The 72,089-nt window shown below is 36.0% G+C and overlaps 2 protein-coding genes across 2 annotated transcripts; one reads left to right on the top strand and one right to left on the bottom strand.

The window, feature by feature from the left end:
- Nucleotides 1-25,060: 25,060 nt before the first annotated feature.
- Nucleotides 25,061-52,363, top strand: SLC6A14 (solute carrier family 6 member 14). The gene is made up of 14 exons (XM_064383855.1): nt 25,061-25,444; nt 31,596-31,761; nt 34,977-35,108; nt 36,652-36,813; nt 37,610-37,757; nt 38,884-39,016; nt 40,665-40,805; nt 44,997-45,225; nt 46,603-46,728; nt 47,901-48,019; nt 48,550-48,649; nt 48,931-49,040; nt 50,999-51,166; nt 52,180-52,363. The coding sequence occupies exons 1-14, from the start codon at nt 25,061-25,063 to the stop codon at nt 52,324-52,326; spliced, it is 2,265 nt and encodes a 754-aa protein (XP_064239925.1). The 3' UTR covers nt 52,327-52,363.
- Nucleotides 52,364-55,054: 2,691 nt separating this feature from the next.
- Nucleotides 55,055-56,123, bottom strand: LOC135277786 (kita-kyushu lung cancer antigen 1 homolog). The gene is made up of 2 exons (XM_064383849.1): nt 56,049-56,123; nt 55,055-55,288 (listed from the first exon to the last, which is right to left on the bottom strand). The coding sequence occupies exons 1-2, from the start codon at nt 56,121-56,123 to the stop codon at nt 55,055-55,057; spliced, it is 309 nt and encodes a 102-aa protein (XP_064239919.1).
- Nucleotides 56,124-72,089: the final 15,966 nt, after the last annotated feature.

The raw sequence follows: 72,089 nt of genomic DNA, 5'->3' as shown, positions 1-72,089 counted from the left end.
CATATGGAAAGGTCCTGTGGTGAGAGGGCGCATCACATATTTAAGAACCTGAAAGAAAATAAATGTGGCTGGGGTCACATTCATTTAATCATTACCTGAAGTCTCATAAGGTAAAATAGAGTAAGAAAATTTTCAGATTTTGAATTTCATAGAGATCACTGGAATCTGAACTCACAGTGATTTTTTTCCCTATGCTCATTTCTTCTCACCTGCTGAATCAATTGAATTTGCATATTTCTTTAGTCTTCATTGTGGTTTATGATTCCTTTAATCTTCTCTATTTATCCAATACTTCACCCTGATTGGCTTAACTTCTTTCCATAGGGAACCATTTTAAAGTGCTTTGCTAATCCCTATAATTTTCTTCTTACCCTTTTGCATTTATCCCACACTCCTTTGCTGAGCTCCAAACCTAGGTAACCATCATCTTACTCTGTTCTCACTCCAGGATTCCAAGATTGTTTAAAGATTACGCTATCACAATTTAATGAAAATTTATACTGCCCTCCGCTGGGTCCTCAATACCATTCAGTTGTCTCTTAACTAATGTTTTGTTGCATCCTCAGGATTTATTGTAAGCTTTTTCATTGAAAACAAAACCCACTATCACTCCACTATCCTCACTCATATTTGATGACCATATCTCCTATTTTTTGCAAAAGATTGAGGCAATCTGATGTAAAATTCTTCAGTATATCTCTTTCATGCTCCTATTGCTTCTTTATATATCTTCTATTAGCAACTATTTTAGGTCTTTAAATATCCTCTTTCCCACCCAGCTCAAAAGAAAAATGAGCCCCTTTCTTTCCAACGTTTGTTTCTCTGTGGCTTTATTCACTCTTACTTCCTGTAGGATCATGCTCCCTCCTCTCTGGAATGTTCGATTTCTTCATCGTATTGGTGTCTTCTTTATGTATAGTTCTAATCAGTGACTGCTTATCCTAAAACAACATCAGATGAAGCAAAACAAAATGCTCATATGGCATTACTGGTCCCTGAAGCTACCGCCCATCTTCTTATACAACAATGCCAATAACAACAATAATTTCTGATAAGAGCTCCTGATGCTGAGTTAAAGTACTTTAAACATTGCTTCATTTCAGCCTTACCAACACCTCCTGTAGAGTGCAGTGTTTTTGTCCCATTTTACAGATGAGGAAACTGAACTTTTGGGTTAATATTTATTCTACTTTCTAGTAGTCCATTTACTCCTTAACTTCTTCTAATCTTAATTCTACTCTACCCATTCTAATGAAGCAGCTTCGTCAACGATTTCCTAATTTCAAATTCACCAGGCTTATCTAGTAATCAATTTCACTGTTGTATTTGCTTTTTATTTGATGCTATCTAGTAAGTCCCCTGATGTGGGCATTCCTGAGGGCTTAGTCTTTGGTCCTTTTCTCTTCTTACACTTTCACAGTTATTAATTAATGTCACTGATCTGAGTGAGTCTAACCTCTATGTCTCTATCCCAGATCTATCTTTTGAGCTCTAGCTCCATGTATTCCATTATCTAGTAAACATTTCTTCCTACATATACCATAGATACTACAAACACAAACAAGTTAAATCTAAACAAACCTATCCTCTTCAACTTCACCTTCTTTATCCAAAAAAGTCTCTCCTCCTTTTGACTTCCTTTGGGCCAGCCTCCTAATGTGCCTCTCCACCTCTAGGTCTACTTGCCCAGGGACATAGGTGTGAGGTGAATCTTTATAAAGCTTAGCTCTGATTATTTCACCTGTCCTGTTTAAAATCCTTTCATGTATTTGCATTCCTATCTAAGTAAACTAAAACTCCTTACGTGTTCCAGGACGTTCACAATTTGTCTATTTTACATTGTCTATACTATCAGCTCCTGGTTTTCAAATCTGACATTATATAAGAGCCAATGCGGATCTTATAAATATCAATACTTGGGGTTCACCACAAACCAAATAAATTGGAATCTCTGGATTGGCATTGGCGCCAGTAGTTTTAAATACTTTCCAGGTGATTCCAATGCGCAGCTGGGCTTGAGGACTTCTCTAAGCTAACTGCACTATTTTTTTTCTGCATTTGGCCTATATGTCTTGTTTCTCTACACTTGCTTATGCTTTCTCTTTGACAGATACCCTCTGTGGCCACAGTCACCATTTTTTGAGGTATATTTAAAAGAGTAAAGTGAAAACATTTTAAGTGTTCAGTTTGACAAATTTTAAAAATTATATACATCCATATAACCACCACACACAATAAGACCATTTTATCACTGCAGAAAATTCACTTGTACCCTTTTCCAATTAGTTTTCCTCCCTCCCAGAAACCACTTTTGGACTTCTAACAATAAAGGTTTTGCCTGTTCTTATACTTCATAAAATTTTAACCATATAATGTGTGCTATTCTTTGTTTAATCTCTTTCAGTAAAATGCTTAGATTTATCTTTGTTATTGTACATACAGCAGTTGATTATTTTATTTCTGAGTAGTATTCAATTGTGTGAATATACCACAGCTTTTGTATTCTTTTTTGATTGAGGGACAACATTAGGCTGTTTTGATACATTCACTATTTGAAGCCATACGAATTCCTCAAGGCTCACTTCAAATTCTAATTTTGTCATGAAGTCTTCTCTCATTTCCCAGTTATAAATGATCTCTCTTTACTGTGACCTCCCATAGCATTTGTGCCTGTCTGAGACAGTGCAGAATGTATAAGAATCAGATAGAACTTTGTTTAAAATGTGTCTTTATGACAAACTAGCTGATCTTATATAACTCAGTGTATTTGTTTTTTACTGCTATAATAACACATTGCTACAAATTTACTGGCTTAAAAATAACACTAATTTATAGTCTGACAGTCTGGAGGTCAGAAGTCTGACATGAGTCTCACTGGGCTAAAATCAAGGTGTCAGCAGTCTGCATTCCTTTTTGTATGCTCTGCAGAAGTACATGTTCCCTTCCTAGAGACTGTCCATTTTTCTTGGCTTGGAGTTTCTTATTTTCTCACATTGTACCACTCTGACCTTTTTCTCTGCCTTTCTCTTCCACTTTTTAAAACAATTATTATTTGTACTCTCCGATTAACTCTAGCCATTTCTTCCCTGCCCCACTCCCCCAAACCCATGGTAACTATCGTTCTACTCTCTGCATTGTTTGACTTTTTTAGATTCTGCATATAAATGAGATTATGCAGTATTTGTCTTTCTGTACCTGGCTATTTCACTCAGCATTATGTCCTCCAGGGAATGTTGTCAGAAATGTCAGAAATGAGAGAATTTCCTTCTTTGTTAAAGCTGTATAGTATTCTATTGTGTACATGTACCACAATTTTTTCATCCATTTATCCATTGATGAACATTTAGCTTGTGATTACATTAGGCCCATTTAGATAATCTAGGACTGGCAGCCTTAATCCTGTCTGTAATCCTTAACAGCCCTTTGCAATGTAAGGTATCACATTCAGAGGTACCCAAGGTTAAAATGTGGATGGATATTTTTGGGAAGGTAGCATTAGTCTGCCTACCATACTCAGTTAACTTCTGGGTTTGTTTCCTTATCTAGAAAATGAGATGAAAGCTACCTATTTTATAGGATTGCAGTGAGAATAAACTTAAATCAGTTAACATATCTAAATTGCCTAGCACATGTCCTGGAAAAACATAGCAGTGTTATTGATTCAACAAATATTTGAGACCCTACTTTGAGCTAGGCACTATTATTGGTGCAAGTGATGCAGTAATAAAACAGACCAAATATCTGCTTTATGTAGTTGGAATTTTAGTTGGATGAGACAGGTAATAACCAATTAAACAGCAAATATATAGAATTTTAGAAAGTAGAGTGATGTGGAGAAAAATAAAGCAGAGTACAGGGTTAGAAAGTGATAGAGGTTATTTTATATCAGATGATCATACCCTCTCTGATAAGGTGATATTTGAACAAAGTCTTAAAGGAGGTGGGGCACTGAGCCATAGTGATATCTGAAGAATGAATATTATAGGCAAAGGGAACAGCAAGTACACACAAAGATCCAGAAGTGGAGCAGGACATTCCAGTGGACTGTATTAGGGTCCTCAAGGGGATTAATGATAGGAGACGAGGGCAAAGAAATAATGAAAATTATTATGATTATTCTATTGTCTGCTGCCTTACAATTTTGTAGGGGGCTTTGAGGGCATGAACTTTATCGGTTTTGTGATGAGAACTGTAAAAACTTACTCTCAGCAGTATTGAAATGTAACAATATTCAATTATAAAGTATATTCAGCATGTTATCGATCTTTAAAATATAATCAAACATTCCTGTCTTATTTAGTGTTGCATGTTTCTCAGCTTAGCATAAGGCCCAACACATGGTAACTGTTCAAGGTAATTTTGTTATACGGACTGTTATACATACTGTGTCACATTGAAATAATTCACTCATTTGTCCTATTCCTTTATTTATCTAAATTGTATTTAGTCATATTTCATAGAAAGAAAATGTTCTCTCACCCAACTGTATAACCCACTACTCTCCATTTTGGTGAATGACTTTGCATAGGAAAAACCAGCTTTTCTTTCCACTTCTAGATTCCTGGAGGTTGTCTGAGCCTGAATGACTGAGTATATATAAACTTGTTGCCAAAGAGTAGCCTCAGGCTGCGTAAGTTGCTTTACCTTTTTATTCAAAGAGGCCCAGGTGAAGAGAGAATATTAATCAGTTTTATCTGTGCCTCAGAGTCACATGCTCCAGCCCTTTGCATTATTTCACTAGTTGTCTTGTTCTCTGCAAAACATTTTTATAAGTTTCTAGGAAGCTGGGAGTATTTTCAGAAATTTCTGAGCAGACTTGGAAGTATTGGAAATTTTAACTTCACATCAGTCCTGTTAGAACTTGTCTGTAACTAGAATTGTCAGTTAGAACACAGGATGCCCTGTTAAATGTGAACTTAATATAAATAAAACTAATTTCTAATGTAAATATGTCCCCAATATTCTATTCAAAATATTTATACTAACAAGAATTTACTTGAAATTTTATCTGACAATGTTATCTGTAAACTGAATCCCTGAAACTTCTGCAGCTACCTACCTTGGGATTACTATATCTGTGACTACTTCAGTTCTAGCCCTAGAAAGGATTGCCCATATTTACTATTTCCATGTTTTCTAATTCATACTCTTATAAACTAACTCATCAGGCTTTGTTGCTACTATAAACTGAAATTAGTCTAGTTGATTCCACAGTGCAAAGTCCATTGATTCATTCTCAGCCCTCGGCAGCATTTGCCAAATTGATCACTCCTTTTTCCTCGGTGCACTATATTCCCTTGGATTCTATAACACCACCCTCTCCTGGTTTTATTTCTACATAATAGGTTCCTCCACATTCATTTCTTTTGCTGGCTCCTCATCTATCCTACCTGTCAACATTGAAGGGATACCATATTTCTCAATATCTCAGTCCTCATATCTCTGATCTCTGTTCTCACTCTCCTGTTGACCTAATCCTGTATCACAGCTTTAAATTTTCTGTATATGTTGATGAAATGTTGACAACTTCTAAATTTATGTTTTTATCCCAGAATTCTCCACAGAGCTCCAAAGTCAAATGTACAATGCCTACTCAAAGCCTCCACTTAGATGTATAATAGGCATCTCAAAGTCAACACATCAAAAACGAAATTCCTGTTCCTCTACCTTGCCTCTCATAGCCCCACTACTCCCACAGGTTTTGCCATCTCAATTATTGGGGAGCTTCATCTTTCTAGTCTTTAAGCTTTGGCTCATTTATTTCACTTTATTTCACAACTAATACCTTAGAAATCACATTGACATTTTCCTTAAGATTTATCCAGATTCTGATTACTTCTCACTGTCTCCACTGTTACCTTCCTGGTCCACCAGCTATTGGCTAAATTATCATAATAGCCTTCATATGGTTTGGCTGTGTCACCACACAAATCTCACCTTGAATTGTAGCACCGATAAATCCTACGTTATGGGAGGGACCCAGTGGGAGATAACTGAATCATGGGGGCAGTTTCCATTATGCTCTTCTCATGGCAGTGAATACATCTCATGAGATCTGATGGTTTCAAAAGAGATTCCCCCTTCCACTTGGCCCTCATTCTCTCTTGCCTGCTGCCATGTAAGACATGGCTTTGCTTCTCCTTTGCCTTCTGCCATGATTGAGAGGCCTCACTAGCCATGTGGAACTGTGAGTCCATTAAAATTTTTTCCTTTATAAATTACCCAGTCTTGGGTATGTCTTTATTAGCAGCATGAGAACTAATACAGTAAATTAGTACCAGTAGAGTGGGATGCTGCTGTAAAGATACCCAAAAATGTGGAATTGACTTTGGAACTGGGTAATTGGTAGAGATTGGAACAATTTGGAGGGCTCAGAAGACAGAAAAATATGGGAAAGTCTGGAACTTCCTAGAGACTTGCTGAATGGCTTTGGCAAAAATGCCAATAATGATATGGAAAACGAAATCCAGGCTGAGGTGGTCTCAGATGGAGATGAGGAACTTGTTGGGAACTGGAATAAAGGTGACTCTTGCTATGTTTTAACAAAGAGATTGGCGACATTTTGGCTCTGCCTTAAAGATTTGTGGAACTTTGAACTTGAGGGAGAAGATTTAGGGTATCTGGAAGAAAAAGTTTCTAAGCAGAAAAGCATTCAAGAGGTGACTTTGGCACTGTTAAAAGCATTCAGTTTTAAAAGAAACACACAGCATAAAAGTTTTGATATTTTGCAGCTTGATGATGCAATAGAAAAGAAAAACTCATTTTCTAAGGAGAAAGTCAAGCAGGCTGCAGAAATTTGCATAAGTAATGAGGAGCCAAATGTTAATCTCCAAGACAGTGGGGAAAATGTCTCCAGGGCATGTCAGAGACCTTCCATGCAGCCCATGCCATCACAGACCCAGAGGCCTAGGAGGAAAAAATGATTTCCTGTTCTGGCCCCAGGGTCCCTGTGCTGTGTGCAGCCTAGGGACTTAGTGCCCTGCATCCCAGCTTTTGATTTTACAGTTTTACAGGCTCATAGTGGAAAGGGACTTGCCTTGTCTCAGATGAGACTTTGAACTGTGAACTTTTGAGTTGATGCTGAAATGAACTGTTGGGGAACTGTTGGGGATTAGTTTTGAAACGTGAGGACATGAGATTTGGGAGGGGCCGGGGCAGAATGATATGGTTTTGCTGTGTCCCCACCAAAATCTAATCTTGAATCATAACTCCCACAATTTCCATGTGTTGTGGAAGGAACCTGGTAGGAGTTAGTTGAATCATGGGAGTGGGTTTTTCCCATTCTGTTCTCATGATAGTGAATAAGCCTCATGAGACTTGATGGCTTTAAAAATGGAAGTATGCCTGCACAAGCTCTCTTCTCTTGTCTTCCCCCATGTGAGACATGTCTTTCACTTTCCATCATGATTGTGAGGCCTCCCCAGCAATGTGAAAGTTTAAGTCCAAGAAACTTCTTTCTTTTGTAAATTGCCCAGTCTCAGGTATATCTTTATTAGCATCATGAAAACAGACTAATACAAGGGTTGAACTATTAATTTTAAAGGTCTGTTAGAACCCTAATTTTCCTAATTTTTTTGGCTTCTAGGAGAGTAATTCCTAACAGCAATCATACTTGAGCAGTTTTCCTGCAGACCAGAACTGTCCTTTACTCTTTAGCAAGATTTTTGAAAAATTCAAAAAGGGCATTTATAACCTCTTCTTTACCATTCTTAAGTCATCAGTTTAACATTCTGATAACTCAACATTTATTGAGAAATTTAAAAATTATCCAGATTTTCCATTGTTGGTGTTATACCTTAATATATTATCAAAGGGTCAAATTCATCACTTTTTTAACTGACCACTTATTTTAAGGAAATATTGATTTGGGTTGTTTGATAAATATGTAAATGGTCTCATCCTATAGAAGCCGACATCATGCATTATTTTCTTTTTTTTGAGATGAAGTTTCACTCTGTCACCAGGCTGGAGTGCAGTGGTGCAATCCTGGCTCACTGCAACCTCTGCCTCCTGGTTTCAAGCGATTCTCCAGCCTCAGCCTCCCAAGTAGCTGGGACTACAGGCACACACCACCATACCCAGCTAATTTCTGTATTTTTAGAGATGGAGTTTCACCATGTTGGCCATGATGGTCTCGATCTCTTGACATCATGATCCTCCCGCCTCAGCCTCCCAAAGTGCTGGGATTACAGGCATAAGCCATCACGCCCAGCCCATATGTTACTTTCTTAAAAATGAATTCAACCTGAACTTTTAAAACTGTTTTATTTTATTGTAAACTGGATTTACATAACAATCCTTATGTAAAAATGCACTGAGAAACGAGCATTGACTTTAAATAGTTAAAGAATTGTCATGTAAATAACGTTTACATTAACTCTTGGAGCTCCAGAAGATGGAACTATGAACAGGAGTGGAAATGCAAAAAGATTAGCCTGCTGGATTTTGCCTTACAGATGTATGAGTCTCATTAAAATTAGGTATCTCTGGCATAAGTGTCAGTAAGTTTAAATAATTAATGAATGCATCATATCCCAAGTACTTTCTGCTAATTTTATGTCACCACCCTCAGATCAAAAGGTATAGACTGAGAGTGTGACTCAATTATTTCGTAACTAAGAAATACTCAATCTGATTCTAATTAGTCATCCCTAAATCGGGACTTCAACCTAGCTTTTTAGCCTTGGATGACAAGGTAAAAAGTCACACAGAGAAGATATTTACATTGGTATTTTGATGACCATGGAAAATAAATGATCTCATTAATAATGTAGATCTTTTTCCCCTAGGCAGTTTTCAAGTATAGAAAGCATTCTACTTTTTTTATGTATTAAGGTTAAAGGGAAGATTCTGACATAGAAAAGAAGAAATTTCTTTCTGAGCCTCTTTAATGAAAAACTAGCAAATTCTTTCTAGACTTTCTTTTTAAAAACAGCCTCTTTACTAATAAGAAACTGAAGTAAATTACCACTAATTAAATGCTAACTCTGTAAAAGATGCAGTAGTAGGAGCTGCTCATTTTAACCTCTTAACAATCCTCTAATATTCATATATTTCTATTGTATTGGTGAAGAAACAGGGTTACAGCAAAAACTAATTTTGCCTAAGATTACACAGCTGGTAATTGATATGTGAACAGGTATTTCTTATTTCATTCCCCGTTCTTGTCATTGTCTAAGTTTTCCTGAGACCGAATTCCACTGTTTCACAAAGCACTTTACCATGTTATTTTCCATTTTAGCACTAAAGTATTTAGATATTTGACTTCCCCGGTCCTATTTTCCTTTGAATAGGTATCAATCTTCAGTCAGAGCTAATAGTAGCAACCTCAATAATTATACATTAGGGAGCTTCTACTACTCAGCAAACATAGAAAGCAACCAGAAAATCTGGGTTTCTAATTCTTGAACAATCAGTATTTATTACGGTACATATATATCAAAAAGATAGTATTAATTAGTATTTGGAACATAAGTACAAGTTAAATATGTATGCACAATGGTGTACAGTAAAGTGCTGTTTATGAGAGCAAAAAAATTTTGAAAACCACTATTCAATTATGAATTTAAATTATGCTACATAATTATGAGAAAGCATTGAGTCATTAAAATTGACAATGTAGATCTGTTACTTATTGACATAAATTTTTGTGTTGTTAAATTTTTGAAGCTTTCAAAAGAATAAATAATGAAATATCCTAATATATCATCAAATAAAATATGGTGGTATATTAAAATTATATATGTATATCCTAGAAAGGTTAGGTTTATTTCCAAAACGCAAGGGTGGATTAACAGTTTAAAATCAATGAATGTAATTCATATTAATAGAATCAGGGAGATATTTATATTTTACCTCAGTAGATGGAGAAAAAGCAATTTATAAAATCTAATACCCCTTCAAAATTAATAAAAAAGATAAATTTTTAACAATTTAGACAAAAAGGAAAATTGTGTGACCTGATACATGATTAATTAAACTACAAGCCTACAGGCAACATTATGTTTAGAAGTGAAATGTTAAAAGATCTCCTGTACACATCACAATTGAGGGTGAGACACATATGCCCTGTATCAATCTATTTACTAATCTACCAGAGGTCCTAGCCAGTATAACATGGCAGGGAAAAAGTGGTATACAGATGGAAAAGGAAGAAATAAAACTGTCCTTATTAATAGATGAGACTGTGTATGTACAAGGTCCAAAAGAGTCTATAAAAAAGCTATTGAGATTAATAAGCGAATTATCAAGGGCACTGAATATAAGATCAAATAATTATATTTGTATATGTCAGAAACAAGCATAAAATATTTGAACGATAGCATGCACAATACCATAACTATGTCAAATGCCTAGAGAAATCAGACAAAATATATGACCAATCAATACACACAATTAGAACATTAGAACAATGGGGAAAATAGAGAGTTCCATCCACACATATATGGTTAATTGACTTATGTCAAAAATGCCACTGCAGTGCAACAGAGAGAGATGACCTTGACAATAAATGGTGCTGGATTTATAGTCTATTGAGCTACAAATAGAAAAAAAGGAAATCTTACCTCTATATTAAAAACAAAGAAATTCCATATGGACTGTGGATCTAAATCTGAAAAGTAAAACAATAAAGCATCTAAGAAAAAATATAGGCAAATACCTCACTGACTTCATGCAATTATTTCTTACACAAGACACAAAAATACTTAAAGAAGATGCTATAAAATTGGACATTAAAATCAAGAAGTTGTATTAATCAAAAGCATCATTAAGAATGTGAAAAAGCCAAAAACAAAAAAAGAAATTGAAAAAGCCAGCTGCAGGCTGAGATAAGATGTTTATAAATACTACGATCAACAAAGTTGGTGTAACAAGAACATCTAAATAACTACAAATCAATAATGACAGATAATCCAATAAACAAACTGGTAAAATACTCTACCTGATACTTTGTAAGATAGGATATCCCAGTAGTCAATGAAATATGAAAAGCTTCTGAGCATCATCAGTCACCAGAGAATCACAAATTAGAAACATATTGAGAAAGACACATTCACCTGAAAGGCTAAAGTGAAAAAAAGCAGATAATAACAAGTATTGGCAAGGATGTAAAGTGACTGGGACTCTTATGAATAGCTAGTGGGAATTTAAATTTATACAACCACTTGAGAAGATTTGTTATACTAAAATGAATAGCCTATGATCAAGGAAGTTTTCTCTTAATTATATACAATAAAAATGTGAAAATGAATGCACTAAACATATGTACAAGAATGTTCTTAACAGCATTATTCATAATAGCCAAGAACTGGAAAAACCCAAATGTTCAAGTATAGAATGAATAAATAACTTATTGTATATTCACACAATGGACCTCTATGCAACCACTTGGATTAGCCTCATAAAAATAATGAGATGTGAAGGAAGCTAGATATAAAAACAAGTGCATACTGTAGAATTCTATTTATACAAAGTTCAGAAACATAATAACTATTTGATCTTATATTCAGTGACGTTGATAGTTACTAATTTCAATAATTTCAATAGCTTTCTTATAGACTGTTTTGAACGTTCTACATACACAATCTCATCTATGAATAATGATAGTTTTATTTCTTCCTTTCCTGTCCTTATACCACTTTTTCCCTGCCTTGTTGTAATGGCTAGGACCTCTGGTATATTGGTAAACAGATTGACACAGGGAATCCTTGCCACATCCCCAATTGTAATGTGTATGTTGGCTCTTTTAACATTTCACTGCTATTTCTTGTAGACTTTTAGATTAAATAATCATATATCAGATAAGCAATTTTCCTTTCTTCCTGGTTTGTTACAAGTTTTATCTTTTTCTTCTTTTAATTTTGGAGGGGTATTCTTAGACTCGATGGCTTTATAAAAGAGAATGAAAAGAGAAGGGCTGCATAATATAGGAAATATTTGTAACAAAATGTTTGACTGCTAAATATCTGTATATTGAAACCAATTTACTTATTTTCCTTCAGCACGCATAACTGCCCACTTTGTGGTTGGAACTTAGTTATTAAATTTGTTGTGATTTAAGGGGTAGGTACATAATCTTTGAGTTTGATGTTTTCAATTCAATTGGTGGATTTTTCTCAGTGATCCAGAAAAGGTCAACCTTTTGGCCTCATAATTGTATGTTTTGTTGCAAGCCAATTCAATCACATATGAACAAAACAGGTCTAACATGATTTTACTGGCATAAGGCCAGTCAGCCTCTGCTTCAATCATTTACTTAACAAGCTTTAAATAATCCTTGTAGTGGTTCCAGCGTGGCTAGGGCTCTCTAGTTCTGGGTGCATGGGTGCATATAAAACACAGGTTCTTTGGTCAGCTTCAATGATTTCACCATTGTCCTGGACTATCCTTTGATAATCATACATAATTAAAAATTCAGGAAATCATTTCCCTGCTACAAATTAGAAAGTTAAACTCAATTTCACCAAAAAAAGTTATTAGACTGTCTAGGAAATTTATTATTTCTATAATTTAGTTCATAAAATATATTTAGTACTTTCTTTTTATATTTCCAAAATCAAAACATCAAGGTGGAAAAGAAAGAAAACTAGTCAAAGGACTTTTCTTTCTTTTCCAAAGTCTTGTTGTGTCTTCTCTTTTCTTTTCTTTCCTTCTTTTCTTTTCCTCTTTCTCTCTTTTTTTCTCTCTCTCTTCTTTCTCTCCTCCTTCCTTCTTTCTTTTCTTTCCTTCTTTCCTTCTTTCTTTCTTTCCTTCTTTCCTTCTTTCCTTCTTTCTTTCTTGAGAAACAGGGTCTCCCTATGTTTCTCAGGCTGATCTTGAACTCCTGGGCTAAGGCAATCCTCCCACCTCAGACCCCCGCAAAGTACTGAGATTACAGGCAAGAGCCACTGCACCTAGCCCAAAGTGTTTTTCTTTGTTATTTATATGAAGTGAGCTCTTTTGTTGTTGTTGTTATGACAGGCATTTTATTTACATTATATTATTGAATCCTCACAACAATCCAGTTAAACAAGTACTATATTATAGTCCCCATTTTACAGATAAAGAAACTGAGACACTGAGTGCTTAATAACTTGTCTAAAGTCATTCAGATAGAAAGTGGCAGAACTAAAATTCACATGAAGATTCATGTTGTTCCAGAGACTAAATTCTTAACCATTATAATGTATTTCAGATATATGCGCTACCTAGTAGTACAAATACACTTTTATTGTTTTTTTTTTTTTTAATAACAATCCATTAGGGGACAAGTTAATTTTGTATTCACTTATAGAAGAGGAAATTGAGGATTATAATGGTTTGTTAACCAAAAGAACATTAGCAAAAGGAACAGTAAAAATGTGTTTGGTGCTATGGCACAAAGGGCCTTCAACTGGTTTATCTATCAGGTTGATCAGTCATGTTAATCAATCTTATAGTTAAGTATTTTTTTCCCATAGTTTTCAGGCAGCAACACCCTACCCTCTGAATCACTCTGCCCAACTCCAGGATTTTCTTCTCTACCACCATTTTTTTTCTCTTCTTTCTTTCATTCTTTCATTCTTTTCTTTCTTTTTCTTTTTCTTTCCTTCCTTTTCTGTTCTCCTTCTTTCTTTCCTTTCTTTTCTTTTTCTTTCTTTCTTTCCTTCCTTCCTTTCTTTCCTTCTTTCTTTTTCTTTTCTCTTTTCTTTCTTTTTTTTTTTAAATCCCCAACGTCAAGCTTTTAGTGGAAACCAGAAGCAGCACCTCATTACAAAAAAGTTAGGGATGCTTTAGTGAGAGCAGCAGTTCTCAACTAGAGAAGATTTCATCCTCTCACCTCCAAGAACATTTGCCGAAGTGATGTCTGATAACATCTTTGATTATCACAACTTGGCGTGTGTGGGGGTGCTACTGGCATCTTCTAGGCAGACACCAGGGATGCTGCTAAACATCCTACAATGCACAGAATTCCCCTCCACAGAATGGTGTACAGGAGCTGGGTTGGGCAGTTAGTTGGAGAAAATAAACAGAAGTTGGTCAAAGTATATAAACTTTAAGTTATAAGTTGAATAAGTTCTATGGATCAAATGTACAGCATAGTGACTATAGTTAATATTACATTGTGTACTTGAAATTTGCTGAGAGTACATCTTAAGCATTCTGAGGAAAATAAAAAGTTAAACATATGTATTGGTCCATTCTGTGCTTCTAAACAGAATATTACAGAATGAGTAATTTATAATGAACAGAAATATATTGGCTCACAGTTACAAAGGCTGGAAGATCCAAGATTCAGGGACCTGCATGTAGCAAGTACCTTCTTACTATGTCATAACATGGTAGAAGGTATCACATGAGTGAGAAACAGAGAGAATGGTTGAACTCATCCTTTTTAAAGAAACCCAGTCTCCCAATAATATTGATTCATTCATGAGAGCTCTACTTATGAATCACCTCTTAAAAGTTCCACCTCTCAACACTGTTGCATTGTGGGTTAAGTTGCTAACACATGAACTTTGAGGAACACATTCAAATCATAGCACTATGTGAGCTAATGAATGTGTTAATTAACATGACTGTCATAATTATTTTTCAATGTATACACATATCAAATCATGTTGCACACTTTAAGCATATAGAATTGTGTCAATTATGCCTCAATAAAACTGAAACTGTATTAAAACATTAATTTAAGAAAAAAAAATTATGGCTCAAAATGCCAATAGGGTTGAGGTTGAGAAATTCTAACTTGGAGGTACAATCACAAATTGCCTTACATGGCTTGTTGCATGAGCTTATCTAGAACAATACCAGTTCTGTAACTAGACTGCTATCTCGTAAATTCCAACAGCTTTAATGCACCCAAGATGGCTCTTGTACACAAAAAGAATTGTCTCAAAGATCGTTTCTCAGACATTTATAGGTTCATATAATGGTTATATTTATAACCATGTATGGGTTATACTAACCTATGAATGCAAGTTGTTAATAATTTATTCAAAGAAATAAGAAACAAAGAAGTGAAAAAGCAAGCCACTCCTTATAAGGGATGAGAAAAGAGAGAGAAGCTCTGACAGAAGTTGATTCATACATTAGATTAGCTCTGACCTCATATTTAGTAACTTGTAACTTGACATACAGATAATCAAATTCCTCAGATATTTGTACAGAAATCTTAGACATCAAAAAGAGCTACAATGAAGGTATCTGAGGTTAAATATTCTATCTCAATGTTGCAAAATAAGCAAGTGTACATCAAAAGATAGACTAATAGAAAACATTAAAATTGTTTTTTTTTCCCTTCTAAAATTCATTTTAGATTCAGTGGATACCTGTGCAGGTTTGTTACATGGGTAAACTGCGTGTCAGGGGTGGGGGTTTGGTGTACAGATTATTTCATCACTCAGGTAATAGGTATAGTAAATGATAAATAGTTTTGGATCCTCACCCTCCTCCCACCCTCTGTCCTCAAGTAGGCCCCAGTGTCTACTGTTTCCTTCTTTGTGTTTATGTATAAGCAATGTTTAGCTCCCACTTATAAGTGAGAACATGTGGTATTTGTTTTTCTGTTCCTGTGTTAATTCAGTAGAATAATGGCCTCCAGCTCCATCCATATTGGAACTACTGGGTGTAAGTCATTTTGCCTTACAATAGTAGTTTTACTAACGTATATTTTATATAGCTGTATAGGGTCATCAGGTGGTTTTATTTAGACTTCTAATGTGCTCTGCAGTTACGTATTGGTTTATTTCCATAATGTTCCTGGGGTATTAATGGTTCATGGCAGAAGTCTTTGGCTGAATATAGAATCAAACATATAGTATGTGGTGTTAAGGGGTAAATGAAAATGATTGATCATAAGAGATGTTTCAATTTAATCTTTCAAAATTTCATGTGGTGAAGTGGAAAGAGGTCTAGCTGTGGTGCCAGATAAACCTCAGTCTCACCTGTGGCTCTGCAATTTTCTAGTCACTGGAGTAAAGTTACTTAGTCTTCCTAAGCCACACTTTCCCCATCAGTAAAACAATAAAAATATTGAGAATTTCCACCTAAGAACTTTGTGAGGGTTAAATGGGAATGTGCATGTAAAATGAGAAGTACACACTCTCTTGCACATGTTAACACTCAAGAAGTCTTAGTCTTCTCCCACATAATCTTCACAGGAATTGCTGGAAGTTATGCAACTTAATATGCAAAACATCATGGAATTAACTTTAAGTTTATTTGGTGGTCTCTGTGACTATCTGAAATCACAAGAGCAGCTTGTAAAGACTTTCACATAGATACTTGTTCTGTAATTTTTTATTACATTCTGATGAGATGTACAATATAGGTAGAATTATAGGGTTATGTACCTAAGAGATATCGGAAAACAAAGCCACTAATTTGACTTAATGGCTATATCAAAATGATGTGTTCAATAAATATCTATAGAAACAGAAAATATTTCTGATAATGGGTAGTAAACTACAGTAAATGTAGGATGCGAATAAATAGGTAAGACCCTTGTATATCTGGGACAGGGTTAGAGTTTCTAAGCCCATAGTTGTCACATACTAAGAATTGCCAAGCTAGTTTGAGGTAGAGTAAATTGCCATAATTTTGGATGGTAATTTAGCAACAAGTCTTAAATATTAAAATAATCGGCTGGGTGCAGTGGCTTATGCCTGCAATTCCAGCACTTTTGGAGGCCAAGGCGGGTGGATCACCTGAGGTCAGGAGTTTGAGACCAGCCTTGCCAACATGGCAAAACCTCATCTCTACTAAAAATACAAAAAATTAGCCAGGCATGGTGGCAGATGCCTGTAATCCCAGCTACTCCGGAGGCTGAGGCAGGAGAATCACTTGAACCCGGGAGGCAGAGATTGCAGTGAGCCGAGATTGTGCCTCTGCACTCCAGCCTGGGTGACAGAGTGAGCCATCTCAAAAAAATAATAATAATTCTTTTTTTCTCTAATCACACATCTAGAAATCTAACTTGAAGAAATAGTTCTTGGCAATTTGTAGACAAAGATGCTCATTTAATAATAATTTATAACAATGAAAATCTGAAAAATCTATAAATCATCAAGAATAGATTAAATAAATTGTGCTGTACCTGTGTGATAAGATGCTATGTAGTTATTTTTAAAGTTGTTGGCATAAGAAAATGATTAAAATGTTATATCACATACAAAAGAAGGGATCTAAAACTTCTTTACAACATAAATTCAGTTTGTTTTTGTTCATACATGTAAAGCATATACTCAAGCAGTAATCGTTGTATCTGGGTGGAAAAATTGTACATGACTTTTGTTTTTACTTTATACTTTAATTTTGTAAAAAAATTTAACAAAAACATTTTTTTTATTAGTAGAAAAAATAAATACTATATGCTATATAGTTTTGGAATACTTAAAAATACTTTAGAAAGGTACAGTTTTATCTGAGCCCTGAGTAGTGGGCCAGCATGTCTATCAGGAAAAAGGAGGGCCAAATGTGTGAGCTGTCCAGCATTGGAGAAAAATCTAGAGCAACAGCATCTTTAAGAGTCTAATTAACAAGTCAGTTGTATCTAGCTAATTTAAACAATAAGCTTGTGTACCTGCAATTTAACTAATCTGTGTATAGTTTGTACCCTGAAATTGCTACACTCTGTAGCAACTTTGCACTCCAACTAGTTGGCAGAGCACTAGTGAGCAGTAGACATACAGCAGAGAGAGAGACAAGGGAGAAAGAAAGGGGAAATGTACAGGCCATAGGGCATGGAGTTTAGCAAAGAGTTGCCCTTCCCTCTGCCACCCAGACATTACTTTAGATGACATCAGCAGGAAACTGCCTGCTTGAGGTTAGTTGCCCTATTTCCTAATACTCCCAATTACTGAGAAGTATGGAGGAAGTATATAGTAATGCACAAAGTTTCTAGATTCTTTGTTTCATTTGTTGCTTTAAAGTTTGGACCAACTTTAAGGGTAGGGCACAGAAGAATAAAAGTTTAAACTGGGATTCTAGGAGATTCTCAGGCTTACAGGTGCATACACCACCCTTTTCCCTCCCTGGGACATTAAAAAACATAGAGCCATATGATTTGAACATTTTCTTTCTTTAGTTTTTGTGTTTGCCCATTTGTTTTTTTTTTCTGTTGTTATTTTCAGGGACAGCCCCATGGGGGCAAGAACATTAATATGAGGGAGGAATTTGTCAGATTACTACAGGAATAGGCTTAAGATACCTAGACATAGTCCTTATATACCTACTGATATATTTCTCAATTACACTGACTTATCATTTCCATTTCTCTGTCCTCTTTCATTTTTCCCTGTATAGAAAGGATGAGAAGATAAAATCAAATGTAGACTCAAAAAATGAACTCATAGTTCTTCTCTGACTATAAAACACATACATGATGATTGGGAATATGAATTATTAAATATCTCACCACCTGAAGAAAACTGTTTCATATTTTGGCCTAATTTCTTCTAGACATTTTCCTATATATTTGTATCTGGGTTTGCATTTTTTCCATATCATTATATATTCTTCTACAACAGACATTTTCTTGGGTGAAAAATATAAAGTTTACTTAAACATTCACAAAATGTGTAGACATTCAGACTGCTACTAGTTTTTATTGATTCCAAATACCACCACAATGAATAGCCTTCTAGCTAAATTTTTGTTCACATCTTTGTTTCTTTAGGGATAGATTCCCAGAATTATGATGTACCAGGTCAAAGAGTATAAACATTCTTCAGGTTTTTAATTTATGTTGTCCAGTTGCCCTCCAGAAGTGTATCCTGACTTAAAGTCCCATCAACTGTACAAATAAATATAAATCTGGATTTTCAAACCTCAAGAAATAACACAAATACTTGAATAAAATTCAATTGTGACAGCCAAATAAATAGAAATGAGTGTCACTTTTGTCATTCTTCATCCTTATTTCATGTGCTGGGACTGCAGTTTCACTCTTAACTATTATGAGGTATCCTCAGATAAAATCAGGGTGTAGGATGAACACTGAATAAATAATAAAATTCAAAATAATGCTAGAGGTACCTTGGAAAATTCTCAAGCAATTCTGTTTGTGATAACTCTGAAGGCTCCCTCCTACCTACAGGATGATATTTAGATTCAGGTGTTTCTAATCTCAGGCTCAGCAAGCAACAAATATGTATTGAGCCTGCTATGCTCCAGACCTTCTTCAAGTCAATGGTGATACTGTGTTGAGCAAGACAAAGTCTTTCCTCCCTGAAGTTGCAGTCTGGCAATCCTACTGCAATGAGCCAATCATTTCTTTTACTCCCTCTCCCAGCACAAGATCCTGTGCTCTAATCAGACCTTTATTGTGCTACTTTATACTCATTCTTACTTGATTACACTTATCTTGTCTCATAAGCCCTAATCATTTCCGTCAAGGGTTATCTGATGTTTCTTGTGAAGCTGTCCTGAACTATTACAATAGTCTGAACACTTAAATATGTGCTTACACTTTAGAACTTGATTATTCATTGTCTTGAATAATAGCAAAAACTTGGAACCAATCCAAATGCCCATCAGTAATAGACTGGATAAGAAAATGTGACACATATACACCATGGAATACTATGCAGCCATAGAAAAGGATGAGTTCATGTCCTTTGTAGGGACATGGATGAAGGTGGAAACCATCATTCTCAGCAAAGTAACACAGGGACAGAAAACCAAACACTGCATATTCTCATTTATAAATGAGAGTTGAACAATGAGAACACATGGACACAGGGAGGGGAACATCAGACACTGAGGCCTGTCTGGGGGTGGGGGACTAAGGGAGGGATAGCATTAGAAGAAATACCTAATGTAGATAGATAATGGGTTGATGGGTGCAGCATACCACCATGGCACGTGTATACCTATGTAACAAACCTGCACATTCTCGACATGTATCCCAGAACTTAAAGTATTTTTAAAATGTTACATGCATGAAGTGTTATAGTTTCCCCCTTTCCTCTTAAAGAGGCAGAGGACTTATTAAGGGTATAAAGGTAAAAGCGACTCCTAGATAACTACTTGCCATAAATTGCAGGGCCTGGTAAAAAGGGGGCACTGGCTTTTTGTTTAGTGTTGCTTTAATCTCTGCTTATCTGGTGGACCATCTTATTTGTCCTTTATGACTGAGCACCAGGAGAAAACAGCAGAAAGAGATATTAGTGTAACAGTCTAAACAACCAATTTGTAATAGAAAGTACATATGTGATTCCCTTTGATCAAATGGATGACACCAGAGGTAGCCAGGCTTGATTCTTCCTTCCAATATGCTACCCAAGTGGGCAATCAATTGATGAAGTTGTCCCCAATAGCCAAAGGCTTTGAGGTGTACTACCAGAGGCAGGAGCTGAGGGAAGCTTTGAAGATGTTGAAACTCATTGTCAGACAACAGTGCAGGGGGAGTCACTCATTTATATTGCTCAAAAAGATCTCACATGCAACCGTGATTTGGGTACCTGACATGAAGAGGGCATTGATGATCAACCGTTCATAGCCAGAGAAGCAGTGGCAGATGAGTTTAGATTATACCAGTAGCGCCTTCTAACTCCAAACCTGCAGAGTAGAAAGCAACTCTGAAGAGAGAGGAGGAAAGTGCAGGTTGTAGTTAGTCACCACTCCAAGTCTCTTGAGTTGAAGTTTGGCTGTTACTGAGGGAAGGGAAGAAGTAAACTGGCAATGAATTGAAATTTTAAAATGGGTTACACTTTTTAAATTGGGTTGGATTTTTTTCCATAACTAAAAGTAATCAAAAAGCTAGTGGATATGCCTGAGGTGTTTTTCGGGTCAGGAAATGCAGATTGAACATATCATGGTTAAAGGTAGTAATTCAGAAAAAATTACATATTGTACCTATCACAATTCAATAAACTGAATATCAATACAATTTTTTTTCATTCCCTAAAGGTATCCTAGTCAGAATAGGCAATAGGATTTAGTACCTATGTCAGAAAACGTTGCTATTTTACTGTATCTACCACATTTTTTTTTTTTTTTTGCATCAAGAAGTTATGTAACAGCAATGTGAGTGTTTTTTTCTGAACTACTTAACAAAAAACACTGGACATACTGTACCTATTTCACTTGTTATACCTGATTATAAGTAGCAATTCAAGCTGGTAAAATGATTTAATGGAAAGATACTATGTAAGAGGTACTGTTTAATTTTTTTCTGCATTTTTTCATTATTTCCCAGTAACTTTTAGTCACATAGCTCCCTTCATTTCCAGACAAAAATGATCTAAACAAATGAGTCAGACTGTAACCCACACTGAGGCATTAGCTGCTGTTGTGTAATTACAAGACAGGTGTATCACCACTCCTAAGCCTGAAAACAACAATATTTCAACAACACAGGTCATGGGCCTGACCACCAGTAACTGATTGCTGCATCCCACTGATGTTAATAACCATAATAATACTGACTATACAGCTGGATTGTACTTTATGAGTCCTCCCTTCCATGGATATTAGTGGAGGTCCTGGTGCTAATTTCATAAACTGATATTTGATTGTCAGTTGAAAATTCTATGAAACTGATCCAATTGGCTTATGCACAGAACCAACCCTCCTCTCTTCAACAGTCTCCTGAGAGGGATCCTCAGTTTGGAGCAGTGAGATATCTAGCAGGTGTTAAGGTGTTCTTTTCAGGCTGGTAATTAATACTAATTAGCCCTTTGTTTGTGCTTTAAAGAGAAACCGGTTAAGAGGGGAAAGGTGAAAGGAAGGACGACTTCCAAGAAAAGGAAAACAGTTCAGAAGAAGGACTGGGTGAACTATGATATGGGGTAGAGGAAAGAGAAATAGAAGTAAGCAGGAGGGAGGAATACTAAGAGGGAAGGTGATTTAATAGAATAATTGAGAAAGGCTGAGATGGAAAGGAGATGCGCTATAGCATAATTACTGGAAAAAGCTCAGGTTTTGTTAATAGAACTCGGTTTGAATACCAGCCCCTATATGTTCCAGCCCTATGACCTTGGACAAGCTATTTCACCTATCTCTGCCTATTTATTAATCTGTAAAAATAGGGATAATAGTAGTACTTTCTTGGTAGAGTTGTTTTGAAGATTAGAAATAACATGCATAAAGTACATGGCAGAGAATGATGGTTTCCAGTTTCATCTATGTCCCTGCAAAGGACATGAATTCATACTTTTTTATGGCTGCATAGTATTCCATGGTGTATATGTGCCACATTTTCTTTATCCAGTCTATCACTGATGGGCATTTGGGTTGGTTCCAAGTCTTTGCTATTGTGAACAGTGCCACAATGAACATATGTGTGCATGCATCTTTATAATACAACGATTTATAATCTGTGGGTATATACCCAGTAATGGGATTGCTGGGTCAAATGGTACTTCCAGTTCTGGATCTTTGAGGAATCGCCACACTGTATTCCACAACAGTTGAACTAATTTACACTCCCACCAACAGTGTAAAAGTGTTCCTATTTCTCCACATCCTCTCCAGCATCTGTTGTTTCCTGACTTTTTAATGATCACCATTCTAACTGGTGTGAGATGGTATCTCATTGTGGTTTTGATTCGCATTTCTCTAATGACCAGTAATGATGAGCATTTTTTCATATGTCTGTTGGCTGCATAAATGTCTTCTTTTGAGAAGTGTCTGTTCACATCCTTTGCCCACTTTTTGATGGGGAACAGAAAACCAAACACCACATGTTCTCACTCATAGATGGGAGTTAAACAATGAGAACTCATGGACATAGGAAGGGGAACATCACACACTGGGGTCTTTTGGAGGGTGGGGAGCAGCGGGAGGGAGAGCATTAGGAGAAATACCTAATGTAGATGACAGGTTGATGGGTGCAGCAAACCATCATGGCACATGTATACCTGTGTAACAAACCTGCACGTTCTGCACATGTACCTCAGAACGTAAAGTATAATAATAAAAAAAACCCTGAGAAATAAAGAGAAAAAAAGTACATGGCTTATGGTAGCTACTAAAAGAAAAGGGTAGCTGATATTGTGGCAATAGTGGTTATTGTTGTTACTGTTAGAGGGAGTCACATTATTATTGTTAGGAACAATGTTGTTTGCCAGTAATAAAGTAGAAATAAATTAGTTGCCATGACATTCAGCAATAAAAGAAAGTGAATCAATGAAGGATGCCTTAGATAGCCCTCCACATGTCAGTTTTAGAAAGAAGCTAGAACATTGCTGTGTGTAGTGAAAGAAGAATTGCATTGTATTATTCGCATATTAGACATCCTGCTACACATCACTTACATTAAAGAACTTCAGCCAAGCAAGACGTAGATGCTATACTTTATGACTAGTTTTGTTCGTAGCTCTTCATTTTCCATTTCTTTAGAATATGTAGTGATACAATTTAAACTTTAATAATTAGAAAAATATATTGAAAATGCCTGCACATGAACACAGATAGTATAAATATAACTATTCTTTAATTTTTTTTTATCTCTTCAAAGAACTCTAGTAGGTAGGTTAGGGTTCATAATAAATTATATTTTATGTTTGTTTTAAGAAGTTAATAAGAACAATTATTCCATGGATCATATGAAGTGAATGACTTCCTGAGGTAAGAAAGTTAGAGTAGGCATTTGGATGTCTGAAACGCCTGGGATTTAAGAGCTAAGATACAAAGTTTTGACAAAGCTTATTTTTGTAAATGAATACCAGTAGTAAGCATGTCTTACAGCAATGCATTTAAAAGGAGGAATGCCAGTATACCAAAGGTGAAGTCTAAGTACAAGCATATCTCATTTTATTGAACTTAACTTTTATTGTTCTTGGCAGATATTGCACTTTTTACAAATTATGGGTTTATGGCAACTCTGGTTTGAGCAAGTCTATTGGTGCCATTTATCCAACAGCATGTGTTCACTTTGTATATGTGTGTCACATGTGGCTAATTCTCACAATATTTCAAACTTTTTTATTATTCTTATATCTTATGGCAATCTATGACTGGTCATGTTTGATGTTAACATTATAATTGTTTTGAGGTGCTGTGAACTAAACTATGTTCATATAAGATGGCAAACTGTTGTGTGTATTCTAATTGCTCCACTGACCAGCTGTTCCCCATGTCTCTCCTTCTCCTTGGGGCTATTTCCTGAAACACAACAGTATTGAAATTAGGCCAATTAATAACCCTGAAATGGCCTACAAATGTTCAAGTGAAAGGAAGAGTCTGATATCTCTCACTTCAAATTAAAAAAGCCAGTAATGATTGAGCTCACTGAGGAAGGATTGTTGAAAGCAGAGAGAGGCTGAATGCTAGGCATCTTGTGCCAAATTACCAAGTTGTGAATGCAAAATGAAAAGTTCTTGAAGGAAGTTAAAAGTGCTATTGCAATGAACACATGAATGATAAGAAAGTGAAACAACATTATTACTGACATGGAGAAAGTTTTAGTAGTCTGGGTAGTAGACCAAACAAGCCACAACATTCCCTTCAGCCAAAGCCTAATTTGGAGAAAGACCCTAATTTTCAGTTCTATGAAGGCTGAGAGAAGTGAGGAAGCTGCAGCAGGAAAGTGTGATGCTACCAGACCTTGTTCATGAAGTTTAAGGGATGAAGCCATCTCCATAACAGGAAAGTGCAAGGTGAAGCAGCAAGTACTGATATAGAAGCTATAGCAAGTTATGCCAAAGATTTAGCTAAGATTATTGATGAAGGTGGCTACATTAAATAACAAATTTTCAGTGTAGACAAACCAGACTTCTGTTGGAAGAAGATACTATCTAAGACTTTCATAGCTAGAGAAGTCAATACCTGACTTCAAAGCTTCAAATGACAGGCTGACTCTCTTGGTAGGGGGCTAATATGGCTGGTGACTCTAAGTTGAAGCCAATGCTCAGTTACCATTCTGAAAATCCTAAGGTCCTTAAGAATTATGCTAAATCTATTCTATCTGTTTTCTATAAATGGAACAACAAAGTCTGGATGACAGCACATCTGTTTACCAAAGAGTTTATTGAATATTTTAAGTCCACTGTTAAGACCTACTGCTCAGAAAAAAATTTTCCTTTAGAAACATTACTGCTCACTAACAAAGTACCTGGCCACCCAGTAAAACAAGGAGATTAATGTTCTCTTCATGCCTGCTAACACAGCATCCATTCTGCAGTTCATAGATCAAGGAGTGATTTTGACTTTCAAGGCTTATTATTTAACAAATATATTTTGTAAAACTATAATTGCCATAGATAGTGATTCCTCTGATGAATCTAGGCAAGGTAAAGTGAAAAGCTTCTGGGAAGGATTTAGCATTCTAGATGCCATTAAAAACGCTCATGATTTATGGGAGAAGTTCAAAATACCAATATTAACAAGAGTTTGGAAGAAGTTGATTCAAACCCTCATAGATGACTTTGAGGAGTTCAAGATGTCAGTGGTGGAAGTAATTGCAAATGTGGTGGAAGTAATTGCAAATGTGGTGAAAGTAGCAAGAGAACTAGAATTAGAAGTACAGCCTGAAGAGGTAACTGAATTGCCGCAATCTCATGATAAAACTTGAATGAATAAGGAGTTATTTCTTATGTATGAGCAAGGAGTTTTCTTTGTTTGTTTGTTGGAGAAGTTTTGCTTGTGTTGCCCAGCCAGGAGTACAGTGGCATGATCTTTGCTCACTGCGACCTCTGCCTCCCAGGTTTAAGTGATCCTCCTGCCTCAGTCTTCCAAGTAGCTGGGATTACAGGTGTCCGTCACCATGCCCAGCTAATTTTTTGTATTTTTAGTAGAGACAGGGTTTTGCCTAAATATATAGCAGGACTATTCAAAATAGCTCTAATCTGGAAACAGCTCAAATGTTCATCAGTAAAATGGTTAAGTGAATTTAGTATTTATTGTATAGTAGCATATTCACACATTGTAATATGATACAGAATGATAATAGATGAACTACAGGTACATGTAACAGTATGAAAGACCCTCTAAAACATAAGATTGAGTGAAAGATGTCAGACATAAAAGTGTATATACTACAATATTCCACTTGTTAAAAGTTCAAACACTGGCAAAACTAACGTATGGTGTTAAAACTCAAGATAGTGGGGAGGGTAATAAGAGGTCTTCTGGGGTTCTGGTAATGTTGTTTCCTGAACTTACTGCTAATTGCATGGGAGTGTTAAGTTTGCGAAAACTCATCAAGTTGTATATTTGTAATTTGTGCATTTTTATTATGCATGTTACACTTCAATATAAAGTTTAAACTTAAAGTGTTATGTTATGCTACAGGCAATGTAACAAAAACATAAAATTAACAAATTAACTTTCCCTGTTTGGAAACAACCAATATGAAATTATGCATCAGGAGCTATTATTTTCTTTCAAGATTCTATAGCATGTTGTCCTTTATATTCTATAGAAAGCAAGATGTGTGTTCTCTGTCAATTCACTAGTTGATACTGCTAGAGAATCACGACTTCTTTGGCTGACAACAAAATTTTCTTAAGTAAGTCTTGCTTCTTAGAATTATAGGAACCTTTTCGAGAAAAGCTTAGTAATGTTTTGACTATGGGTAGAGTCTGATTTACAGTAAAGTGGTTAATGTCTGAAACCATAAACTTCAAATGCTTAATTCATGTATTTACATTTACTAAGATAGGAATTTATATTATTTATTTTTACTGTAGACCAACTAGTCTTTCTTCTTCATTCTTTCACACTTTCAGCTGGTGAAGTTGAAAAGAGTTCTTTCAGGAGAGGGCTAAAAAATAATGTAGTTCCTCAATAAGGCATTGGGTTTCATGAAAGTGTTCAAATGGCTTCTCTTTTATTTTTAAATTACATATTTGATGTATATATTTTTGGGGTACATGTGATGGATAATTTGCTACATTCATATAATCAAATCAGGGTAATTGGGGTGTTCATCACCTTAAATATGAGACTGAAGACAACTTCCATGGTTAATGACATAATTTTAGTGAGAAAGAAGAAGAATATGGGATGTAACTATTGGATCAATTTTTATTTTAACTTTGTTTCCTGGACAAAATCACAGTTATGAGCTGACTTTTGGTTGCTACTAATTTATTACTAACTAAATCTTTCAATTGCTGTATTAGTCTGTTTTCACACTGCTATAAAGATACTACCTGAGACTGGATAATTTATAAATAAGTGACTCTCAGTTCCACATGGCTGCGGAGGCCTCAGGAAACTCATAATCATGGTGGAGGGGGAAAAAGAAACAAGCACCTTCTTCACAAGGTGGCGAGAGAGAGAGAGAGAGAGAGAGAGAGGGAGAGAGAAGGGGAACTGCCACTTTTTAAACCATCAGATCTCATGAGAACTCCCTGAGTATCACCAGAACAGCGTGGGGGAAACTGCTTCCATGATCCAATCACCTCCCACCAGGTCCCTCCCTTGACATGCAGGAATCACAATTTGAGATGAGATTTGGGTGGAAACACAGTGCCAACCACCAAACTATCTCAATTTCTGACAATGTTTTTTTTTTTTTTTTTAAACAAACAAACAAAAGCAAATCAGGCTCATGGCTATTGTTGTGTGTGTCCTAGCAGGGATGGCCCATGTTTAAAAGTCTCACATTGAACAACGTAATGCATGTGGGTCGTTAATTATAATGTTGAGGTGTTTTTGCACAGCTAAAGCAGAGCTTCCCATGTGTCATGCCCAAGTTAACAATCATTTTACTATTGCCTTTCAGACCATGGCTTAGGTGTAGATTGCAAGGCAGATGAATGGTCATGCTTTCTCTCTCTCTCCTTATTTTTTATTACTCCAATAATGAGCATTCTTCTTCTGTTTTCCCACACAATGCTCATTCGTATTCTTGTGATTGAGTTTACATAGTTCCCTCTCTCTTTTGCCCATACAACTTCTATACTTCTTTCAAGTTTCAAATCAATAATACACAAACATAATTTGTTTATCAGTTAATAAATAGGGGCCCAAAGAAGAGAAAATATGCTCTTGGATCTCATGAGTCTTTGAGAGTGAATTATAGACCAGGTGTCCTTTCCTTTTATTTGGCAACAAAGTCATTAAATTACTTGTCTGATTAAAATTTTCTAATAAATATTTACTGAGTGCCTACTCTGCATCAGGTTTTGTGCTAGATGTGTGGAATACAGGAAGAATTAACACAATTTCCCTGTCTTCAAAGAACTGGTAGCCTAGAGGAAGATAAGCAAGTAATTTCACACAATATAAAAAGAACATAGGGTGCATAGGAACACAGAAGAGAGACATCTAAATCTAGACTGCTGTAATAAAGGAGGAACTATTGTGAAAAGACCTGGAGGAGGACACCCAAGCAGAGTTTTAAAGGATGAGTAGTAGCCAAATGAAGAGTAGGGTGGGAATTTCCAGAAGAAGCAATAGCATGAGCAAAGGCACTGAGGTGAGAAACAGCATGTTTGTGTACGCACAGAAAAGGACATACACAGTAAGCGTTTGAGACAAGGAATAGGAATAGATGATACTAAAGAGGTAGTCAGGAGCCAGTTTATGAAAAGCAAAGCATGGTAATGGGAATAATCCTACCTCCCCTCAAACAGAAGTATATTATCTAAAATCTGTCTTACATTTTGTGTGTTAAATGCTCCAACTTTCAAAGGTGATAGAAACTTCTCTACTGCATAATAGGCAGGGAAAATTGGTCCCATTGTATAACAAACACCCTTGCCATGTGATATGGCTGGGCTTTGTGTTCCCACCCAAATGTAATCTTAAATTGTAGTTCCCATGATCCCCACGTGTGGTGAGAGGGACCTGGTGGGAAGTAATTGAATCATGGGGGTGGTTACCCCCATGTTGTTCTCATGATGGTAAGTTCTCACAAGATCTGATGGTCATATAAGGGGCTTTTCTCCATTTGATCAGCACTTCTCCTGCTGCCATGTGAAGAAGGATGTGTTTTCTTTCCCTTCCACCATGAAGTGAGTTTCCTGAGGCCTCCCCAGGCATGTGAAACCATGAAACAATTAAACTTCTTTCCTTTATAAATTACCCAGTCTCGGTCAGTTCTTCATAGCTGCAAGAGAACAGACTAATACACCTTGTGATCCCCATAATCTTTCTATCCTTATGATTCTTGTTTTCTTTCTATTCCCTTGATTACCAATTGTTTTCAATACCGCAAGGTGGGCCCCTTTCATTTATATGGGACTTGATAGTTTAGTAAATGCTATTCGATTTGCTTTTTAGCTCTTCCTTTTATAAGGAGGTTTATAAGCCCTTCTTGCTTCTCTCCCTTCTATGTTTCCTCTTGGCCTTTAGGTCACACCAGTAGTATATAGGACTAATAGGCACGCACTCATGCATTAGCACTCTTCCTCCCCCAATTCCCCATTGGTACATGCATATGCGTACACACACACATGCACATCAGCCTTTGTTATGTTCAAGACAAAGTTAAGTGAAACTTACTGATACTTTCCTTACTAGCACCTTACATCTTTCACGGACTTTCTCTACCTTACCTGCCTAGATTCCCTAGGGCATATTTCTACTGTAAATGAAAAATTTTATCTGTCAGTGGAGAACAAAGAAGCTGTACATTGGGTACAGAATTTGCCTATTTGTTCAGTCCTCTGTGTGCATGAATTTGTGCTGTGCTTCATAGAACCACCATCACTATCTCTTACCTGGGCAGACTGAGTTTAAATCCTTTGAGTTTTCTGATGAAAAGGCATTCCATTAGTAAACCACATTATAATATTTCCTCCCTGGTCATGCTGGGATGTTTCCTCATAGTTTACTTTCTAAGCCTCATCTTTCTTACAGAAAGTGGTTCTTTGTTAGGGTTAGAATTTCCCATAAACCTACTCAATAATTTGTTTGTGTTTGGCTTCTTTGAAATACCACACAAAGCAATCCCTGTAAAAGGCAAAGCTGTCCTGAAGGCTGAGAAGGGAGCCCGAGACATAGGTTCCAAGTTGCTCTTTTCAGGCAGAGCCAGCTGGGTAATCTTATCTCACCTGGCTGCTTTTCAAGGTGCCCAATTCAGGGGCTTTTCCTCTGGGAGCAGCGTTTGCCCCAGGAAATCAAGTGCTTTCTAGTGAGGGGCAAAACTCTGGGAAATCTGAGGACCTAGTGTGGTATGGTCTGTTCAGGAGAATTTTGGGGAACAGGATGGCCCTCTTCTCCCTCCAGCACTTGTGGAGATCAACACTTGGCCCCAGAACAGAGACCAGACTGAGAGGCGAGGTTAGGAGGAAACAGGGAACCCAGGAAGGAGACTAGATTGCAAAGGCACCTACACAGTTCTGAGTCAAAGGCTGTCAGTCATCTCGGCTCAGACTGCTCTGCTCTCCAGCAGCCCAGCCCTTTCTCAGGGCTGGGGCAGGAGATTGCTACATGTAGGCTTACCTGAGGTTTTCAAAGGTTCACTTTAGTCCCTTCCGGTAATTGACACTACTGGACACCCAGAGGGGGCGGAGAGAGCTTCTCCATAAATGGTCCGACCCCTGGGCAAGGTGGCTCACTCTGGCAAGTAGGAACAGGGGAGTGTGCACCTGCCACCGGTCAAGCTCAGCCAGACTGCAAGAGGAGGCGAGGCGGAGCCAGCTTCAACCATGGACAAGTTGAAGTGCCTGAGTTTCTTCAAGTGCAGGGGGATGGAGGTAGGGGTCTGGGAGCTGCGGGAGGTGTGGAGGGCCTGAGAGTGGAAAACTTAAGGGAAGTTGCTAGTCTCAGTTTTTGCTTTCTGTGACTTTTCCTTGTTCTCCACATTTCTGTTCAACTATTAAGTGTGCCTGAGATATAACTATAGAGAAGAGAAAAAAGAAAAACTCTTACTCTCATAGCTAGAAGACTCAGGGCCACCTCATCCTCTGCCTGGGGAGTACCCATAAAATCCTGTTCTCTGTCCCTTTCCTAACTGTGTCCATATGCTAGAGAAAAGTGCAAAAGTATACTGTCCTTAACTGACCCAAGGAACCCTCCATACCCCAGAGCAGTGAGCAGGTTGGGAGAACCCCTATCCCTCCTCCCCCTCCCAAGTGGAGAGAGAGCTACTCCATCTGGTGAGACAGGAGAATTTGTTTCTGCACATTATTCCATGGCTTTTAGAAAAGCACTGATTTTAATCTATAAGACAGATAAAAGTTAAACTACCCTTAACTTGATACATCCAATATTATCACGCCATAAGAAAAGTTTATGGATTCTTGTTCGTTTGCTTTTTTTCCAGTAGAAACTACATTTGATCCTGCTCAAAGATCTGCTACAATATCAGTAGTAATGACTTTATCTAATTCATCTTTAAGACTTTTGTATTTGAAACCTGATTTGTCTACTTTCATTTGCCCCTCACACTGCTGTGACAGAGACCTTTGTATTTCCAACCTGCTTTGTCTGCTTTCATTTGTGCCTCACACTGGTGTCACATTTAAAGTTTTTACCAAAATTTGGATAATCTCAGCTGATGGAGTAGTAAACATATCTACCTACAGAACTATGCTCACTCTAAGGGGCAAATGTTGTAAAGTAAAAGCAGCTATCAGCAGAGATCTCCCCAACTTTCTAAAGCATTCCCCTCAGCTATGGTTTTCAGGGTTTGTTCCCCCCATTTTTCTGTTGTTCTAAGGATTTGTGAAATTAAGCTTCTGTGGAATTTGTAATAGTAGAAAGAAAAGCTGTCGATGTTTTCTCTTCCCCAGAAAGTGTCAGCTTCATCAGAGAATTTCCATGTTGGTGAAAATGATGAGAATCAGGACCGTGGTAACTGGTCCAAAAAATCGGATTATCTTCTATCTATGGTTGGATACGCAGTGGGATTGGGAAATGTGTGGAGATTTCCATATCTGACCTACAACAATGGTGGAGGTATTCTATCTCACCCCCACCCCACACCTTCGCTTTTCCCTCCAGTTTTAAATGTGATGCTGTATGGCCTCTGAGGATGTTTTACACATTGAAGGAAGGCATATGATAGTTGATAGTTTTGGTTAGTGGGAGAATGAGAAAAAAGCATATTGAATTTATTAATTAGTCTGAGCTACTAGCTCAAGTTAGAAAGCTAGTTTCACAAAATTCTCAGATATAAACTTGATAAAAGCTTTATTTTTAGCCTTGTAAGCTTCTGATTTGAGATCTCATGTAATCTTCAACTATGACATACTTTTCCTAATTTATGCATGTTTCTGTGATAATCTGTTCAGACTCAAATTGTGCTTTGCTTAATTTATAGCTGAATCAGAAATAAACAGAGAAATCAAGTTCAATTAAGAAGCTCAAATCAATTATTTGTTTAACTAAAATAATGCATTATATTGTGGTGATTTAAGTGTGGAAAGAGATGATTCAAAAATTAAAGGTTTAGTATTTTAAGCTGCAATATTAAGTTACCTGTATTCCAAACTGGACTGACTATGTAGAAGATCATTCTAAATTGAAATAATTTAGTTCAAGGATTGATGTTTTATTCCTGCAAAAAAATGATGTTTATACCTTGTAGATCATTAGGGTAGACTCAATTAGAATAAGGAGAGAAATATAACTTTGAGGTGACACACAATGGGAAAGAAAATGAATTGCACAATTCTCTAGTAATGTCCAAACAACTTTTTCACTTACACTATATTTTATTTACTTGTAATTACAGGTTCTATTAGAAGTATAGAGGTGAAATGCCCTTATATTTCATAACTGGGTGCCAGTGAGACTGTGCCACTATAATTATTTTTCTTAGTATAATAGGATTTTGTGTGGTGATATTTCTATCATATTTCTTGTTAATTGGTTACATTAAAATATTCACAGTGGTCTTCAGAGACTTAAGAAAAGAATTCTGTTTATTAAACACTTTAAGTGTCAGTAGCATAAATTCCCCTATCTAGAAGCTGGGTCATTCAGTCAGCTGGAAAATGCATCGGAAATTACAATTTTGTTTATATCTATGTCCTAAGGTCCAGTGTGGTGAAGAGAAGCACTCTGGCTCATTTTGAGCCTCTTGTAACTCCTGTTTAGAGTAAGAAATCCCCTGTGCCTTGACATCATACATAGGCCCAGTAATTGCCATAAATTTCTAGGAACTATATTAAACAAATTTATTTTATTTTGAGATGAAATCTCGCTCTGTCACACAGGCTGGAGTGCAGTGGCACGATCTTGGCTCACTGCAACCTCCACCTCCCGAGTTCAAGAAATTCTCTGCTTCAGCCTCCCCAGTAGCTGGGATTACAGGTGCCTGCCACCACGCCCGGCTACTTTTTATATTTTTAGTAGAGACGGGGTTTCACCATCTTGGCCAGGCTGCACTTGAACTCCTGACCTTGTGATCCACCCACCTTGGCCTCCCAAAGTGATAGAATTACAGGCATGAGTCACCATGCCCGGCCTAAACTAGTTTTAATAGAAACTTTCAAAATACAGTCAAAACAAAAATAATATTAATTGTACACTATTATCTTTTTCATCATTTCCTCTAAAATTTAATATGCCATACTGGTTTTCAGTTTTTTAAGTTAACACTCTCAATGCTTCTTCTTTTGTCCAAGACTAGAAGAGGAAAGTGAGATTCAAATTTGTTAAATGCTAATTAGGTTTAATAATATGGTCAGGTTTAAAAATTATTTCTAAAACCTGGAAACACTTTTATCTGTATATTCTTTTTAACAGTTTGTGAAAGAGAACTGTCACTTTAGGGTCTAGGTCTGCGGTATTGACAATTTATCAACTTGGATAGTATTAATAGTAATAGCTGAGACATCAGACATAACACTGAAGAAAATAATCTTTTTGTAAAGAAAAATACCTGTTCACACTCAGCTGGTTAAACTTGTTTATTGTAGTTAAACAGGGATATTCTGTATTTTTTCTTCATGTTTGTCTTTCACAGGACTTGAACTTCTATTAGTCATAGTAAAGATGGTATGTGCATTGCCACATCTTTACAAACATATTTTTCCCTATGGTCTCGTGACTTACAGGGTTAGCATTAAAGTAAGTCAGTTACCTATGAATAAATAACAAGTACTTCATAGACTCATTTGTAGTAGATGTATTCTGAGAGTTGAAAAAAATGTTATTTTTAGGTGTGATGTTACACAGTATCATAATATGAAAAATAGTTGAGGCAAAACTGTAATATGAGTAAATAAAATGTACATAATCTGAAAACCCATTTTTATCCACTGATTCTACATTCCTTATTAAACTTCATCGATACTTCTAGAATGTTTTATCAATAAGTTTAATATTCTGTCCTGGCTTCAACCTATAATTTGGCAAAGCTTCTAATGAAAAATACTATGCCCCAAAAGTAGAAAGAAAAAAAAAGGAAAATGATAAAAGATTAAAAGAAGGGGGGAGATGAATCATCTAGTGTGGGGGAATTATTCTTCATCAAATTGAAAGTTAATAAGTATGTCTCAAAATTCAGAGTCTTCAAACAAAACCAATACGTTTGGTATTAATATTGAGTGAAGAACCTTGTGACTCTTTGGAGAACAATAAACCTAATTTCAGTAACTTACACTCTGAGCCACAGTAGCATTTTTACCCCTAGTCTTAAAAATAGACCATTTATTTTTAAAGGAGAAAGGAGGAAAAGCAATGTTGAACATGTGCTGTGTGCCTGCCATTTTGGCAGGCATTTTCACATAGGCCCTGTATTTGAACCCTTACCACAAACTGAGTTGGTATTGTTCTCCCCTTTTATAAGGAATCCAAGGTTCAGACATTAGGTAAGTTGCCCTAGGTCACATAACTGGTAAATGCTGCTAGCCAGGATTTCAACCTAGGTCTATCTGGCTCCAGTGCCTGGGATCACTCAATTCCTCTGGTTAAGTTTTTATACTTTATTATTTGTAATAACCACAACCTCATTAGGTAATACTAGTATCCCCATTTCATAGATGAGAAATCCAAGATTTAAAGAATCAACTACTTATTCATAGAAAATAGTGAATTTTAGGCTCAAACCCAGCACACTTTGATTCCACTGTATCAGGATGCTTTTAAAATGTTATGCTGGTTGTCAAAGTGCCATCAAGACTTTGACGTGTAATAGTGCTTTGGTTCTTTCTTACCTTTTTTAGGTGCCTTCTTGATACCTTATGCAATTATGCTAGCATTGGCTGGTTTACCTTTGTTCTTTCTGGAGTGTTCACTGGGACAATTTGCTAGCTTAGGTCCAGTTTCAGTTTGGAGGATTCTTCCATTGTTTCAAGGTTGGTATTAAAGCATTTTCTTCACCATGGTTATTAGTATATTTGTGCATATAGCTACCTTCACTATGAGGAAGAAAAAATTGCTTATTCTCACAATTTAAGGCAAAGTAAACATGCATTATTGTTGTGTTTCTGCACAGTTTGCCACTATAGAATTTAAAAATCAGATGTTTTTATTTCTGTTTATCCTGGGCTGCAGAAATGGGAAGGGTTAGAAAGCACACTAAAGACAGTTATAAGGGTATCATTATTTTCCTATTTTCACCTTTTGAATTATTTTGGCACATGATCTAGTGCTCTAATTTAAAGTCTCTGACTTTTTTCTACTTCATATTTAGTCTTTGTCCTACTGCCTTTGAATATCTTTTACAATGCCTCATTCAGAAAAGTTGAAGGTAGGCCACTATTTTTTCTTGGATGCTCCTAATAGGACACTGGTAAAGCTTAACAAATGCTTTCATTGTTATTAAACATCAAATTACCTCTTTTGTCTGAATATTAAATATAATTTTGGTATATTCTAGCTTGTGAAAATTGTTTTCGATGCAACATCAAAAATAAATTCGTGAATAGAATATTGTTCTGGAAGAGTGAGGAAACTACCTTAAAAGCTAGTTTTAAGCATAGGAGTTATATTCAGCATGCTAAACTGCATTCTGAAACTACCTAGTTAAGGAAATTTTGGATATTTAAATTCAGATTTTCATTGAATTATTTAATTTTCTTTACACATAGTTGTAAAAATATGTACACCATCCCTTGAAGTCATTAATTTAGAGGCTTCATTTTCTACTTTTCAAAATGTTGATTTGTAGATAAATATTGTAATGTTCAGTGAGTAAATAAGATATGAGCTTTGAATTTTTTTTTTTTTGTCTAAAGAATGTCTGCTTTGCATTATCTGACAATAATTTGTAGGCTTAATAAGAAAAAGTAATAGACGTGGGTTTTGCTTTATGTGAATTTGATGGGCTTAAAACAAGTCTTCTGGCCTTGGCCTTAAAACCCTTTCTAATCAACTGAAAACCTGCACCCAAAAGCCAATCATAAAAATGAATTTAAATTTAGAAGAAAATTGCTCAGACAGCATTAACCCCTACTCTCCCAGGAAGAAAAAAGAAAAAAAGTCATTCAAAACAGTCTTTATTTATTTTGAGAGAGTCTCACTCTGTTGCCCAGGCTGGAGTGCAGTGGTAGATCTCAACTCCATCTCCTAGGTTCAAACGATTCTCCTGCCATAGCTTCCCAAGTAGCTGGAATTACAGGTGTGAGCTACCACAGTCAGCTAATTCTTGTATTTTCAGTAGAGATGGGGTTTAACCACGTTGGCCACGTTGGTCTGGACCTCCTGCCCTCAAGTGTTTCGCCTGCCTCAACCTGGCAAAGTGCTAGGATTACAGGCCTGAGCCACCGCGCCCATCCAGAAACAGTCTTTTTTATTTTACAATTGATTTTGTGGTAATTGAGATACATTTTTTTTATGAATTAGCAAAATAAATTTCACGTGAGTTTGGTTTTTATTTTAATTGTTCTTTTTTTCCAGGTGTGGGAATTACAATGGTCCTGATATCCATTTTTGTGACAATCTATTACAATGTCATAATTGCCTATAGTCTTTACTACATGTTTGCTTCTTTTCAAAGTGAACTACCATGGAAAAATTGTTCTTCGTGGTCAGATAAAAACTGTAGCAGATCACCAATAGGTAAAATTTGTCAACCCCCAAATAATTCTTTTATTTTTTTTTATGTGCTTGAAGGGTGAAATCATTCTCTAAGTAATTTAGGAACATTTTTAAGTAGTCCAAAGGTCACTGGTGAAAGCAGAAGATAGCATATATAATCTGAAAAATAAGTAATACAATGTGTTAATCTCTGAAAGCAGCCAGGAAGGCTCAATCTTGCCTAGGAGTACTTCTTCCAGGCCCAAGTTCTGGGCAGGAGAGGAGAAACTGAGAAAATGACAAAGGGAGGAAAGTGCTATCCCTGATAGTTGTGTGTGTCTCAGGAGACAGTAGATGTTGTTCATGTCATATGTTGCTAATTTTGGGGATAATGTACCATCCATGTCATAGATTATTACCATTTTAATTACCTATGTACATCAGAGGATAAATTTATAAATATGTAATGCTTCTGAGTTTAAAGGCTTTAATTTATTTATAAACATAGGTTGGATCCGTAATTCCACATACCAAAAGTTTGTTAGAGCACTATACTGCAACTGAAACAATTATTACTCTATACCTGTTGTTACTGTAAATATAATCATGGTTTACAAAGGCAGGCAGTTTTGTAATCCCTCCTAGTTTAGTAGACAAGATTTTAAAACCCTGAATGTACATAGCTTATTCCATCTGTAAGATTTCTACTCCACTTTCTCCAAGTAACAATTTTGGTGGTAATTTAAATAATTTATCATTAAAACTTTTTTTCCAGGAAAGTACTCTTCTAAAACTAAGTACATGTCTGTGTCTATATATTTTTTTCTATCATCTTTAGTTACACACTGTAATGTGAGTACAATAAATAACGGAATACTGGAGATTATCCAAATAAATAAAAGCTGGGTAGACATCAATAATTTTACCTGCATCAATGGCAGTGAAATTTATCAGCCAGGGCAGCTTCCCAGTGAACAATATTGGAAGTAAGTATGCTAGATGATTTACTTTTAAAGAGATGTTTCTTAAAATTCACATAAAACAACAAAATATTAATCAACCCCTCCTTAATTCACATAAATAGAAAAAGGGAAGTCAGAGCAAATTATATTTCATTTAACTCAAATGTTTACCTATGCCATGTTATTAGTAGTTATCTGCAAAATTAGCTCATAGTTAGCAATGTGTCTTTTATAAATTAGTTATTAAATGGGCAGAACATGTACTGATTTACTAAGTGCTTATTAGCTGTGAGTTAGGAAATTGCTTTGAAGAAATAATATCCAAATTTTAGACTGCCATGATCAAGTTGTAATGATAAATAGTTGGGTGATGAGTAAGATTACTTTTTAGAAAAGTGTAATTCCTCATCAATTTTGTTTACCATTGTCATTATATGGTAAGAATAGATATGTAGGCTTATATTTACTTTTATTAAATGATCTCTCTTTACTTACTCTATACCTATGCATTACCTTTACCTAATATTGTTGACTCTATTGCTAAATGATCTCTTCTTCATTCACATGTTAATGACCTTTGTAACTCTTTTAGACTTTGGATCTTCAAATGTTCTCAAACTTCAATCTTAGAAATAAGATCCTAGATCTATGCATGTACCTAGTGAGAATCTTGGAATTTTACATAAAGTCTGTGGAAAAGGTGTGAATAACAGGATCATTTGAGTTTGATGATAGCTATAAGTATGGAATGAGAAAATATTTACTATAATCCAAATGTTTTCCTCATTATTTTAATATGAGAAAAATACTGCAATAGTGAAATAAAATCTGATATAAAGTCAATTTCTTTACATAAAGGATCTTGAACTAGAGGAAAGTAATAGCTAAAAGAATCAATAGATCTTTAATTCTATGGTTTGAAACTTTGGATTGGATGTGGTTAACTCTGAAGTTAGGAGGCTGGTCATTTAATGAACTATCTGTGCCTCTTCATTGATAGTCTCTATCCATAAAGGCTCACAGAATTTTGATCTATTAATAAGATACAATATTCATGAAGTTTCCACATGGACAAATGATATTACAAAATTCAATGTATTTTCTTTAAGACAAGTGATTATGTGATCATAAAATGGCTTATGTGTTTCAGTAAAGTGGCGCTCCAACGATCAAGTGGAATGGATGAGACTGGAGTAATTGTGTGGTATTTAGCACTTTGTCTTCTTCTGGCTTGGCTCATAGTTGGAGCAGCACTTTTTAAAGGAATCAAGTCTTCTGGCAAGGTAATTTAAAAAACACATCAGATAGTGATATAGCAGCTTCCCAATTTCATTGTAGTTCAATATCAAGTATTATCAAAAGCATGTTTTTTTTCTATAATGGAAGCATTTAAATGTGTGAAAAGCTTTCTCAGTAATCATCTTAAGCTCTAAGTAAATACGTAGGATCTCTGTTATTGCTAAATACAAAACAAACAAACAAAATAAAAGCTGGTACTAGAGTTGCACATTTCCTAAAAACATGGACCCTTCTAGCTGATAGAGCATTCTGAGGCTTGAGGGTATATTACTAAATTTTCTATCCTACTATATAAAGAAACATTTTGAATGGAATCATATATTGCAATGTTTGGTTTGGAAAAGTCTAGATCCTTGTTCTATAGAGTAATAGTATCAGGAATTCCCTAGTTGAAGAAAGAGAAGTGTGTATGTGTGTGTGTGTGTGTGTGTGTGTGCACATGTGTGTGTGTATACACACACTATGTATTCATTCTCTTAAATATTGCCAAAATGAACACAGAACTGTTTCTCTCAGTGAAAGGACCTCTTCTGAAAAGCATTCTGTTATATTTTCACACTTCATTGTTCACTTTTATAAACTTTCAGAGAGAATAATGGTAATTTAAGAGAATATGAAATTTTCTCTGTGAACAGTTACACAATACCCAGAAAAAAAAGTCTATGTGTTTTTAACTAGTCAATGGAAATTTCCTTAAAGGTTGAGGACAGGAATAACTGGGGATCTTGTCTTTGTATTCTCAGTACATTATCTGGCACATCCAGTTAATGTTAAATTGTAATGAGACATGCTGTTACATTACAAAAATGCTGTGAATATCACAAATTCAGTGAAAACTTTCCAAAATGTTTTAGTTCCACATTTTTGAAACTCTTGGCTTCCTTTTGATGTTAATATTGAAACAGTCCATTAAAGGCCATTTACCCAGGCAATTAATTTTTATTGGTGTCTGGATGACTTGTTTAAATCGTCTCCTTGGGTGTATTATAAAACACAGGACATCTATGGATCAAGGAAATCATCCACATTAAGGCAAAGCTAGTCTCAAAGGCAATCTTCTCATTGGGAACCATGTGTTATCTAGTACAGAAGCAGCGCACTTGCGTGTGTGCTATCAAACTCTCTTAATGGTAGCTGTAAGGATAACAGTAACGAATGTCCAGTATTCACTTCAATATGCTTTTCTTGAATTTGAAAATCTTCTAGGAAATATTTCCTATTCTTTGAAGGCTGCATATGTGTTAACCAATGCAGGGTTTAAATCATTTCCCTCCTCGCCTCAATGCAGTAACTTAGTGAGAGAAGACATTCAGTCTCCACAGACATGTATAAGGATATATTTAGGAGAGCATTCTGCTGAGATCCCAAGTTATCACTGCTGATATATTATTTATTTACAATATAAACCTAGGAAATGCTTATTAATATATCAAAGTATTTTTTAAATGGATTATTTGAGAGTGGTGAGGACGCAAATAAGAAATTACGCTAACACTGGTACATCATCAGACCCTATGAAATCTCCTGCACTTTATTTAATTAATCTCAACTGGCTAATAATTTCACTTGTATGCAATTATACATCATGATTTTAAAAATAACTTACTAATTTTTGGTTACTTTTCTTGGTAGGTGGTATATTTTACAGCTCTTTTCCCCTATGTGGTCCTTCTGATCTTGTTAGTACGAGGTGCAACTCTGGAGGGTGCTTCAAAAGGCATTTCATACTATATTGGAGCACAGTCAAATTTCACAAAACTTAGGGAAGCTGAGGTGAGTCTTAACTTGGATTTCAGATTATCTGAGTAGGTAAATCTTAAAAGCAAATGCCAAACGTCTTTGGTTCCATATGAGTATTGTAATGTAATAGCTTACAAAACAATATACAGTTAAATTTATTAGTTTCTATCCACTAGGATATCTGACTTAGTTAATATTTAATGTATCATTAATATTCTTTTATTGATAGATAATTTTTAGAAATAGGATTTTAAAAGTCATTTTTTATTCATATAAATTGATTCTATTTGACCAACAAAATTTCAGGCTTATTAATATGAAAAACAATATTTCATGCATAAATATTTGCAAGTTGATGACTAGGACTATGTAATTCATTGGATAAACTCATAGTAGCTTTAGAGATTACTGTTGAAAGTTTGTCTAATATACATTTTAATTTTCTTCAAAATTTAATATCCCCAAAATATTATCAAATTTTGCCTAATGAATTGTGAAGTTAAAACATAAATTTGACATGGATTAAACATTCCATAACCAAAATTGTTACTTATACCAAAAACCGAAACATGTGCCATGAGTAAGAATTGGGTAACCCTGTTTTAACTTTACCTTCATATAATGACTGAATGTATCAGTGGTTTGTAAAATCTTTCACAATTTGACTGCTGAGAGTATTAACAGTAAGTATACTACAGATAGTATGCTTCTGTAAGTATGGCCTAGAATGCTTTTACTTTTTTACTAGTCACATCATATTCTTAGCACACAATAAGCTTCTGTTCAACTAAAAACCTGTAATCTTATGTTGAAATCAAGAGACACTATATTATCTGCCAAACTAGTAGTATTATTCAAAATGGATGTTAGTTTTAGTTTGCTATAGTATTTTTCATGGAACTCATGCTAATTTTCAGCCACTGCTGTCTTCTTTACTAAATACTTACAAGAAGATGTGTGATTATTTCTTGTAATTTTTTTTGTGATCAGTGCCAAATTTATTAGCTTTTAATTGTGGAATCTGTCATTAATTTACAGTTACCTTTCTGAAATCTAAAATGCCAGTCTCTGGTCATTGGTCACCTTTTTTTGTGCTCAGTAATTTCCTCTCAATGATTAATCACACGGGTTTAACTTATTTTAGATCTATGGAATTTTATTACTTTAGTCTTGGAGCTTAATATACTTTGATGTGTTCACAGGCCATCTTAATTTGCTTCTTCATTTATTTTGGGCCTCACTCTTTTTAGCCTTGTTCGTTAATCTCTTCCCCATTTGAAGACCATTTTGGATGGCAAATAAGAAACAAATAAAATGGAAATTATCATTCATCACCTTCTCTATGTGAGGTTATTGAACAAGATAAAATATGTTAATGACCTTGGAAATAGCAAGCTTTTATATAAATATGAGCTAATGTACAATTATTTCAATTATTTCTCTTATACTGTCTTGTTAGAGTCACCACATTTTCCCTAAGAAGTAGATTCACCTTTTTTTTTTTTGAAACTCATGACTTTGAACCTAGTTAAAAATCCCCTTTGATATTCTTTTAGTGGTTTTTGCAAGCCTAAGATATCTGGGTTTTGTACTTCCTTGAAATTATTCTGAAAAATTTATATGACACTTTTATATTGTTCTATGTTTCAGTGATTCTAACATCTTAAAAAATCAGAGTGAAACCTAAAACTCCTTGTGAAACATACAATTTAATCTTCGCACCCCTCTACTCTCCAACATAACATTACCCATCTCCTTTTTTGGGGGATTTGCTGGCAATGACAGTTGTTTTTCTTAGGTTTTTTTCTTCAATCCTCACAATATATATTCTGAACATGGAATCATAATCAGGTGTCTTTCCTTTTCTTGGAATATCTGAACTTCATTGAGATCTCCAAGAGAGTAGAGAACCACACAAATTTATAGATAGAGGAGTCTTCAGGAATGCAGAGATTATTTTCTAACTCCCTCATTTTACAGTGATGAAACTAAGACATAGATTCAGTTTTAGCCCATTGTACACAGCCAATTAATAAAACTTGAATTACGATTTCCTAATCCATAATGTAATAATCTTGTATATGGGTATGAGATTAATAGATATGGAGATTAAAACTATGTTTGGAATTTCTCTTCATTTTTATTTGCAACCTAGGTACACATCATGGTATTCAGTAGCATTTTTACACAACACAGGACTGCCAAACCCACTTCCACCATCACACAGGCACACATAATATATCAAGTAAAAGAAGCTCAGAGACCAACATGAGCATGCTGTTCATCTCTTAATATGGATAGTGGCCTAAGAAATAAGAGGGCATTTAAATTCTAACACGATTTTCTTAAATATAAGTGAAATAACCATGATCTATCCCAAAACAGTTTTCTATGGAACTTGAAATTTGATTCTAAATTTTATTTGGAAAGGAAAAAGGCCAAAATCCCAAGGTGTATCTGAAGTAAAGAGGACTTCTCCTACCAGATATGAAACAATATTTATAATGCTGTACTAATTAAAATACTGAGGTGTTAGCATAGGTATAAACATATAGACCAATGGAACAGGATAGTAGTCTCAGAAATAGATACAAAAACAAATGGAACTTGGTATGTGGCAGAGGTGGCAATGCAGATCAATAAGGAAAGAGATGATAATCCAATTGATAGAATTGATATCCAATTGACATCTAATTTATTTAATTGATAATATCAATTATCCTTGAGCAATTGATATCCCATTTAGGAAACATCATCAGTTGGAAATTTCACATATTCACATATCACATATATTGATATGCACAATATCAATATTAGGTGAATTGAAAATTTAACAATATAGGCAAAACTTTAATTCCTTTAGAAGAAAATATAGAATAACACCTTTATAACCTTGGGCTAAGCAGTTTTTTAAAAAATTATAGAGATGAAGGTTAACACATATAGTCAAAGATAGATACCTTCGGCTACAGTAAACCAACAACAAAAACCTTGGTTCATCAAAGGACACAATGTTAAAAGGTAAACAAAATTAAGCCACAAATTGGGAGGAAAAATATCAATATATATGATAGTCAAAAGATTAGAATCCAAATTACATCAAGAATTTTAGAAACCAAGTAAGACAGTCCAAACCAAAAACTGGCAAAAGACATGACTGGGAATTTCACAGAAACAAAAACGACTCCTGTGGAAAATGAAGTGTTGGCAAGTAGGTGGAGGAATGGGAACCCTCACACCCAGGTGGTGGGATTGCAAAATGGTATAATCCTTTAAAGAACAATTTGACAAGATTTAGAAGGGAGGAATGCATATACTTTACGACATCACAGTTCCACACCTACAGAATATACAAGAATGTTCACAGCTCCATAATAGCAACATACTGAATGACCTAAATGTCCATCACCAGGAGAAAGGATAAATTGTGACATATGAAGTGTGGTAATAAAGAAGTGGAAAAGAGCCAGGCATGGTTGCTCACGCCTGTAATCCCAGCACTTTGGGAGTCTGAGGCAGGCAGATCACCTGCGGTCAGGAGTTTGAGACCAGCCTGGCCAACATGGTGAAACCCCGTCTCTACCAAAGCACAAAAAATTAGCTGGGTGTGGTGGCATGTGTTTGTAATCCCAGCTATTCTGGAGTCCAAGGCACAAGAATTACTTGAACCTGTCAGGCGGGGGTTACCGTGAGGCAAGATTTTGCTACTACACTCCAGCCTGGGCGACAGAGCTGAGACTCTGTCTCAAAAACAAACAAACAAACAAACAGGTGGAAAAGAATAATTAAAACTACATATATTTAATTTAACTAAATGAATTTGCTTATATTCTTTTACTTTTGAATCACAAAGTGGACATTTTATATAGTTCAACTTGATGATGGATAAATCTCACAATACCCAATAAAAAATGGCACATTGTATATGTTTACATGCATTAACTTTTCTATAAATTCCAAAACATTCAAAACTAAGTGTAAAAAAGAACAAAGAAATTATGAACACAAAAGTCAAGATAGCAATTACCACTGGTGGGTAGAAGGGTGATGATGATGAGGAAGTCTTTTAAAAGACTGTAACATTTTATTTCTTAAGCTGAGTAGTGGGCATGTGGGTTTTCATTTCATTGTTATTAATAATATATTCATTTGCATATGTAAAATATTTGTATGAGTGAAAAATTGATTATATGTTTTAAAATATTAAATTATTTTCTCTTGTAGGTTTGGAAAGATGCTGCCACTCAGATATTTTACTCCCTTTCAGTGGCTTGGGGTGGCTTAGTTGCTCTATCATCTTACAATAAGTTCAAAAACAACTGCTTCTCTGATGCCATTGTAGTTTGTTTGACAAACTGTCTCACTAGTGTGTTTGCTGGATTTGCTATTTTTTCTATATTGGGACACATGGCCCATATATCTGGAAAGGAAGTTTCTCAAGTTGTAAAATCAGGTATGTAATGCTATATATTATCAACTTTGATTAATTCAATGTATCTCACTTATGAAACTCTAATGTAGTTTATAGAAATTTACTTAAAACAGTCATGATTTAGAATATTGCATTTTCTTCCTTATTTTATCTTATATAATTTGGTTGCTGTAATAATATAATAATTCTTAGATTATCCATGTAAACAAGAGTATATTAGGGAAACACTGTTGAAGAAGAGAGGATGTTTAGGTTAGTACTTAATATGAACCACTTACTATACAACTTTAAGGTTCAGGCATCATGCTAAACCCTTCCCATGCATTATAAAAGAAAGAAAATGTACATACAAATCCCTCTGTATAATTACAGTATTGAGTTTGAATTTTTAAATCACATGAACATCATATAGATAAGAGAGTCAAGTGCCTTGGAGTGTCCAGGTGTGTATAGCCTTAAAGGAATCTTAGTGAACTGCCTAACTTTACAGATATTAGCTAGGGATGCTTGATTATGTGGCTACAGATTCTTGGGAAAAAAATACTAGGGTTCTTTTAAGTAGAGATTCTTCACTAAAATTTTGTTTATACTTAGTATCATATGATGGAAAGACTGGTGATTCATAACAGAATGTCAGGGACCTTGTAGATTATCTAGTGTCTAGCTCCTCAGTTACACAGAAGTGGATTGATGCACAGAAAGGTCATATATGTATTGGAGAAGGTCAAATATTTAGGAAGTGATAGAGCCTAGACTAAAAGCTAATTTTCATGAATCCTAAGTTAGTCCTCTGGGAGGTTGGAGAAACAAAAATACTTAAAACTGAGGATCACAAAATAGAACTGGCATAAAATTTAAAAACACTCTAAAGGTAACATCAAATGGAAAACAAGATTTAATTTATACTTTTATTATATATGATTTTGCATATATTCATATAGTGATTCTGGGTAAACATTTGAAGAGAAAGTTAAAAACAAAAGTTAGTTCATAAATATATATTTCTTAATAGTGCAATTCTTTTAGAGTTTCTAGCCTAAGATAATACGAACTAATTTATGTTTCTGGAATTTAAGACAGTTGTTATTCTTTGTCAATCTTAAAAAATAAAATAATTTAAATGAAACTACAAAAAGAATTAAAATTTCTTATGTGAGGAATGTACCATTTACATTACAGTCTGTATTGCTAACTTAATTCATGTCACATGCTCACATTATCACATCACAAAACAACCAAATTAAATAATGTAAAAAGGGAACATGAAATAGTTGGTAAAAAAATGTACGTCATGGATTGTGTTGTCAAATAGGATGAGATTTTAAAAAATATCTTATTTTGTAAATGTTTAAACATGTGAATATTCTTGGTAACTAATTTAAAATACATTTTTTATAGGTTTTGATTTAGCATTCATTGCCTATCCAGAAGCTCTAGCCCAACTCCCAGGTGGTCCATTTTGGTCCATATTATTTTTTTTCATGCTTTTAACTTTGGGTCTCGATTCTCAGTTTGCTTCAATTGGTAAGTAATACTTCCAGTGTTAACATATTCCTCTTATATTTCTCTTGTGTTTCCTCTACTTGAAAACGTGCTTTTATTACCCCTATTACCCCCTCTAGCTGTTAATCTCAGCATAATCTTTCTCAAAGTTGTTTTAACTAAAATTTAAATACAGAAAAACACCTGACACTCAAAAGGAATACACATTACTATTTTATCATACTTGTTTCAGATATTTTAAGAAAATAAACTGTTACAGGTGAATTTGAAGTCCTCCGTCTTTCTCTTCCTAATTCACAATTTTCTCTTGAAGCAACTCTTAGAGTGGATTTTGTATGTTATTTTGTCCATTTTTATATGCATTTTATATGTTTCTGTAAATAACACATACATTTTTAAAGTTTCACATAAATGTGAAGTTATATGACTCTGAAAGTTGTTTTAGCATTCATTACGAATCCCACTGATACATGGGCATGTAGATCTAACTAAATCACAATCTCTTTGTTGCCATAATAATGGGCATATGAATGATATGCAATTTTTAAAAAACTAAACACACTGCTGCAATGATCATCCTTCTACATACTTCTATACATACATAGGGATTTACCTAGCTTACATGACTAGGGAAATTCTGAAACAATTTTCATCCTACCACTTTCTCAAATACAATATTTTCACAGTTTACTCTGCTTATAGGATAAAGTCCAGAGTTTTTTGGTTGGCTTTCAAAGTCCTTTAAAATCTCAAACATGTTTTCTGATCTTTTCATTTACACATCCTTCTACTCTTAGCCAGTTCCCTATTTCATGAAAACATTTATTTCTAAACCTAGAATCCTTTCTATCTCCACACCACTCTTTCAAATACTTACCTTATTTAAAAGTCCTATTAGAATTCTTTCTTTTACACAAATTCAGCTCATAGAGAACTGTTACCTTACAGTTACTATCAGTGAAAAATCATATAAAGCAGACTAAAAACAACAAATAGAACTGCATTTGATTTTCATCAGAACAAGTGGTGACTGCCAAAAGAAATAACCCTATGGGTTTTTAAAAGCAAGGAGCAGGACTCAGAGTCTCTTCTCAACATGTGTTTGTAAATTTGATTAAGTTACATTGAATTATGTGATTAACAGTATTGCCAAATAAGTTGACATATAACATGTCATTTCTACCCCTCTGAAGAAACGATCACAACAACGATTCAAGACTTATTTCCCAAAATGATGAAGAAATTGAGGGTTCCCATAACTTTGGGCTGCTGCTTGGTTTTGTTTCTCCTTGGTCTCGTCTGTGTGACTCAGGTATACTACAGCATTTATTTTTATAGAAAAAATATTAGTTGGAACATACTTTATATCCTAACTAAAGAAACCAAGGCTTAAGAGGATGCTTAGTGACAAGTCCATGCATGACTTGGATCAAAGTTCTCTGGGTTTTGGCCCAGTTTTCTTGATTATTACTTTTATAGTAAGTCTACTTTGCAGATGAGGAGGATGAATAATGGACAGTTACCTCAGTTACAATAAGATTACAGACTTTAAACACATGCTACCTTTCTTAGCAGCCACTACAGAACATACAGACGATGCATGCCATTTTGATAATCAACAATTCTAAGTGTTTATTGTTTTCCAGTGACTCAGTATAGATTGAAAGATTTTTGAGATATTTAAAACCACATTTGGGTTTACATCTGAAACATTGCTTTTCACATTTTAGCAGAGGTGAAACTAAAGAGCATATGTCAAGATTGATAGATTCAATTTGAATACCTCATCAATCATAAACATAGTTAAAATATACTTAGAAGTAATCAATATTTTTTTGGTAGGCTGGAATTTACTGGGTTCATCTGATTGACCACTTCTGCGCTGGATGGGGCATTTTAATTGCAGCTATACTGGAGCTAGTAGGAATCATCTGGATTTATGGTAAATAGTGACTATAAAATTATTTTCAAGTTTTATTAAAATAGTTTAGTTTGATTTGTTTTCAATATGATCACCAAATTATAGTATTAATTTTTATACTATTATAATAGTAAAATAAAATATACTGGACAAAAATATGTTATGAAGAAAAGGTAATTACAGGTGTATGATTCATTGTTGTGATACGGAAAAATGTTTAGACACAGAAAGACAACAGATGCCACAATGGTTACTGGAAGAAAATATTAGCAAGCACTCAATGTACTCTTTATTTTATTTAGGAGGGAACAGATTCATTGAGGATATAGAAATGATGATTGGAGCAAAGAGGTGGATATTCTGGCTATGGTGGAGAGCTTGCTGGTTTGTCATTACGCCTATCCTTTTGATTGTAAGTAATAATATACCATGAACTTGATATCAATAATATATACATTCTAAAATAAATAATTCACATTGAAGACAAAAGGCAAAGTAATTTTGAATAACTTTCAAGTTCTGAAGTATATATGGCTGGTGCCTCAAAGTTGTCTCTTATTCCAGAGACATACATATCAATTTAAAACAGTAGATGGCTGAGCACCAAAATAAACACGACACTGTATGGAGAATGATTGTGGACTAGAAATAATGGTTGTGGGGTGGGGCAGTGTCAAAGCTTCATAGATGTGTTTTGGTTCTCGTTGCCTTCATGCTTCAAAGGCTTTCCTACAAAAGGCCATTAAGTAATTCTATCCAGGATTTCCTTCAAATCTAAAGTGTCACATTTGTTTGTAGAGAGGATTACATTTTTTAACAGCATGAAATCAATTTCAGAAAGTGAGCAGTTTGAAACTAGATAATGCTCAATTTAAATATTTGGATACTCCATATTTTTGCTAAATGATTTTGAAAATGCCACTAAATATTTTCATTTGACAAGTCTCCATAATAAAATAAGCCCCCTTGTCAACATAGAAGGTCTAGCTGGATCTCTTAAGAAATGCATACTTGGCCGGGCATGGTGGCTCACGCCTATAATCCCAGCACTTTGGGAGGCAGAGGCGGGTGGATCACCTGACGTCAGGAGCTCAAGACCAGCCTGGTCAACACAGTGAAATCCTGTCTCTATTAAAAATACAAAAATTAGTGGGGTGTGGTGGTGCTCGCCTGTAATCCCAGCTACTCTGAAGGCTGAGGCAGGAGAATCGCTTGAACTCAGGAGGCGGAGGTTGCAGTGAGCCGAGATCATGCCACTGCACCCCAGGCTGGACGACAAGAGGGAGACTCCGTCTCAAAAAAAAAAAACCAAAAAACAAGAAAAGAAGCTCATATTCATTGATTACATAAGTTTGACACCTGAATTTAATTTAAAATGAGAAAGTATTACATATGAAATGATTTACACTGCCATCTATTTTGTATAAAGTCATGTGTATTGGATTCTACTATCCCTCCTCCATTCTTTTATAGTTATGTACATTTATAGTAATTGTAAAATACATTTAAATTGCTGTAATTAGATTAGTGGAGCTAAGCCATTTAATTTTAAAATTAAACTTATGAATCTATTTATTCTTTTCTCATTGATTTTAGTAAAACAAAAACAGCTAACTATAAGGAAACTCCTAAATAATTATTGGGTTTTGTTTTGCTTTACCAATTTCTAAATAATTAGTTTTAATACTTCAACATTTCTAGTCAGTTTATTTTAACTTGGCCTGAAAGTGTTTCTATCTTTAAGATTCAGATTTCACTGTTTTTCCTAAACATATATTGATTTTTTTTTTCCTCAGTAAGAGGCTGTAAGTGAAATGTGCTTTGGTAAATGTGCACCAATAGTGTGTGTAAATGCACATGTGTTTTTGATGTGTCAGAAGGGGAGCCTCGTGCCAGAAGCAATTCCTAAGCAAGGAGAAAAGCATGCCCACTAAAGTGTACTTCATATTCTCATTGTATTAATCTATATGCTGGCATATAGATTAAATCTATGGCATAGAATAAAACCATACTATTATAAATCAAAGTGAAAAGCCCAATAACAGAAAATTTCAGATCTTATTTTACGTTCAATCTGATACAGGGTCAAGTATTTTGTTGAAATATATGTTGAACAAATATTTGGATTTATAAATATATGATGGTATTAATTTGGGACAAATTTATTCAAAGTAAAAACAAAGTTATTTATTTTGGTTCATTCCACATTGTTATCTTCTGGCTTGTTACCTGATTATCTCCATTGTTTGAATATATTTTCATATTGATTATTTTGACAAATCACATCTAAGGAACAGAATCAAATTGCTAATCATTAGTGCAATAAAAGTCTAATCTTTAGCTTTGTCTTTGCATATTTTACTTTCACAGGCAATATTAATCTGGTCATTGGTGCAATTTCATAGACCTGATTATGGCACAATTCCATACCCTGACTGGGGAGTTGCTTTAGGCTGGTGTATGATTATTTTCTGCATTATTTGGATACCAATTATGGCTATCATAAAAATAATTCAAGCTAAAGGAAACATCTTTCAAGTGAGTGCATTAAAATTTATAATACATTATACAAAGTAGTTATGATCAAAATGAAGATTAGTTTATTCATATTGTGGTAATATGAGATTATATAAAATATAAATAATTACTAGTAACAGACACAACCATCTGTTACTAGTGCACAACATGGTATTATATTATTTATATATTTGCTGTGTTTCTCTATACTAGACTATAAGCTCCTTGTGGGGAAACTCTTGCCTTACTTGTTGCTGTATTTCCAGGCCTTGCTACAGTGCTTAGCATATGACAGCTATGGCATCTGTACCTGTGCTGAATTGTCCCTGAAGATGCCACAAAGCAAATGACCTGTCTGCTTTATATCCATAGTCACTACTTTTAAACCTCATCTAGCTAAAATACACATCCTAATAGTGTTTTTATACTGGAATAATCCTGGTAAATAGCTTGAACCCAATTTAGACCCTGAGTCATCCCTCTTCCATGCAGGTCTAGGGGTATGAAGTTCATTATGACATCTCAGTAGGACAATGACAAAGTAGGCTCAGGAGCCTTAGATTTAAATAAATTCCTAAGTCCATACAAGAATAAATCCAAATCAATGGCTTGATCCTGGAACTCCCTTTCCTTTGTTCTTGAAACACATTCCACATATACACTGGTTTAGATCCTCGGCTTGTCCTTATCCTAAGGTCAGGATGGAAATGTCTGATTCAGTGAAGGTACAGAATAGTCACTCTGTTACTCTAATAGGTTCATACACCTTGTTTTGAAATCATTTACAGACTCAGTTTTTTTTTTTTAGTAGTTAATATACTTCTATTAGCAACTAGCTACATTTGATTATACTTTTTTCTTGGTAAACTGTGCATTATTAGGAATGTAGATAATCACTTTTTAGCTTTCTATGATTCCTATTTTTTGTTAGTAAAGAAAAAATAATTTACATGAAAGTAAAGTTCAATATTTGCTTGTTTACAGATTGTAGCACTTAAATTCTAAGATAAGAATTTTTTCTTTTTGCATTTCAGCGCCTTGTAAGTTGCTGCAGACCAGCTTCTAACTGGGGTCCATACCTGGAACAACATCGTGGGGAGAGATATAAAGGCATGACAGATCCCAAAAAGGAGGCTGACCATGAAATACCTACTGTTAGTGGCAGCAGAAAACCAGAATGAGATCTCATTGAAAAAAATATGATTGTATAATGTGATCATTTTTTAGAATGAGGGAAACTTATTTATTTATATGTTAATTGAATAGTAAAATGTACATACTATGTTCATGATAGTGTAATTTTTTTCACATTAAGCAGAAATGCAATATAAAAATGTAAATCTCTTAATGCTCAGCCATATGCTTAGTCTATTTCCTTTTAGATTGTCTATCTGTATAACACACACATAACTGTCTCTATTTCACAATTATATTTTTGTAAATAGTATAATGCTTTTCTAATACATTGGAGGCTTTATTTTGAGCTAATTACTTAGAAAATATATTTTCTATTACACAAGTTTTAAAATATTATTTACTTGTATCTTCTTAATATACAATCTTTCTTTTCCACAAATCTGAGGGGGGATAAATCCATACATTTAAAAGAAAGGGTTAAAACTGAAGGCCTCACTTAATTAGAAATGTGATAAATATATGGACAAATGTACTATGTATACTATAAGAGGACTACAGTTTAATAGTTTTTATCCAAATATGTTTAAAAACTCCAAGCATTTGTTATAGCTCATGTTTTGTATGGGAACTTACTAGTTTATGTTCTTTATAAAGAGTGAAATAAGATGGAAAAATAAGGATCCTACGGCCAGTAAGTGATAAATCTAGAAAATGGAGTTTTGAGTACTTATTTTCCCAAAAACAATCTTCCTTTCTTAGGTAATTTGGAAGAAAACTATGACCCATTTAATTTCTATTGTGTTTCACAAAATTAAGAGTTGTCCATTATACTCTCTGAAATATAGGTTTCATTTCAAATAGAATATGGGCTTAAATGTTAATGAGAAAATGGCTTTAATCAAATCTAGCCTTTTATGATTGTGATACATGGCTGATACAGTGATTTTGTCTTACATGAATAAGTTACTACTTACAGGTGGTAACTTACATACTATTGGAAGATAAATTTCTCAAACTTGTCAAGAATGAGCAAAGCCAAATTAGAAAGTCCTATGTCCTAGTTTCCCTACCAAGAGCTTTATATATTGATAATATATTGTTGACAACTGGTTTAAGCATCATAGCCTATGATGATAAACACTGTCTACATAGGTAAAGAACTTTTCATCAATTCTTAAATTTCTTAACCTAGGCTTCAGGGAGCACATGAAAACAAAATTATATGGACCATTTTCTGTGTGTATATCTACATGCATTTTTCTAGGGAGAGAGTCCATGGTTTTCATCAGAATATCAAAGAAACTTGTGACCCAAAGAAGTTTAAGAATCACATACACTGTGGCTGGCATTTTGTGCTTGGCAAATGAGTGACAATAGAAGAAACAATTTTCCCTACACATTTTAAAATGTTTTCTCTTCCTTATGTTTAAAGATGAAAGGAGTAATAAATTAAGACATTTCTTTAATTTATATTGGTAGCTTATTTAGAGGGGAGGGGACATAAATAGGTAGGCCTCTAATTGAACCACCTCAATAAGTTATGTACATATGCATACGATAAAATTGTGTTTGACAATCTAACAGTTTTCCTTCTCTTTTTTCTTTTTCTTTTTTTTTCTTTTTTTTTTTTGGTGGGGATGGAGTCTTGTTCTGTCACCCAGGATGGAGTACAGTGGCATGATCTCAGCTTACTGCAACCTCCGCCTTCTGGAATCAAGCGATTCTCCTGCCTCACCCTCCTGAGTAGTGAGACTACAGGCACCCACCAGCACACTCAGCTAATTTTTGTATTTTTGGTAGAGATGGGGTTTCCCCATGTTGGACAGGCTGGTCTCAAACTCCTGACCTCAACTGATCCGCCTGCCTCAGTCTCCCAAAGTCCTGGGATTACAGGTGTGAGCCACTGCACCAGGCTCATTCTGAGGGCTTTCTTTGAAGACAGATTAAATGCTGTCAGTAAACTTCAAGAGAGTGTTAATTCCTTAGTTATACCAGATTTTATAAAATAATATTTGAAAATAGATGGCTACCTAGAGGTTAGAAATACATTTCCTTAATTTTAATGTACATTATATTACACACATTCTACCACTACATTTTGGTGCTATTTAAGGTGTGCAATTTTCTATAAATGACTTTTCCAATTCAGGGAAGATTTGAGCATTGTAAATGAAAGAATATCTAATTAAGGAAGTGTGAAGGGAAAGAAATCCTTTTCAAAAGCTGACCACAAAGAATAGTTAAAAGGTTTTGTCACCATCTTCACAAGTGTGGAAAGCACAGATCTTAACAGAGAGCTTGGCATATTTTAGGGTGCTCAGTGATAGTTTTTATTATTATTACCCAGATTCAACAGTGGCAAGAGACATAGTTCTACATAATGGAAGACATTTCCATCAAATCCCACTTACTTTAATGCAAACTTGGAGATAATTTATAGTATTGTATTGTAAACCATTAATGAAAAGTGGTTTTCAAAGTTGAGTAAAATTAAAATCACTATACCTCAACTAGTCCGTTTACTGTAGCTTATTTATTGTTAAAAAAACTTTTGAACTGTTTTTGTTTTTCTATTGTGTTTCCATTCCTTCTCCAGTAAATATATTTTAGCCATATGTAATCAATTACTTAAAGTGTAAGAAAACCTGGTAAGTATCTGGATTTTTTGTATCTGACTTGGCATCCCCTCCCTCTTAAAAATAATTCATTTAGCATAAACATACAATGAAATGAATCTACTCAAAGTGTCTTTAATGATTTCCACCACTGCGATTACATCCTGTATGCTTTTGGGTTACCTCTCAAACCCCTGATAACTAGAAAATGTTCCAGTTCAAGTAGCTTGTATTCCACCATCCTGAGGTTTACCAATAGTCTCTTCTGCATGGGTATCGAGTGTGGGAAATTATTTAAAATATCCCGAGAGAGGCTGTTAATTAACTCAGTAGAATAGGGTGTTACTAGTGCAAAAGCAGTTGAATTTGATGACATTTTGCCAGTCCTTCTCTGTAAAGAAAGGGAATTATACATATGTAGTTTATCGAACTAAGCAATTTCCAAACTACCAAACAATTTGGTTAATCTTGGTTACCAAAATAAACTGATTTCCCCTAAGAGATAGAAACTAAAAATGTATTGAATTACTACATTAATTCAAAAATATATTATTCTAAAACCAGAATGAGAAAAAATATATATGAAAGTAGCCTTTAGTATTAATGTTCCATATCTTTCTGTACATTTCCTGAGCAGTCCAGTAGGTAAATATATAAACCCTGTCTTTGACTCTTACCTAAAAGCACTTCACTTGTGACTTTAACATCAAGAAATCCACATTCACACTTGAATTATTTGTGAATGCCCAAAAGTGCGCATAAAATAAAGATGGTGAGATTAGCAAACAGACACGTCGGGGAGGAGAAGCAAGAGAAGAGAGAAGGTACAGATTCTTAAAGTGGGAGATGGTGGTGGGGAATAGGCACTTAAACAGCTGCACATTACTCTCTAATGAGTGAAAAGCTGACCACATAACTTAGGGACTTGGGGATTTTTCGAAGAGACCACAATTGTCAAATCACTGGTTAGAATACAGGAATTGCGGGAGTAAGGGGTAAAAGTCTGGGGCTCCTTCCAGCGGAAGAGAAGAAAGAGGTACTCTCCCTTTACCTCCCACTTTACTATATTTTACTCTCTTACATACACACTCCCCAGTCCATATATTCATCTACCTTCATCTAATTCAAATCTCTCTTACATTCACCATTACCTGAAAGCGATTTTCCCAGAAGACGAACATCAAGGCACACAGAATGCCGCTCGCTAGAAGTAAAATGATTCCCATGGCTCCTCTTCGGCCTCTTCTCTCTCCTCGGGTTGGACCCCCCAAGGCTGGTATTTAGGAAGCAGTGGGCCTCGTACAAGTGGGATGGTCTGTGTTGTCCTGCTTTATATACTGAAGAGGGCAGGAGACGTCACAGTTGGGCACGCACGTGGTGGTGCTGCATCACAATAAGATGACCTAACAACCACCCCTTCAGGAAACCAGGCAGCACTTAGTAACTGCCCACCTGGTCAGTGTCAGGTCCTTACAGAGGAGAGTGAAAGACAGTGAGGACGTTTGGGATTTCTGGGAAGCTGAAATGTGGTAGAAGTACAGGCTCCATATATATTGGTTAAATAGAGTATATAAAAAACTGACCAGGCGCGGTGACTCACGCCTGTAATCCAAGCACATTGTGAGGCCAAGGCGGGTGGATCACGAGGTCAGGCGTTCGAGATCAGCCTGGCCAATATGGTGAAACCCTGTCTCTACTAAAAAAAACTACAAAAAATTAGCCAGGCGTGGTGGCACACACCTCTAGTCCCAGCTACTTGGGAGGCTGACGCAGGAAAATCGCTTAAACCCAGGAGGCGGAGGTTGCAGTGAGCCGAGATTGTGTCACTGCACTCCACCTTGGCGACAGAGCGAGACTCAAAAAAAAAAAAAAAAAAAAAAAAAAGATCCTAAAAATATGTCTTTGCTGCAAACACTCCTTTATTTACTTCAAAAACAAGACAGAAATGCACTGTAAAGAGTAGTTACCCACAAATTATCTTTGCCAGAAACTACTTACTCCACACGCATATTGCTATTTCAGAATTTACTCCAACCCTAGTCACATTGGCATAATTATGTACGTTTGTGTCATTTTACAGTTTAAAAAATAATTTTTGAGACATTTTCACATAAAAGCCTCACAATAAATTTCTACTAAAGGTGTTTTTCTTTTAATTACAAGTTTATATAATTTAAAAATTTTTATTTTATTTCTTAATTTTATTTTTTATCAACTTTTAAGTTCCAGGATACATGTGCAGGATGTACAGTTTTGTTATATATGTAGACGTGTGCCATGGTTGCGTGCTGCCAGATCTCCCCATCACCCAGGTATTAATTAATTCGAGCACCCATTAGCTGTTCTTCCTGATGCTCTTCCTCCCCACTGATCGCATCCCTGTTCACAGGCCACAGTGCATTTTGTTACCCCTTACTATGTGTCCATGTGTTCTCATCTTCAGCTCCCACCAGCTCCCACTTATAAGTGAAAACATGTGGTGTTTGGTTGTCCAGAACCAAGGTATTTTTACTATTGCGTCTACTTTTGTAAATGTGGAAACAGATTCATGTGTTAAATTCATTTGAAACTAATAGCAAAAGCAGGACTTGAATCCATGGAGTTTGAGCCCTGAGATAAACACCCACATTCACATCCTTATCCACATGATCTCTATCTCCACTCTGATTTGTGAGCATCAAGTATTTAATATTCTCCTACCATGGAACTGAACAGTGTACTTGGAGCTGTATTAATGGGAGATAACACATACAGGAATCATTTCACTAGACAAGTTAGAAATGTTCAGGAAATTCAGTTAAATGTAGACTATGGCACTGACCTAAAGACCCAGAACTAAAAATAATATCCACGGTAATCTCAAGGTGAGTGTCCAACTGCTACCCAGTAACTCTGCTAGGTAAACAACCCTCATCTTCATATAGATGGGAAGGGAGAAATTCCATTTAAAATTTTTTATATCACACCATATGAGTACAAAGCTTAAAGTTTTATTGATTCAATGAATATTTATTAAACACTTACATACTAGACATTGTTCTGTATTTTAAGAATCTGATTATAAGCAAAAATAAAGTCTTTCTTCACCTGTAATGTGCACCATAGTTTAAGGAGCAGACATTAATTAAATACAGAAATGTATGTGAAAGTGCTGAGATAAATGGTACCAGAAAGCACATGGTAGTGTGGGAGCTCATAATAAAATATGGGGTCTAAAGGGAAGTGAAGATCCTGGCTTTATGACTTAGAAGATAACAAGTTATGGAGATATGGATGGATAGAAGATAACAAGGTATGGAGTTGCTGGTCATGAATTTAGTCTTGGACAATTCAAGTTTGAGGTGACTGGGAAATGAAACAAATGCTCCCAGGCAGATATATGAAGGCATAAGTTTGTGAGTCATCTGCATATAAATCATAGTTGAAACTCTAGATAAATAAGAAATTTCTTCATGTCAGTATAGGGAGTACAAATGAAGAAAAGTTTGAATAGAGCTTTGAAAGATTTTAATATTTAATGCCTGGGCAATAACACTTCTATTAGTATGTGATTGTGGGCTTCCTGACATTCAAGTTTTCTGTTTCATTGAATAACATTAAGTGAAGTCCATTAACCTTATCTTTAACAATAGGATTTTGATTGATCCTACTGGTATTTAAGTGAAAACTACAGAAACCTTGGAAAATATTCTCATCAAACACATTACTGTTGCTAACCATTGACTTTTTCATTTTATTTTTTATTGTAAAATATATATAATGTAGAATTTAACATTTTAATCAATTTTAAGTGTATAATTCTGTGGCAATAAGTACAATCACATGGTTGTGCAATCTTCAGCCATCTAACACCAGAACTTTTTTAATCTTCCCCCAACTGAAACTCTATATTTATGAAACATTAAATTCCCATTTTTCCCTTTTCCTAGTCCTTGACAACCCCTCTTCTATTTTCTGTCTCTATTAATTCGACTTCATTAGATACCTCATTTAAGTGGAATTAAGCAATATTTGTCCGGTTCTGAATGCCTTATTTCAATGAGCATAATATACTCAAGGTACATCATGTTGTAGCATGTGTCAGAATTTCCTTTTTTCCATGAAGGGAGGGCTGAATAACATTCCACAATATGTGTATATCATGTTTCGCTTATCCTTCTGTTGATAAACTCTTTTTTTTTTATTGCATTTTAGGTTTTGGGATACATGTGAAGAACATGCAAGATTGTTGCATAGGTGCACATGTGGCAGTGTGATTTGCTGCCTTCCTCCGCTTCACCTATATCTGGCATTTCTCCCCATGCTATCTCTCCTCAACTCCGTACCCCCCGCTGTCACCCCCACTCCCCCCCAACAGACCCCAGTGTATAGTGCTCCCCTCCCTGTGTCCATGTGTTCCCATTGTTCAACACTCGTCTATGAGTGAGAACATGCGATGTTTGATTTTCTGTTCTTGTGTCAGTTTGCTGAGAATGATGGTTTCCAGGTTCATCCATGTCCCTACAAAGGAAGCAAACTCATCGTTTTTGATGGCTGCATAATATTCCATGGTGTATATGTGTCACATTTTTCCTGTCCAGTCTATCATTGATGGGCATTTGGGTTGGTTCCAGGTCTTTGCTATTGTAAACTGTGCTGCAATGAACATTCGTGTGCATGTGTCCTTATAGTAGAACGATTTATAATCCTTTGGATATATACCCAGTAATGGGATTGCTGGGTCCAATGGAATTTCTATTTCTAGGTCCTTGAGGAATCGTCACACTGTCTTCCACAATGGTTGAACTAATTTACACTCCCACAAACAGTGTAAAAGTGTTCCTATTTCTCCACATCCTCTCCAGCATCTGTTGTCTCCAGATTTTTTAATGATCGCCATTCTAACTGGCATGAGATGGTATCTCAATGTAGTTTTGATTTGCATTTCTCTAATGACCAGTGATAATGAGCATTTTTTCATATGCTTGTTGGGCTCATGTATGTCCTCTTTTGTAAAGTATCTGTTCATATCCTTCGCCCATTTTTGAATGGGCTTGTTTGTTTTTTTCTTGTAAATCTGTTTTAGTTCATTGTAAATTCTGGATATCAGCCTTTTGTCAGATGGGTAGGCTGCAAAAACTTTTTCCCGTTCTGTTGGTTGCCGATTCACTCTATTGACGGTTTCTTTCGTCGTGCAGAAGCTGTGGTTTGATTAGGTCCCATTTGTCTATTTTGGCTTTTGTTGCCAATGCTTTTGGTGTTTTGGTCATGAAGTCCTTGCCTACGCCTATGTCCTGAATGGTTTTGCCTAGGTTTTCTTCTAGGGTTTTTATGGTGTTAGGTCTTATGTTTAAGTCTTTAATCCATCTGGAGTCAATTTCAGTGTAAGGTGTCAGGAAGGGGTCCAGTTTCTGCTTTCTGCATATGGCTAGCCAGTTTTCCCAACACCACTTATTAAACAGGGAATCCTTTCCCCATTGCTTGTTTTTATCAGGTTTGTCAAACATCGGATGGTTGTAGATATGTTGTGTTGCCTCCAACGCCTCTGTTCTGTTCCATTGGTCTATATCTCTGTTTTGGTACCAGTACCATGCTGTTTTGATTACTGTAGCCTTGTAGTACAGTTTGAAGTCCAGTAGTGTGATGCCTCCCGCTTTGTTCTTTTTGCTTAGAATTGACTTGGCTATGTGGGCTCTCTTTTGGTTCCATATGAAGTTTAAGGTGGTTTTTGCCAGTTCTGTGAAGAAGGTCATCAGTAGCTTGATGGGGATAGCATTGAATCTGGGAATTACTTTGGGCAGTATGGCCATTTTCACAATATTGATTCTTCCTAACCATGAACATGGCATGTTTCTCCATCTGTTTGTGTCCTCTCTTATTTCGTTGAGCAGTGATTTGTAGTTCTCCTTGAAGAGGTCCTTTACGTTCCTTGTTAGTTGTATTCCTAGGTATTTTATTCTCTTTGTAGCAATTGTGAATGACAGTTCGTTCTTGATTTGGCTCTATTTAAGTCTGTTATTGATGTATAGGAATGCTTGTGATTTTTGCACATTGATTTTGTATCCTGAGACTTTGCTGAAGTTGCTTATCAGTTTCAGGAGATTTTGGGCTGAGACGATGGGGTCTTCTAGATATACAATCATGTCATCTGCAAATAGAGACAATTTGACTTTCTCCTTTCCTAATCGAATACCCTTTATTTCTTTTTCTTGCCTGATTGCTCTGGCTAGAACTTCCAGTACTATATTGAATAGGAGTGGTGAGAGACGGCATCCTTGTCTAGTGCCAGATTTCAAAGGGAATGCTTCCAGTTTTTGCCCATTCAGTATGATATTGGCTGTTGGTTTGTCGTGAATAGCTTGTATTATTTTGAGATACGTTCCATCAATACCTAGTTTATTGAGAGTTTTTAGCATAAAGGCTGTTGAATTTTGTCGAAGGCCTTCTCTGCATCAATTGAGATAATCATGTGGTTTTTGTTTTTGGTTCTGTTTATGTGGTGAATTACATTTATAGACTTGCGTATATTGAACCAGCCTTGCATCCCCGGGATGAATCCTACTTGATCATGGTGGATAAGCTTTTTGATGTGCTGTTGTAATTGGCTTGCCAGTATTTTATTGAAGATTTTTGCGTCTATGTTCATCATGGATATTGGCCTGTAGTTTTCTTTTCTTGTTGAGTCTCTGCCGGGTTTTGGTATCAGGATGATGTTGGTCTCATAAAATGATTTGGGATGGATTCCCTCTTTTTGGATTATTTGGAATAGTTTCAGTAGGAATGGTACCAGTTCCTCTTTGTATGTCTGGTAGAATTCGGCTGTGAACCCATCTGGACCTGGGCTTTTTTTGGGTGATAGGCTCTTAATTGCTGCCTCGACTTCAGCCCTTGTTATTGGTCTATTCAGGGTTTCGACTTCTTCCTGGTTTAGGCTTGGGAGGAGGCAACTGTCCAGGAATATATCCATTTATTCCAGGTTTTCTAGTTTATGTGCATAGAGTTATTTCTAATAGTCTCTGATGATGGTTTGAATTTCTGTGGAATCTGTGGTGATATCCCCTTTATAGTTTTTTATTGCATCTATTTGGTTGTTCTCTCTTTTCTTTTTTATTAATCTGGCTAGTGGTCTGTCTATTTTGTTGATCTTTTCAAAAAACCAGCTCCTGGATTTATTGATTTTTTGAAGGGTTTTTTGTGTCTCTATCTCCTTCAGTTCTGCTCTGATCTTAGTTATTTCTTGTCTTCTGCTAGGTTTTGAGTTTTTTTGATCTTGCTCCTCTAGCTCTTTCAATTTTGACGATAGGGTGTCAATTTTAGATCTCTCCTTGCTTCTCATGTGGGCACTTATTCCTGTAAATTTCCCTCTAGACACTGCTTTAAATGTGTCCCAGAGATTCTGGTATGTGGTGTCTTCGTTCTCGTTGGTTTTGAAGAGCATTTTTATTTCTGCCTTCATTTCATTGTTTATCCAGTCAACATTCAAGAGAAAGTCATTCAGTTTCCATGAAGCTGTGTGGTTCTGGGTTGGTTTCTGAATTCTGAGTTCTAACTTGATTGCACTGTGGTCTGAGAGACTGTTTGTTATGGTTTCCGTTCTTTTGCATTTGCTGAGGAGTGATTTACTTCCAATTATGCGGTCAATTTTAGAGTAGGTGTGATGTGGTGCTGAGAAGAATGTATATTCTGTGGATTTGGGGTGGAGAGTTCTGTAAATGTCTATTAGGTTTGCTTGGTCCAGGTCTGAGTTCAAGTCCTGGATATCCTTGTTAATTTTCTGTTTCGTTGATCTGTCTAATATTGAGAATGGTGTGTTGAAGTCTCCCGCTATTATTGGTGGGAGTCTATGTCTCTTTGTAAGTCATTAAGAACTTGCCTTATATATCTGGGTGCTCCTGTATTAGGGGCATATATATTTAGGATCGTTAGCTCTTCTTGTTGCATTGATCCTTTTACCATTATGTAATGTCCTTCTTTGTCTCTTTTGATCTTTGTTGCTTTAAAGTCTATTTTATCAGAGATGAGAATTGCAACTCCTGCTTTTTTTTGCTCTCCATTTGCTTGGTAAATCTTCCTCCATCCTTTTATTTTGAGCCTTTGTGTATCCTTGCATGTGAGATGGGTTTCCTGGATACAGCACACTGATGGGTTTTGGCTTTTTGTCCAATTTGCCAGTCTGTGTCTTTTGATTGGGGCATTTAGTCCATTTACGTTTAGGGTTAATATTGTTATGTGTGAATTTGATCCTGCCATTTTGATGCTAGCTGGCTGTTTTGCCCGTTGGTTGATGCAGTTTCTTCACTGTGTTGATGCTCTTTACCATTTCATGTGTTTTTGGAGTGGCTGGTACTGGTTGTTCTTTTCTATGTGTAGTGCCTCTTTCAGGAGCTCTTGTAAAGCCAGTCTGGTGGTGATGAAATCTCTGAGTACTCGCTTGTTCACAAAGGATTTTATTTTTCCTTCACGTATGAAGCTTAGTTTGGCTGGATATGATATTCTGGGTTGAAAGTTCTTTTCTTTAAGGATGTTGAATATTGGTGCCCACTCTCTTCTGGCTTGTAGGGTTTCTGCTGAGAGATCTGCTGTGAGTCTGATGGGTTTCCCTTTGTGGGTAACCCGACCTTTCTCTCTGGCTGCTCTTAGTATTTTCTCCTTCATTTCAACCCTGGTGAATCTGATGATTATGTGCCTTGGGGTTGCTCTTCTAGAGGAATATCTTTGTGGTGTTCTCTGTATTTCCTGGACTTGAATATTGGCCTGCCTTGCTCGGTTGGGAAAGTTTTCCTGGATAATATCCTGAATAGTATTTTCCAGCTTGGATGCATTCTCTTCGTCACATTCAGGTACACCTATCAAATGTAGATTAGGTCTTTTCACATAGTCCCATATTTCTTGTTGACTTTGTTCATTCCTTTTTACCCTGTTTTCTCTAATCTTGCCTTCTCGTTTTATTTCATTGAGTTGATCTTCTACCTCTGATATCCTTTCTTCTGCTTGGTCAATTTGGCTGTTGAAACTTGTGCATGCTTCGTGAATTTCTCGTGTTGTGTTTTTCAGCTTCATCAATTCACTCATGTTCCTCTCTAAGTTGTCCATTCTCGTTAGCATTTCGTCAAGTCTTTTTTCAAGGTTCTTAGTTTCTTTGCTTTGGGTTAGAACATGTTCTTTTAGCTCATGGAAGTTTCTTATTATCCACTTTTCTGAAGGCTGATTCTGTCAGTTCATCACACTCATTCTCCATCCAGTCTTGTTCCCTTGCTGGTGAGGAGTTGTGATCCCTTGTAGGAGGAGAGGTGTTCTGGTTTCGGGTGTTTTCATCCTTTTTGCGCTGGTTTCTTCCCATCTTTGTCAATTTATCCACCTGTCAAATTTGTAGTTGTTGACTTTCTGATTTTGGTAAGTTTAAGACTGCAGCAGCAGAACTCATAAACCCCTTTTTTTCCCCCAGGTGTTCTGTCCCAGGGAGTTAGGGCTTTATGAGTTTCCGCTGTGCTGCTGCTGTTTTCTCTGCCCACAAGGAGGCAGCCTAGTCACTCTCAACCTGCAGAGGCTTCGCTGAGCTGCTGTGGGCTCCGCCCAGCTGCCGTGTGAACTTCCCTGCAGTCCTGTTTATATGGGTATAGTTAGAATTGCTTCCGCTATGTTGGCCCGCCTCTGTAGTGATGGACTCTCTCTGTAATGGCAGGTTGCCTTGGCGATGGCAGGTTGCCTCGGGAACTACAGGCTGCCTCCGTAATGGCGGACGCCCCTCCTCCACAGAGCTGGACCATCCTGGGTTCAGTTGTGCTTGCTGTGAATGTCTCAACCCAGAGCGTTTCCAATTGCTGTTTATTTGCTTTTGTTTTTGTTTTTGTGGTGGTGGGACCAACTGGGCCTGGTCACCTGGCTCCCTGCCTCAGAGCCTTTTGTTTTTTAGTTGAATGGTCGGCTCTCTATCAGGTGACCTGGTCGTCTGTTGAATAGGTGCCCGGATCTGTGTGATTTCCCGTGCGGCGACCCACTGCGCCGGCTGAAACCTCGGCTCTGAGATTTGTGGCACTTCTTTTTTGCCTGGGAATCTCCTGGCCTGGCTCCCTGCTTCAGCTCCCCTTGCTGGCTAAGAGGGGACACAGTCTTGTTTACTCTGCACCGGGAGCTGCTGTGTTGGCTGAAACCGCGGCTCTGAGATTTGTGGTGCTTTTTTGCCTGGGAATCTCCTGGCCTGGCTCCCTGTTTCAGCTCCCCTTGTTGGCTAAGAGGGGACACAGCTTTGTTTACTCTGCACTGGGAGCCGCTGCACCAGCTGAAACTGCAGCTCTGAGATTTGTGGTGCTTTTTTGCCCGGGAATCTCCTGGCCTGGCTCCCCATTTCAGCTCCCCTTGCTGGCTAAGAGGGGACACAGTCTAGTTTACTCTGCACTGGGAACCCCTGTGCCAGGGCGCAGGCCAAACAGCCACGCCAGCCAAAACAGCCGTGCTGGTGACCCATGGGGCTCCTCCGCCTGTGAATCTCCTGGTCTGTGGGCAGTAAAAATCCGTCTGGAAATGCGGCGTCCACTCACCTTCTGCGCTTTCACTTGGACCTGCAATCCTGAGCTCCTCCTAACTGGCCATCTTGGATCTCTTCCATCTGTTGATAAACTCTTATGCTGTTTTCATGTTTTGGTATGTAAATAATGCTACTTTGAACATGGATGTACAAATACATCTTCAAGACCCTGCTTTTAATTCCTTTGGGTATATATGCAGAAGTGGAATTGCTGGATAATACAGTAATTCTATTTTTAATTTTTTTTCAGGAACTTCATGGTTTTTTCTACAGCAGTTTACATTTTCATGAACAGTACACAAGGTTTCCAATTGCTTCATATCCTCCTCAACAGTTGTTATTTTCTGTTTTCTTGCTTTTTTCTAATATAGTAGATATCCTAATAGTTTTGAAGGGTATTTCATTGTGACTTTGATTTACATTTATGATTAGTGATGTTGAGTGTCTTATGTACTTATATCTTCTTTGGAGAAATCTCTATTCAAGTCCTTTCCTGGTTTTTAATTTGTTTGTTTTCTGTTGTTGTTGAGTTATAAAAGTTCTTGACATATGCTGGAGACCAATCTCTTATCAGATAATTGAATTGCAAATATTTTCTTTCTTTGAGTTGCTTTTTCACTGTTTTAATAATGTCCTTTAATGCATAAAAGCTTTTAATTTTGATGAAGTCCACTTTACCTAGTTTTTCTTTTGTTGCCTGTAATTTTGGTGTCATATCTTAGAAATCACCACCAAATCTAACATCGTGAAGTTTTTCTCAAATGTTTCTTCTAAGAGTCTTATATTCTTATCCCTTAAGTTTAGGTATTTGATCCCTTTTGAGTTAATTTTTGTATATCATCTAAAAGACCCAACTTTATTTTTTAGCATGTGGAGATCTAGTTTTCCCAGTACCATTTATGGAAAAGACTAATTGTTCCTCATTGAATAGTCTGGGCACCCTTGTTGACAATCAATTGACCATACACTCAAGGATTCATTTCTGTGCTCTCTGTTCTGTTGGCTCATGTGTGCCTTTATGTTAGCAGAACATTGTTTTGACTACCACAGCTTTGTGGTAAGTTTTGAAATCAGCAAATGTGTGTCCTCTAACTTTGTTCTTATTTCTCAAGATAGTTTTGGTTACTTGATATCTCTTGTATTTCCAAATAAATTTTAGCGTGGATTTTGATATTTCTACAAAAAAAACCATATTTGGGATTTTCATAAGTCTTGCATTGACTCTGTGGATCACTTTGGGTAGTACTGACATTTTAAGATTCTTAACTCTTTCACTCCAAGATTACGGTATATATTTTCATTTATTGGTATCTTCTTTTTTTTAATCAACAATTTACGACACTTTATTTAGCAAAATTAATTACAATCTTTAAATAGATGTAGAACAGTGATACATATACTCACTAGAACAGAAGCTGGCGAGGTTTCTGCTGGCCCAGCTTAGGAGACCAAAATAGAGCAAAGAACTGGCTTTGGTGTGCCTCTGGAACAGGCATGAACTAAATGGAGGTTTTCAGCTGATTTGTTTATGTGACAGCTTGCCTGTTAACAGAAAAGTATTGATTCCTCTGGCTTAGCAATGAGGCTCCTAAAGATTTTTTGAATTACCCACTGGTAATTCAGGAGTTTGTTTAATTTCCATGTATTTGTATAGTTTCCAAAATTCCTCATTATTGATTTCTAGTTGTATTCTACTGTGGTCAAAGAAGATGCTTGACATTACATCAATGTTTTGAATGTTTTAAGACTTATTTCGTGACCTAACAAATATTCTTGAGAGTGATCCATATACTGAGGAAAAGAATGTGTATTCTATAGCACTTGGATAAAATGTTCTGCAAATACCTAGTAGATCTATTTGCTCTATAATGCATATTAATTCTAATGTTTACTTGTTGATTTTATGTCTGGAAAATCTTTCTAATGCTGAAAGTGGGGGGTTGAAATCTCCAGCTATTATTGTATAGGGGCCAATTTCTCTCTTTAGCTCTAATAATATTTTGCTTTATATAACTGGATCCTCTAGTATTGGGTGCATATATATTTAAAATTGTTATATCCTCTTGCTGAATTAACCCATTTATCATTATAAAGTGACACTTTGTATCTTCTTACAGTTTTTGTCATGAAATCTATTTTATCTGAGAAAAGTACAGCTACTCCTGCTCTTTTTGGTTTCTATTTGCTTGGAATAACTTTTCCATCTTTTGGATTTGATTCTATAGCTGTGTTTATAGGTGACGTATGTTTCTTGTAGGCAGCAGATCAAGGGGGGGGGGTCTTGTCTTCTTTTTATCCATTCAGCAACTATGTGTCTTTTGATTGTTAGTCCATTTACATTCAATGTTATTATTGGTATGTGAGGACTTACTTCTTCCATTTTGTTATTTGTTTTCTGGTTGTTTTGTGGTCTTCTCTTCCTTTTAGATTTTCTTGCTATCATCCTTCAGTGAAGGTGATTTACTCTGGTGATACAATTTAGTTTCTGGCTTTTAAAAAATATTCATTGTATTTTGTTTAGTTTGAAGTTACCATGACGCTTGTAAACTCTATCTCATTATACATTAATTTAAGGTGATAGCAACACATTTTGCATAAAAAACATACAAGCCAAAAAACTAGTGAAAACCCAACACCAAAACTTTGTACCTCGCTTTTTAATTTTTGTTTCTGGAACCAACCCAAATGCCCATCGATAATAGACTGGACAGGGAAAATGTGGCATATATACACCATGGAATATTATGCAGCCATCAAAAACGATGAGTTCACGTCCTTTGTAGGGACATGGATGAACCTGGAAACCATCATTCTCAGCAAACTGACACAAGAACACAAAATCGAACACCACATGTTCTCACTCATAGGTGGGTGTTGAACAATGAGAATACATGGACACAGGGAGGGGAGTACTACACACTGGGGTCTGTTGGGGGGAAATAGGGGAGGGACAGTGGGGGGTGGGGAGTTGGGGAGAGAGAGCAAGGGGAGAAATGCCAGATATAGGTGAAGGGGAGGAAGGCAGCACATCACACTGCCATGTGTGCACCTATGCAACAATCTTGCATGTTCTTCACATGTACCCCAAAACCTAAAATGCAATAAAAAAATTTTTTTTTCTATTTGTACCTTTTTGTACTCTATGTCTTCAAAAGTCGTTGTACTTATTATTTTTTATTGGGTTATCATTTAGTCTTTCTAACTAAGGTAACGGTAGTTTATGCACCACAATAACAATGGTATAATATTATGCGTCTTTCTGTTTACTTAATATTAACAATGAGTTTTTGGCCTTCAGGTAATTAATGTTTTTTCCTTAATATCATTTTTTTTTTTTTCTGATTGAAGTACTCTCTTTAGCATTTCTTGTAGGACAGGTCTACAGTTGATAATATTCCCCAGCTTTTGTTTGTCTGGTGAAGTACTTCTCCTTCATGTCTGCAGGGTATTTTTACTGCATATGTCATTCTAGGGCAAAAGGCTTGTTTTAAGCACTTTAAATATGTCATGCCACACTCTCCTGGCCTGTGAGATTTCCACCGATAAGTCTGCTACCAGATGTACTGGCATTCCATTGTATATTATTTATTTTCTCTTGCTGCTTTTAGGATGCTTTCTTTATCCTTGACCTTTGGGAGTTTGATTATTAAATTCCTTGAGGTAATGTTGGGTTAAGTCTGCTTGGTTTTCTATATACTTCTTGTAGTTGCACATGATATCGTTCTCCAGGTCTGGAAAGTTCTTTGATAGTAGCCTGTTGATAATCTTTCTACCTTTATCTCTTACTCTACCTCCTCTTTAAGGCTAATAACAGTTAGATTTGCCTCTTTGAGGCTATTTTCTACATGGTGTAGATGTGGTTCATTGTTATTAAGTCATTTTTATTTTGTCCCCTCTGACGCTATATTTTTAAATAGCCTGTCTTCAGGCTCACAAATTCTTTTTTCTACATTATAAATTTGTCTATTAAAAAACTCTGAGGCATTCTTCAGTATGCCAATTGCAGTTTTTAGCTCCAGAATTTCTGCTTGATTATTTTTCGTCATTTCAATCTCTTTGTTAACTTTATCTCATAGGATTATGAATTCCTTCTCTGTGTTATTTTGAATTTTTTTGATTTTCCTCAAAAGAGCTATTTTGAATTATCTGTCTGAAATGCCACATTTCTCTGTTTCTCCAGGATTAGTTCCTGGTGACTTACATATTTCATTTTTTGAGATCTCATTTTCCTGGTTTATCTTGATGCTTATAGATGTTTGTCAGTGTCAAGGCATTGAAGAATTACATATTTATTGTAGTTTTCTCAGTCTATGCTCTTTTGTACCTGTCCCTCTTGTATGGATTTCCAGATATTTGAAAGAACCTGGGTTTTGTGATCTTAGCTTCATCTGTTTTAGAGGCCACCCTAGGCCCAGTAATACTGTGGTTCTTGTAGATTCATGGAGGTACTAAGTTTATGGTCTTAGACAAGATCCAGAGGAATTTGCTGAATAACCAGACTCAGACTCATATTCATTTTTTTTTCACTTCCCCCAAATGGAGTCTCTTTCTCTCTGTTCTGAGACCCCTGAACCTAGGGGTAGAGAAACACAAGCACCCCTGTGGCTGCTACCACTATGACTGTACTTGGTCAGATATAAAGCCAGCATAGCACTGGTTCTCACTCAAGGCCTGATGTGACCACTACCTGACTACCTGCTATATTTGCTCAATGCACTGGTGCTCTACAATCAGCAGGTGGCAAAGTCAGCCAGAACCCGTGTCCTTCCCTTCAGGATAGAGAGCTCCCCTGGACCTCTCTGTCTTGGAGCCAGGGACTAGAATCAAGAAACTTAGAAATCTACCATCTATCATATTATATTGTGGCTGATCCTGCACTCAAACCACTAGATGCAGACTTTCGCACTCCTCCTTCCCCTCTCCAAAGACAAAAGTGCCTCTACCCATATCTACCACTACCACAAGCCTATGTGGAGTATTGCCAGACTATTGCCCAAGTTCCTGTAAAGCCCAAGAGCTCTTCAGTCAGCCTGTGGTGATTGCTGCCTGGCCTGGAACTCACCCTTCCAGGCATTGGGCTCTCCTCTGGCCCAGGGCAGGTCCAGAAATACTGTCCAAGATTTAAGTCCTGGTATCAGGGATCAAAAGTGCCTGCTTGATGCTTACCACTCTTTGGCCAAGCTGGTACCTAAGATGCAAGACAAAGTCCCCTTTAATTTTCCCTCTGCTTTTCTTAACCAGAAGGACTCTCACCCAATAGCCACCAAAGCTGGGAAGGTACTGAGTCTCAAATTAAGTCAGGAAGTCTGAGTCTTATCCAAATTTCTGGACATATTTCCTGAGAATTGCTGCTGATTATTCAGGGTGCAATGGCTCTATGGTTTGTAGGTGATAAATGCTGTCAGGACTGGGTTCTTCTATTTAAGGTAGCGGGTTCCCTTTGGGCCTAAGGTGTTTAGAAATGTCATTCAGGAGCTTGGGCCTGGAAAAGGGTCCTCGAAAAGCTGACGGGTGCCCTATCTTGATGTGGTTCAACTCTTATCCAAGATGCAAGGAAAATGCTCCCCACTCTTTTCTCTCTTCTCCTAAAAAAAGGGAATGTGTGTCCTTTGGAGCTGCAAGCTGTGTAGCCTGCAGTTAGGGGAGGGGTGATGCTAGTACTCCCTTATCTTCCACAGCTGGTATCTTGGTAGGTCATGTGCCTTCCTACTCCACTAGCCTTGGGCCCAGCTCAGCAGTAGGATTCACCTAGACCTTTTAGTCCATGTGGCCTAGATTGTGTTTCAAGTTTATTTAGGGCCTCAGAATGTTTTAGCCTACTTTGGTGAGGCTTGTGGGAGCCAAAGTTCAGGCTGCAGGAATTGGCTATTCCTTTCTGGCTATCGCTGGTTTAAACACTCACTCCACGGATGAGCATTAGCTGACTTTGTTCTGGCTTTATCTTCTGCTATAACAGGGGAGTGCTGAGTTCAATTCCTCACAATCGCTGCAATTTTCCTTTCCCTAGCACACAGAAATACTCTTTGCACCATACAGCCACTGCTGGGGGATTGGGAAGGGGTGGTGTGGACCATTCAAGACTGTTTTTCTCTACCTCTACAGTGCCTCTTTTCAATGATATGTAGTTAAAACCAGGTACTGCGAGTGCTCACCCCATTTCTCGATTCTTAATATGGTGCTTTTGTGTGTAATTATTTGTTAAATTTGTGTCCTTGTTGGGGGGAGGGTGATGATCAATAGAGCCTTATATTCTGTTATCTTACTCTCATCCTCTATTTTCTGTTTTTTTAATAGAAAAAGTACATGGTTCCTGTAGATCTTTGACCAGTTTACAGAGCTCCTGTGTAATTATTTTAGTTCAGAGTATTATTATTTTATTAATACCTTAGAGTGAATGTGTTTGATACTATGATGTTGGGTATTAGACACAGATGGGTTGTTGGCATTGACAAAGACTCAATATTCTTACAGAGTTTTAAAATTGGGATACATGCCTCTTACAACAGTATAAAAGATTAAGGATATTACAAGTGAACACGTCAAGGAAAATGCAGAAGGACTGAACTTCAACATAATAAAAGCTATGTAAGACAATCCTACAGCTAGCAGTAGATATAACCAGTGAAAAATGGAAAGCTTTTACTCTAAAATGAGGAGCAAAACAAAGACGCCCACTCTCATCATTTGG

This window comes from Aotus nancymaae, unplaced genomic scaffold, assembly GCF_030222135.1.
Source record: "Aotus nancymaae isolate 86718 unplaced genomic scaffold, 86718_ANA_hifiasm-v0.15.2.pri h1tg000004l, whole genome shotgun sequence".
Taxonomy (NCBI): domain Eukaryota; kingdom Metazoa; phylum Chordata; class Mammalia; order Primates; family Aotidae; genus Aotus; species Aotus nancymaae.
Note: the sequence above shows the minus strand (reverse complement) of the source record. Positions and strands in the feature narration are given on the sequence as shown.

Bases quoted from the DNA above. Each gene is read 5' to 3' on its own strand.
- SLC6A14 (XM_064383855.1), top strand. From the start codon at position 25,061: ATGCCTGCTAACACAGCATCCATTCTGCAGTTCATAGATCAAGGAGTG. The intron at 25,445-31,595 runs GTAACTGAATTG...TCTCTTCCCCAG, and splicing joins TAGAAGTACAGCCTGAAGAG to AAAGTGTCAGCTTCATCAGA. The intron at 37,758-38,883 runs GTAAGTATGCTA...TATGTGTTTCAG, and splicing joins CCCAGTGAACAATATTGGAA to TAAAGTGGCGCTCCAACGAT.
- LOC135277786 (XM_064383849.1), bottom strand. From the start codon at position 56,123: ATGGGAATCATTTTACTTCTAGCGAGCGGCATTCTGTGTGCCTTGATG. The intron at 55,289-56,048 runs GTAATGGTGAAT...CTTTCTTTACAG, and splicing joins TCTGGGAAAATCGCTTTCAG to AGAAGGACTGGCAAAATGTC.